The sequence below is a fragment of the Petaurus breviceps genome, unplaced genomic scaffold, assembly GCF_028583685.1.
Source record: "Petaurus breviceps papuanus isolate PSGF00001 unplaced genomic scaffold, PetGlider_PUasm1.0 177, whole genome shotgun sequence".
In the NCBI taxonomy this organism is placed as follows: Eukaryota; Metazoa; Chordata; class Mammalia; order Diprotodontia; family Petauridae; genus Petaurus; species Petaurus breviceps.
This window is the reverse complement of record NW_027185776.1, coordinates 1,585,841-1,654,638: the sequence shown is the minus strand read 5'-3', so window position 1 is coordinate 1,654,638 and position 68,798 is coordinate 1,585,841. Positions and strand designations below refer to the sequence as shown.

Here is a 68,798-nt window from a genome sequence, read left to right as displayed (position 1 = left end):
GAAGGAAGGAAGGAAGGAAGGAAGGAAGGAAGGAAGGAAGGAAGGAAAAAGAGATGCGTGGTATAATTGGAAGAGGTTGTCTGAGACTTGGAGTCAGAAAATCTGAATTTGAATCCCAGCTTTGATGACTCATTAGTTGGGTAAAGAGAAACAGGTCACCTAACCTCTCAAAGCTTCTCATTTTCTTCCTGATCTATATAATGATAATATTTGTATCCCTGTTTCACAGGGTCATTGTGAAGAAAATTACTTGCAAACATCAAAGCCTTATAGAAATGCAAGGCTTTATTAATACTACTACTACTAATAATAATACCTAGCATTTACATAGCACTTTAAGATTTGCAAAGCACTTTACAAATATTATCTCACCAGGTCCTGGAAGGCAGGTGCTACTATCATCTCCTTTTTATAGGAAGGAAAAAAACAAGCATTATTTTTGTTGTGGTTTTTTTTGTTTGTTTTGCTTTTTGGAGGAGGGAAAGCAGGGCAATTAGGATTAAGTGACTTGCCCAAGGTCACACCACACGACTAGTAAGTATTAAGTGTCTGAGGTCAAATTTGAACTCAGGTCCTCCTGATTCCACACCAGTATTCTATTCACTGCACCACCTAACTGCCCCCCCAAAACAAGCATTATTTTTTTTTGCCTGGCAATTGGGGTTAAGTAACTTGCCCAAGGTTACATGGCTAATTTTTTGTGTGTGTGTATGTGGGTGTGTGTTAAGTGTCTGAGGCCGGAACCGAACTCAGGTCCTCCTGACTCCAGGGCTGGCGCTTTACTAACTGCGCCACCTAGCCGCCCCAAAACAAGCATTATTAAGTACCTACTATGTACTAGGAACTATGTTAAGTGTTTTACAAACATTATTTTATTGATCCTCATAGCAACCCTGAGAGATGAATGCTACTATTATTCTCATTTTACAGATGAGGAAATTGAGGCAAGGAGAAGTTAAATGACTTGCCCGGGGTCACATAGCTGGTAAATGTCTGAAGCTGTATTTGAACCAGGTCTTCCTGACTCTGGGTCCAGTGCTCTAGAGATCCATTGTGTTCACAACAGCAACAAAAAAAAAAAGAGGAAGAAAGGATGGTCCCTTACTGTTTAGGACAGATGGTATATAAGTAGATGACAGAGACAAAGTAGAACTATTCACCTTATTCTCTTTCTCTCTTCTCAATCCAGTATGGGTCTTCAAAACAGAAAAAGTAGAACAAACTTAAGAAAGAAATAGAATTTGAGATATAACATCTGCCAGAGAAACCATACCCTAGGGTAGCTGCTGTTATCCCTGAATGGTAATGTTCCTACCCCCACTACATACACACACACATATACACACACACATACACACACAATACTTAGAAGGTATCCTTTCTGTTAAGAAGAAAAGCAAAATAATTTGAGTAAAAATGGAAAATCATTGCCTTTTTAATGCACACTAGGGGATAAAACCATTAATAGGTTGCATACAACATGATATTCATAAATAATCTTACTGTAGGATGTGTGATTTGGGACAAGTTTTTCCTCATATCTTTATTAACATGAAACCAAGACTTTAGAATATTTCATTTGAATTATTTAGGTCACCACTTAATTGTGTATAAATGTACATGAACAGGTCCACTCTAACAACCATGACCTAAAAACCCATCCTTGCAGGGAAGACAGTAACTTTTTTCTTCTTGTTTCTCCAGAGTTTTACTAAAGGCAAGACATTAAACGCAGATAGAATCCCCACCCTCCCCCTTTTAAATCCATTTCAAATGGAAGGTTTGCAAGGATGATGGTATTCTTTTCTGATTCCTTGGCTTGAGGCTCCAAGATGAGATGGAATTGCTAGAAAACAGAAATTTTCATTTCCTCCTAAGGTATACTGATTCATTGATTCCTGGTGCCACCTTGCTCAACTCTGAGCCTCTGCTCAAAGAAGAAATGTACATTTTCCCTTTCCCCCCCCCTCTAAAAGAAAAAAAGAGCTTCGGAAACCTGATGACGTGGGATCATTTGATCTCACCCAGCTCCCACGAGAGATTTCTATTTCTGTTAGATTCCTGGGACAAAGATGGAAAGTAAGCTGACCAGCCTTTTAATCACCAGCTTCTGTCCTCTGTTCCAATACTGTATCACTTTTAATAGCAAGATGAACATTTCCCCCCTTCTGCTTCCCCCCCACACACACACCCCTGCCCCCAGTATAACTGCAGATTTAAAAATAATTTCATCAGCTCAGAGCACAGTCTCCTAAAATCTAGTTTCAACCATCTGTAAAACAAGAGGGGTTAAATGATGAACTCTCAGGTCCTCTCTAGCAGAGGTGACCAACTTGTGGCCCTCAGGCAGCATGAGACACAGACCCTTTTGAGTGCACCCTTGACTCACTTGTCATTGCCTCATTCAAAGTGAGAACTTGAAAAGACCTTAGCTTAAAAAGGCCAAGGTCTCCTACGGCATCCTGGGCCATCTCCAGTTGTCCTGATCAATATCTGGCCACTGGACCCAGATGGCTCTGGAGGAAAAAGTGAGGCTGATGACCTTAAACAGCCCTGCCTCCCTTAAATCCAATTCAACTGCAAGTCATGTCATCATCTCCCTGATGTCATGGTCCTCTTTAGGAAGGAAGGACAAACCACTACAATGCAGAACAAAATGTAATTGGGAAATATTTAACAAAACAAATAAAAATACAATGTTGGTATTAAGTTGGGTTTTCTTGGCAAAGATACTCGAGTGGTTCACTATTTCCTTCCCCAGTGGATTAAGGCAAACAGAGGTTAAGTGACTTGCCTAGTCACACAGCTAGTGCATGTCTAAGCTGGATTTGGACTCAGGCTTTTGGACTCCAGGCCTAGCACTCTATTCACCGAGCCATCTAGTTTCTCCCAAAACAAAATAGAAGATAAATAATGTTTAATATATGGTTTTCTAACTCAATATGCAGCCCACAGAGATCCTTACATAGGGGATTGGTGGCCCTCCCATTTGAGTTTTGAGCTCTGCTCTATTGCATTGCTGAGTTCTCTGGGGCTACAACATTTTGAATTTTAAAATCAAAATCAAGCTTGGCAAAGACTTGAATTGTTAGAGCTGATTCAGGGATCAAAGAAGCTGAAGAATATTTCCCCCAAAGACACAAAAAAGTCAGTGAGCAAGCTAGAATTGGAACCAGAGTTCAGAGTTCCTTCCACCACACCTGGCAGCTCCTCCCTTTCTTTGTATCACAGTTTTAGACTCCTGGAACCAGGCGGGAGGCAGCATGGGAGATCATAAACAAAATTCAGAGGCAGAAGACCTGATCTGAATCTTAGCTTTGCCATTTGTTATCTGGGTGATTATGGACAAAAGTCATTTCTCCTGTTTCCTTTGGGCAGCTAGATGGTACAGTGGACAGGACATTGGATCTGATGGCAGGAATACCAGAGTTCAAATCCTGCCTCAAATCCTTACTAGCTGTGTGACCCTGGGCAAATCACTTAACTCTCTGTCTCAGCTTTCCCATCTGTAAAATGAGGATAATGGCACCTGCCTTATAAGGTAGTTGCTAATAACACGTAAAGCACTTTGCAGACTATATAAATGCTATCCATTGTTATTATTGTCTGTAAAATTAGGCATTTGATTTTGTTGCTCAGTCATTTTAGTTGTGTCCTACTCTTCCCGACCCCATTTGGGGTTTTCTTGGCAAAGATACTGGAGCGGTTTGCCATTTCCTTCTCCAGCTCATTTTACAGATGAAAAAATTAAGGGTGAAATGACTTGCCCAGGGTCACGCAGCTAGGAAGTGTCTAAGGCCAGACTTGAACTCAGGAAGTAGAGTCCTCTTGATTCCAGGCCTGGCCCTCTGTCCACTGGGCCACCTATATGATCTTTAAGGTATCTTCCAAATCTGATTCCTATAATTTTGATACTAAGACTAGAAGACACCTCAGATACATCACTGAGGCCAAACCCAACCTCAACTCACATCCTCTCTGCAGCATTCTGAGTCGTCCTCTGCTGGAAGATCTCCGGAGATGTCAACTGCCTTCCCTGCACTCAGTCTCCAAGACAGAACAGGCGAACAAGAGTTACACAACCATGCTGATGCTGGAAGGGAAAACAGAGCACCTGATTCCTGCCTCTTCTTTCTGCTCCTGATAGGGGACTGGAAGGAAATCATGGCTGTTAAGCCACAGGGCAGCAGAAAGCCTGAAATGAGGGAAGTGACCTCTCCTTGCTGCGGGCACAATGCCATGGGTAGCAGCAATATCACTGAATTCAAGGCCCACAAACTGGATTTGACATCCAGTCCTACCCTTTGCTACCTTGTGATCTCGGGTAAGACATTTACCTTCTGTTCTTCTTCTCATAAAATGAGGAGTTTGGACTATTTAATCACCATGATCCTTTATAGCTCTAAATCCTGTGATTTAAAAAAGGGTTCTAAGAGGATATCCCAAAATGCCCATTCTTAGCATTCTTTATAATACTCACATGTCAGCAGTAGAACTTACTAAACAACCATATGATCATGCCATTTTTATATCTTTAATTTGAACTTAAAAGATTCATAACATCTTAGTTCTGAAAGAGACCCTTATTTTGTAGGAGCATCTAGGTGGCACAGTAAATAGAGCACTGGGCCCACAGTCAGGAATAGAGCTCAAATCCAGCCTCAGACACTAGTTGAGTGACCCTGGGCAAGTCACTTAACCTTATTTGTCTCCGTTTCCCCATCTGTAAAATGAGCTGGGGAAGGAAATGGCAAACCATGCCAGTATATTTGAAAACCCTATATGAGGTCACAAAAAGTCAGACACGACTGATCAACACCTCATTTTGTAGATGAGACCCAGACTGGCAAAGTAATTTGCCTCATGCAAATGCCTACTGGTAATAAGTAGGAATACAGGAGACTGCAAAGGAGCCGACCTCGTTTAGTTCAATTCTTCATTTTGCAGTAAAAGGAAAACTGAGGTGACTTCAGGGGAGGGTAGGTGGTGTTGTGAATAGAGCCTTAGAGTCAGGACCTGAGTTCAAATCTGGGCTCAGACACTTAACACTTACTAGTTGTGTGACCTTGGGCAAGTCACTTAACCCCAATTGCCCTGCCTTCCCCCTGCAAAAAAGAGGAAGGAAGGAAGGAAGGAAGGAAGGAAGGAAGGAAGGAAGGAAGGAAGGAAACTACCCCAAAGTAGAGCTGGAATTCATATCTAGGTCTTCTGAATCCAAACCCAGTGCCTACAACTGGGGGATTCATATCTAAATCTTCTGACTCCAAATGTGCCAACACAATCCAGTGTCTACCTAAAGGTAAAACTGCTGAAAATGAATGAACTGGATGGAGGTAAGTAGTTCAAATGCCAGATAGCCAGATAACTATCTGGATACTTCTTTTAAATCCATCCAGTCCAAGTCATGGAGGATCACCTAAATCCAGCCTCTCTCCTGAAGTGAAGTCATTTGTCCAACATCATTTGACATGTTAGTGACAGGTTTCCATTTTTTTTTTTTTGCAGAGACAGATGATCAGTATGCTTTGAGTTACTCCCATTTTGATCTTATAAGTCAACTAAGAAATATTTGTTGATTACAGGTCAGATCTGGGCTAACAATGTAAGCATGGAAGAATGGGTTGAAACATATGGTCTGTGTCCACAAGAGCTTTTTTTTTCCTTCTTCATGAAGGTAGCTAACCCATACGGAGTAACCTTGACCCCAGTTGTTCCCTATGCGATGATACCTCAGCTGGTTATCGGGCTCAGACCAAAGAATGTTTCTAGTATGAGGCCATCACTAACTGGCAAATAGGAAAACGAGTTCTGCTTCAGCTGCATTACACCTTAAGCCCAGTTCTACAAAGAACAAGTTACTATAAACAGTTAGCATATAATATAAAAGCCACAGTGGATGCAGGAAAGGTTTCTTCACTCCCCCTTTTTGGCCAGAGGCCTCTGGCATTACCTTACACAGAGTATGGGTCTAACTTGTATCTTGTGGAGAGAGTGAAAGCTTTAATTTAAAAAAATCTAAAAACCTATAGACTTCACGGTTAGAGATGAAAGGCTGCAGAAATGTTTATTGAATACAGTGTCAGATTTATAAATAAACTTATTTACAATATTTCCATAAGTTGGTCCCCCATCAAAGAGGTGGTTAAACCTCCACACATTTTGACCTGTTACATTAACTTTCAATCACATCTTTTCCAAAAAGCCATCATGAAGGGCAACTTTGGTAACAAAGGAACTACTATGAGCTTTGCTACAGAAGTGTTTAATGGATATATTGAATTTGGGGAGGGAAAAACACCACTCCATACATTTCACTACCTTCCACTGCAGAGATACATGTGGGAGAGCGCATGTACTCTCCTAAAGTCAATTTCAAGGGGATAAAAATTGCTAAAGGGATGGATTAAGACAAATTAGTGGAACCTCATTGTCAAAGGATAAGCAAGCAGTTTGGGGGTTGCACAGTAAAGTCAAAATTTTAAAATAATAACCGAGTAAAGGAAAGATAGCCTTGACCAGATTTACATTCTTTGATTAGGAATAAATTCCCAGCATATTGAGGGGATCATTTGCTACTGCATTAACACAAAATACATCAACTCCAGGCCTACTGGACAGCCATTACAATAGTTACAAATACAATCAAACATGCATTTTATAAAGGTAAAGAGAATATAAAAATATGTACAGTAGCTAATTTTCAACGTTTTAGGTTGCCGAAAGACACCAATTAAAATGTGTGCAAAAAATTCATTTGTCAAAAAAATCAGAAAAAGCCTTCCTTGGCAATAGTGCATCAAAAACCCATCTGAAATATCAAGATACGTTTGCCTCTCTCTCAACACCTACCCCCAAACAGATGGAGAACAAAACCATGAGAAAGTATTTGCCAAGTACTGAGTGGTTTCATGGCGTTTCTTAGGCTAAAGCAGGATGCCAGTTAGACTAGTGACTTTATATGTATATACATATATGCATATATTTATAAAGCAGGAAGGGTTAGGGGCAAGAGTTGTTGGGAAGCGCTAACAAACCCAAGAGCAGTATCACTAACTTACAACTCACTCAAAAACATTCACCATATCCAATTTCTGTTTATACCAAACACTTGATCCTGACCACCCCCCACAAAAAAGGTTCCTTTGTCTATACCCAAACACCAGGAGTGGAAAAGGCTACCTTATATTGCCTACTTCTCACCAGCTTTTTTTCTTCACTTCTGCACATTTATGGTTGGTAGACATTCTTTGGGGAAGGTGCCTGGGTTTGGAACAGGATACTAACTTCTCAAAAGGAGCCAAAAGCTAAAAAAATGAAGTTTCTTAGATATTTGGTTCAGATGGACCATTAGTACTTGAATCAAAAAGCCCCTTTAGCCATAGGAAAAGAGCTAGGTGGAAAAGTATGAGGCTTGTGATTTGCTTGTTTTTAAGTCACCTCTTAAAACATCAAGAAGTCATTGTCCGGGGCATTTTTAAGTCATCTTGTCACAAGTTTAAAACCAGAGACTAGACCAAGAATCAGGCAATTCCATGCCTCCCTCTTCCCCCATACATACACATACACATGCAGACAAAAAACATCACGGGCTATCGAGTTATTAAAAGTCCTAGCTAGAGCCATTCCAGTAGCAATTCAAGTGTGGGGAAACCCCCAGCACTACAAGGGGATATGATGTCTAAGTCATTGTTCACAATCACCTGCCCAAATACAGATTTTTCTCCATGTTATGGAGATACAAGCAGTGATAATGCTTATGGGTTCAGTAACATAATAGGAATAACTGAAACTTATAGTATCTCCAAACCTCGGGTTGGTCACTTTTAGCCCCCTCCCTCCCCCCCCCACACACACAATCCAAAGCAAAGAACCTATTTGAGTTTCCCCTCACCTTACTGCTCCTAACCATCCTCTGGCAGAAACATTAGCAAAAGCTGCAAAATGCTTCAGGGATCAGCCCCTTCATACATTAGTTAGCTGCAAAGTAGCAGACTCATTCTCAGATTTCCCTAGCAGTATCCCACCATGCCTCAGACAAATAAACACACAGAACTCAAAACCTACAAACTTTCTAATTGGATAGAATTTAACACATAGAAAAATCTAGCCTCTTACAAAGTGTGGCCCACTTTAATACAACGTGGGTTTAAAGTCATTTTTTTTTTTAGTATGAGCTGATGCCATCACAAAGGTTGGTGTCAGCACTTTCAAATAGTTTTGGTTACAGGGTTTATAATTAGACACAAAATTCACTCCAGGCTGGAGTTCTACTTACAAGCTGTGAACTAGCATACACACAGAAGGGACAGTTCTATTTGGAAATAAAGTAGGAAGGTAGAACACATGGGGGAGGGAAAAAGGGGGGGGGAATAAAAAGAAGAAATGCAAACAAGATGCTATGTGTACAGCATGTATAAATTAGTTTTGAGTTGCATGGTGAAAAGTAGTCTTTTAGGTGTGAAGAAATCAATTTAGAAAAGTGGCCTTCTTCTTCTATCACACACAGCAAGGATTGAGTTACAATGCCATACTAAATTGTGAATCATGCCTTTCCCATAGATGGTGTCAGTAAGTTACATAAAGCAGGTTATCAACAGCATGTTTGAAAGGAATCCTAGGTACATGCTTTAGAGAACAGATGTTTCTTCAGGCTGTTCTGCCTGAACTGATCACTATTAGCAGTAAAAAGGCCCCCGAGACTTACTTTTTTATTGTATCAAAAAAAAAAAATAGCCGATCAGTATGTTTGTCTCTAGTAAGTATCTTAGGACTCAGAGATTAATTCTTACTACTGGGAGGGGGGGAAAGGGGAAAACCCAGAGGTCTGGGTATTTGAATATATACTGGTCTGCCAGCACAAATACTTCCCCTCCTCCCCCAATTCCCCCAGCCCTCAGCTGCCCTGTCCCCATTTAAATTTCAGCTTTACAAAGCATTTAAACACCACTTTAAGTTAATGGTCTTTTATTGGAAAAAAAAAAAAAAGACTAGCATTTACAACTTGGAATGGACATAAATTGTAATATCTTGAACAGCGATGTTGATAGTTGTGCTGAAGTCCACAGCCTACTCTGCCGGCTCCAAGTCATGGTACAGAAGGTTTTAAAAATAGAGAGTCCAAAGATGCTCCCTTGGTGAAGGTTTCTTTTTCAAAAATTTTGTGTGAACGGTAACAGCCTGACATCCGTTTCACTATAGTGCAATGCAGACAATGCTAAACCAATAGAAACACAGACATGCCATCCAGAGTTTGAGATCACCATTAGGGATTGGAGCACTCTTAAGTACAGAAGAACCACCATTAGGGCTACATCTTGAAATTCTGCATCCTTCCACCATTTTGCTGCATACCATCCTGAGGTAAACCAATTTTACTTTATTGTATTTACTTTTTTTTTTTAAAGTAAACCAGCTATGACAATTTATACTAACAAATTGAACTAGATAACCCACATGGGTACATTTTTTAATTTTGTTTTTTTGTTTTTCTTTTTTTTCTTTTTTTTAATACAAATGTCTGACTGTGCTCAATTGTCAAGCTGCATGCATGAAAAACTGGCCAGCCCAAACAGTGTAATAATCATTAGCAAATGGAACTTTAAGGAGAGTCCACTAAGTGCTTCCTTATCATTTAAGGTAGTAGTAGTACAAGTACTTATATTGTAAAACTGATGTGTAACTTGATCTTTTGGGGACAGGACCACCAACCAATACATGCAGATTTTTTTTTTTTTGTGGACAGAAGGTACTTTTGACATTCAGTTTTGCTATACAGAAACAGAATGAATAAATGAACTTTTTTTTTTTTGCAAGAGGTAAGTAAAAGATTCAATTTGATTCATCTAGAGGGGGGAAAAAAGGTGAGAGGAGGTCTTCATTTTGCAGTCATCATCTGTACGAATTCTGAAAAGACAAATAACCACAGCTTTTGGTTATCTTCAAAGCAACTTTAAGTTAGTAAAGCATCTCAATTGTACACTGTGTAAAAGAAAACCCAATATCTAAGAATTTGAGTACTTTGTCTATTTTGCTAAACAAACAGAAAAAAAAAGCCACACTGAGAGGTCTAGTTGTGGGTATTTTACCTTCATAGTTGACTTGTCCATCTCCATCAATATCTGCTTCTCTGATCATTTCATCTACTTCTTCATCTGTTAGTTTTTCTCCTAAGTTTGTCATTACATGACGTAGTTCTGCTGCACTGATGTAACCATTGCCATCCTGTGAACAGTCAATGATCATTAAGTCCTTCACACAACTGTTTTACCCCTCAATCCATGCTCACATAAACAAGTCTCCATTTTCTAGGTCTACACTCTGAATTTGGATCAGCTGTAGCAAAGATATTCTAATCTGTTAAAACCAATAAAGAGCTCAAGACTAGTTAAAAAGTCCCATCTTTTAACCATGAGAAATTTCTACCCCAGAACAAATATAGACATTATTCCACAAAGATGGGATACTGGAAGGACCATCTGAAAAACTTGGTAAATGGAGATAAATGTTTATTATAGCTTGTAGGTGATTTAATAATCTTCTGATAGCCCTGTTTAAAGCTGTTATTTATAATACGGATTCAGCAATACCTTGTCAAAGACTCGGAATGCCTCACGAATTTCTTCTTCACTGTCTGTATCTTTCATTTTTCTAGCCATCATGGTCAAAAACTCAGGAAAGTCAATAGTGCCATTACCTCAAATTAAAAAAAAAAAAACCCAGAAAGTAGGTTATTCATTTGATTAAAAATTCGTTCCGTTTTTTGGTAAGAGATATTCAGTAACACCATTTCAGAACCAATAGATACTTTTAAGCATTTGCTGGCAGACAGACCACTTAATTTCAGGACAGCATCTCAACACACAGAAATTCAGTTAAAAGTACAAAAAAAAAAGACAAAAATTCCACTGTAGTGCTCATGAAACAAAACAAGAAAGAACAAATGAACAAGAGACATCACAGTATCAGAGGAGCTGAGTCTTCATGTTCCCCAGAGTCTGGCTCCTGAGCTCATTTCTCACAGGGAACAGATGTTTCTTCTTCCATGTTTGCATCCATTCAACTCAGTAGGAATTTACAGAGAGCTAAGTGATGCTACTGATCAGCTAAGGCTTCCAGGCTAGAATGGGCCTCAAAAACAAGCCTTTTGATGCCACCTCCTTCACCAAAACAATTAATGAGAGGCAGCGCATTGCCTTTGGAAGAAAAGGACAAGGACAGAGATAAGTAATTCTGTTCTTTCCTCTGTGGCCCAGAAAGTCCTATTATTACATTCCTCCCACCTGCCTTTTATAAATAACAGTAAGGTAATGATAATGGAACCATGGACTCGGAGCTGGAAGAAGCTTTATAATACAGAATAATGACAGTCAGCATTTATAGTATGCTTGAAAAGCATTCTGTGTATGTATTATCTCATATGATCCTCACAACACCCTGGGAGGCAGGAGCTATTATCATCCCCATTTTACAGATGAGGAAACTGACTCTGGGAGAGGTTATGTGTCTGCCACAAGATCAGAATGCACATCTGACTAATAATGCCCATGACACCCAGACCCACACACTATCCACTTAACTCCACCTCCATGACTTTAGAGGTCCTGTAATCCAATCCTCCATTTTATAATTGAGGAAATTAAGTTCCAGAGTGGTTGATTTGCCTAAGGTCACACAGGTAGTTAGGGAGCAGATCTCACTTCAAATCCAAGTAGTCTGATTTCTGGTCCAGGACACTTTCTACTGTACCCCACTGCCCATCAATGGCCATCACATTACCATTTTACTTATCTTTCATTCTGAAGATGTCTGGTAATTTCACATATCTTGGACCATGATTTAAAACAACAAACCTCTTCTTCTATCAAAAGAATCTTTACTGCCACAATCATCTTTCAGTTTTATCATGAATACTTCAACTAGGAAAAAAGCAACTTTTGTTCCAAATGATAAGCTAAGCTATTAATGTTAAGTGAAAGGAACAAAATCACAAGACACTAATAGTACCATACTGTTAGCATATGGTTATCCTTTCTGGTGAAGTTGAAACTAGAATGCACACTCTCTATAGCTCTATCACCTTTTGAGTTCAAAGGATAAAATTCCTAATGTTATTTTATATATGCATTTTTTTAAATCAAAAATAAGATATTTATTAAATTATTTTGGAGTGGCCAAAACTTATAGCTAATGCCCTTAAATTCCTCATCATGCATGATCACTCCTCATCACATCAGCTGCAATTGGTACAATTTTTGTCACATCAAGAGATGAGCTTCCCAGTCTTTTTTTTTTTAAACAGTTTTAGGGTGGGAAGTAGAGAATCACATAATTAGTCTAAATATCTAAGCATCTCAGTAGTCAACTAATACAATTTAAAACTATTAAAAACAATTGGAATAGAAACCTGAGTTATAAGTAGACAGAATACCAAACTAGTAATAAGATAAACTGTGATTTAGCCCTAGCACTTACTCTCCATGAACCTTGGAGAAATCATTTCACTTCTGAGTTTCAATTACTTTGTCAAACACATTGCCACCTTCCCCCTTACAGTTATACTGCTATGAGTAGCAAACGATAGTGTACACAAAGAACATGACAGGAAACAAAGTACTGCACAAATGTAAGGTATATGAAGTGAACCCTTTTACAAAGAACACCCCCTTAAATTCCACCTGTTAAGCACTGCAAATGTGGTTGCTGCTAATTTATCCAAGCAACGAATTTTAAAATACGATTCATTTAGTCATTCTGAAAAAACTTATGCTAAAAAGCCTGCTGGCCTTGGACTACTGTTAGCCTGTACATACTCTGCCGATGCCAACCTCTCAGCTCATTTCTTCTCTTGTAAGCAGCTTCCCAAGACTGACTCTCCTTGTCCTGCCCCGCCCCCATTTCCAACTGTTACCTGACATCTCTTCAATGCTTGCTTTATATCGTAGCTGAGGGAGATATTGACACGTGACCCAATAAAAGGGCTGCTTAAAGGGACAAGTTGAGAATCCAGTGCCCTTACAACTGAACAATAAACTCTTTTAAATGCAGAAACCATTTCTACTTCTTTTGTATTCACCTAAAGACCCAGGAAAAATGTTCTGCATGTGAAAGGTTCTCAAAGGGTGACAGATAAAACTTTCTGTGTGATATATATAAAAATATGTAAAAACAAACCACGGTGATCCAGGAACTACGAGAGTTCAATCTAGGTAACAAGACGAATGTAACTTTCAGATATGTAAGCAATAACTGATAAATAACTAAACTTCAACTTTGGTTCTGACTTGTTTTCACCTGTGTAGGGAACTTCCAGTATGCAAAGTCTCTCTATGCCTACAGACTGACAACTCAATTTATTTAGCGGGGCCACTTAGAGAAGTTAAGGGACTTGCCCAGGACAACAAAGCTGGCAGTGTCAGACGCAGGCCTTTAACCCAGATGTTCTTCACTGTCCAGTCTAGCCCTCTATCCATTACTCCTTGAAAACTGCTTCAACAGGCAAGGACAATAAGGAACTATACTTCACTTTCATTTCTCGGTGCAGAATCCATATGATTACCCCCATGAAAGGTTATTAAGATATAAGCGACTATATAAAAGCCCTTTTATGTATTTGCTCACGGGCCTGAAAGGCAGACTTAGAACATGTTCTAACTGGACAAAGTTACACAACCCCAGAGCTCATTCAGATTTCCAAAGCCCTTACCATCAGCATCCACCTCATTGATCATATCCTGTAATTCTGCTTCTGTTGGATTTTGACCCAATGACCTCATAACAGTTCCAAGTTCTTTTGTCGTGATGGTGCCATCGCCATCTTTGTCAAATAGGGAGAAGGCTTCCTTGAATTCTGAAAACAAAAGCCACCACACCACCTCAGTCTATGATAATAATCAAGGACACTTAAATGTCTAATGCTTACCTAATCAGGGCTTTCTAGATTATTTGAAAAAAATGTTCTTATCAAAATACTGTTAATTTTTTCTAAATCAGATTAACCTTTTTTCATAGGAGCCTAAAATCCATACGTATGTATTTTTGGTAATATTTCCTCTCTAGTAGCAGAATTAGGAGTTATGAATAAATGTATGTATATATAGTTATACACACGTGACTTAATAGTTATTTCTAGGTATGCTTACAAGCAGACTCATTGGAGAATAGAATTAGATAAATCTCTCAATTCCCAAACCAGTTATAAATTAAAAAAAAAACACCAAAGCCTTTCTTTATTACAATTTCTTGGGTAAAAATCATATATGAATAAACAGGGAATTATTCACACAGGCCTGCAAAAACATTTAGAAATGAGACTACTTTAAATAAGGATTCTGCAGATATAATCAACAAAATGTAACTAAAGTTAAAAACCAAACCAAGTTTTACCAATAACACCAAAGACTGCTTTCTAGCTTTATTTCTCAATAATTATAGCTCTAGGGAGATCAAACACGTTCATTTCCTTTAGGTTATTTCATGACAAAGAGCACAGACTTTCCAAATTACTAAAAATTGAGAAATCTCAACCAAAACTTCAAAATTACAGTATGTACACTTGTCATTTTGAACAGATTAGCCCTACCTTACTTGGTTCGTTAGTTAATAAAGGATGAACCAAAAGGAGCAAATGCACTAATTAATTGGCTCTTAAGCAGCTCCTGGGAGGCTTGATAAAATAGGAAATTCAAAGTTAAATGTCATCCAACAATCTTCATGAATTATTTTCCTTTCACCTAACAGGTCTTTATTATGTTACATTTAATGTTATTCCTTTCTTTCATCATGGATCCACTCCCAGAAAGACTGGCTGAGCATTTCCATTCAATAATCACAACCTCTAGCCTACCAGGAACTTCCCATCATCAATGACACTCACCAGCGATCTGTTCCTCGGTCAGCTGATCGGCCTATATGAAGAAAAGAAAAATGTTCAAATCCAGTGCAGAAACAGTTTGGGATTGTGTGATAGGCATGCCAGTTAAATTAAAAGTATTGAAAGCTTGCAATTAGCACAGTGCCTTGAACATAGTAGGCTCTTAATAAGGGTTTGCTGATTGAGTTTTCTTCCCTGCATGGTCTGTGACCAAAAAAGCCCTTAAAATAAAAAAGAATCTTTTGCAAAATCCTAAAAATCAGCTACCAGACCAGAAATACAAACAACAGGGAATATACTGTATTCAATTTTAAAATGTACAACAGAAAGAAAGTGACAACTGTTATTTGGTTAAAGTTCTTTCTGAATAGGTGGCTTATCTTAAATGCTTTGAGAACTTTAAATAAACAGAAGAGGTCAGTGCTTGACTTGATATTATATGAAAAATGGCACCTCTGGTGGCAGAATGCTTTTTAGCATCAAGTTAAAGGCATCCACCGAGAACTGAGACAGAAGAGTGCCATCTACCGAATCATTAATATAGCTTCCTGCAGTAACCACTTTTTTCTCATCCAAGAAGTGACCCAGCCCAACTCTTTTCGGCTGGAGAGCTAACAGGATCATATCCAGGTCTAGGCTTTTATAGTACCTTGAGTATTGCTGCTGGCACTCTAAATGCAGGTTATGTAATTATACTGTATTGGATATAAAAGCATGTTAATCCATTTATAGGAGATGCATTTAAATGGGGAAAAAAACCAAATGTATACCAATGGCTTTGTCCTCCACCCTCAAAGCTTTCTTTTAATGTAATAAATGCTTTCTGGTTATTTTAATTAGTTAGTTATTTGTTAAAAGCCTACCACTTTATAATGCTCCCAGCCAATTACCCAGTAACAAAGAGAATGTTTTTAACTTAGTTGCTATAGAACACAATAACATTAAGGTTATAGAAACCTACACAATAATTATTCATCTGCCTATGTCGGTGGGGGAAAAAAAAAAACTATTATGTTTGCTGTAAGAACATGGACCTCACCCATATTAAGAGTATCACAAGATTCTCTCATAATAAAAATCAAAGCTGTAAATGGCAAGAAATGTAATTTACACTTTTACTGTTTGGTCTATGGAACCAGCAAACAGAATTGAAGAGTAAGGTTTATTCTTGTGTTGTCTTGCTTTTAATTAAAGAAGCCTTAAGGACACACTTGCAAAATAATTCCTAATAGTTTTTTCCTTGATAAGTCATGCATGAAGGAAACATTTCTCTCTAAGGGCCTTTCACAATAGTAATCAAATTTGAACCTAATTTTTCTGATTAGTAAACAACTTTGAAGTGTACATTCTTTCAACCCCAGTAGCAATCAATTGGCTTTCTTTGGTCAACTGAAGTAGTGATGATTTATGTAAGGCTACCAGAGAAAGGTCTTTATTGTACAACAGAAAAGGCCACACCTTGTCCTACAGCCAGGAAGAAATAAACTGCCAGCTCCACTTCACCCAAAAAACAATTATTTAACATATTGGAGCTATTGAAGAGTACATGGCCGTTATAAAGCATCCAGCATTTTGCTTTCCCTAAGCAACTGCCTCCGGACACCACACCATTGCCCTGACTACCAGGGCAAAGGTAGTAACACGGGAGCAATTGACCCCACCCAGCCAAGCCATAAAATCCTGTCCCAGTGATGTCAGTTATCCCCAGAGGAGGGGGGTGGTGATGGAGGAAGGGGGTTGTGGAAAACACACACCCAACCAGGCCCGTAATCACATTTGGCAATCTACAGGCCGGCAGGAACTGCAAAGAGAGAGCGGAAACCATGGAGGGCATCTCCCCCCACAGACCGGGAAGTAACATTGAGCAGGGTAGGGAAATACAGCTGAAAAGGAGCGCAACCAAGACCAAGTGAAGCGTAACTGCATATTAGGAAAAGTTGAGACGAGGAGAAATTGTGGGAGACTTCGAAGATTCTAGAAATGCGGAGAAAGCTAATAAATACGTGCCTTGACACTCGGGTTATAGCAGCCAGAACTTGGGAGCTTCCCTTTTTCCAACCACTGCAGTGACTGTTCACCACTGCCCAATAAGCCCCACTCCTCTCTTCTTCCTCCACCTCCCACCCCATTCTGGTCTCACAAGCCGGCAAACCGGCGGCAGCCTCCTCCTCCCAAAGCAGAAACTTTGCAGTCTCTAATGGAAACGAAGCTGCTCGCCAGCTCCCCTCAACCTCCTCCCCCCACCTCCCGCCTTCCCCGCCCCAATTAGCGCGCAAGCGAGAACGCTTCTCTAGGGAAGGAGGAGACCTCATGATGTAACGAAGCCCACAAATGGTTTTACAGCTGCGTTTTTGGGGTAGGAGGAAAAGGACACATTGCAATAACTGCAGAGCCCCCACCCCCCCAGGCGCAGTGCAGCTCCGCTGCTTCCGTTCTATCCAAGTCTCCCCCCAGATCTCCTACATCGCTGCCCCCCCAATTCCTCGCTTTCCTGCCCCCACTCCACCCTTTCCAGTCTCCTAGCTTCCCTCCCCCCAACTCGCGTCCTGTGCGCACGAGAATGGTAGAGAAGTGGGCGCCTCTGGTCCACTCTCATAGGGGTGCAGTGGATGGCAATCCGGGAGTAACAAGCAATGAATGTGTACTGCGTCTCGCTTAGGGTGGCGACAGCCCAGGAGGCACAAAAACCCTGAAGCCCTAGGTTCGGCCCAGGCGTTATGCGCCAAAGGCTCATTCATTCTCTCTGGATAGCCTGGGAGGAGAAGGCGTACATCTTTTCCAACCTCCAACCTCATTGCTATTTCCCCAAAGCTAAGCAGCAACCCGCCCCAACGCCTCCCCTCACCCTCAAGCAAGCAGACAGAAGGCAATCATCTCCCCCTCCCCCAGCTGCTGCCCTCCGACAGCCTCCCCCGAGGTGAGAGGCGCGCTGCAGGCAAAGCACTGCAGGCAGCTGGGGGAAGCGTGCGTTGGTTGCTGTGAGGGGCTAGGCGGAGAGGGAGGAAGGAAGAGGAGGGGGTGGTTGGGCTACAAGAGAGCGCAGATGCTGCAGCAGGTCCAGCGCCCATGCAGCTCCACAGCCCACGGCGAAGTTCAGCTGGGGGGGGGGGGGGGGGGGAAGGTAAGGAGAGGGAATAAAAATCAGAAACTCCATGGCAAGAGAAACACACACACACAAAGCAATTCCAAAATGCATCCCTATCACTAGCACCTTGTAGCGAGAACCAGAAGAAAAAAATTAAAGGCAAACCCTTCCCCCTCCAAAAAATAAAAAGCCAACAGCAAAAATGGGAAATAAACTAAGAACTTAAAAAAAGGGGAAAAATAAGCGCAAGCAGCTGCTACGACAGCAGAAGCCACCCGTACCTACCATTGTGCGCGACAGAGGAGAGAGGAAGGAAGGAACGAATGAGGCTGCTGATGCCGCTTCGATGGGGAGCCTACTGCACTAGCGCCGTAACCACCGTCCCCGCTGCAGCTCCGGCCTCCGAGGGTGCTAACAAGGTTGTTGTAGCCGCTCTCGCTACCGCTACTGTTGCTGCTACTACAGCCGCCACCGCCGCCCGAGTAACGGAGCCAGCTCCTGCAAAAGACTTCCCACTGCAAGCGCTGGAGGTGTGATACGGCGCCTCAATCTTCTCTATATATAATGCGATGTATCCCTCCGCCGGAGCCTGGGGATCGCAGGCAGCTTGAGAGAGAGTGGCTGCGGCGCGGTGCGTAGCCTCGCCCCTAATACGTTCCCCCTATCCGCCCCCCTCCCTTTTCTTCTCCACCCTCCTGAGGCCGGGCCCTCCCCCTCCTCCTCCTCTTCTTCCTCCTCCCCCGCTCCCCTGCTCTGTCAACTCGGTTGGGCAGTCTGAGGTAGGGGAGAGCGAGGCATTCCCTTCCTTGTACCCACAGGCTAAAGCTGAAGGGGCCGCACCTTGGCATGAAGTGTAGCAGAGAGCTCTAGAATTTGGGTGGGAATCCACAGCACTGTGGCAAGGAATGATAGGAAACAGTCGGTTTGCAGAACGTCTGTCAGTGAGGTTTGGGTGACATAGGTGCCCTGCGATAGCCAGAAAAGGTAAACTCCTCGCACTCTCACCCCGAGATCTCCCTGCGGCAATACTTTGCTTCCTGACTGGGAAAGATGCCCTAACTGCGGTGGTCTCTATACAACTCGAAGTCTAGGAGTCTTAACTTTGCTTGCATTGTCATTGCAGACTGCTTCATGGGACCTGCTCTATTAAAAAAAAAATTAAAACTGTTGCCCAAGTGCTACAAAAACTGGAGGAGAGGGGATTGGGACTGCTTGGGGAAGGGGAGGGAGGGAGATGGAGCTAAGCCATAAATGAATTGCATCAAAAGTAAAGCAACATCAGAGGTATGCTGGGGAAAGAAAACACAAGCTGCAATTTTATGTTGGAAGAAGTTGGTTGGAGGTTTTCTCTCCATATTTTTTTTTTTCTAGTTTTGAAGGAATAGCTAGAGGTGGGAGGGATTTGCTTTGCCTGTCAATTAAACTTTAAAATATTGAATAGCCTAATTCTTCGTGTCTTTCCACTAAATAGTCCCCTCAGTAAACCTGAATTACATTTATCCTTCCCCTGCTGCTTTTTCGTCTTTTATCTGTGCAAAAACACCGTCCATTTCAGTTCTAAGGGCACTAAAATCTAATGTATTAATGACTTGCAAAGTCATGTTTTAAAAATACATATTTTACTTATCATGGATGGCAGCAGCAGCTTTACAGCACATATATATAAGGAAGGGACGAATATTAAAAATCCAGAATTCCACCCCCTCCAAACTATGGCTTGATCACATTCATAAGTAAGACTGAGCCTTCTAAAATTACATTTTATCTTTAAATTTACTTTACCTAAGGCATATTTTAAATTGTACTGCGAGGTAGTAAAATGGCATTTTCAGTCATTCTATTTAAATACGTCTTTTTTTTTTTTTTAATCTTGCCAAAAATGCTATAGTTTCACTTCTTGCAAAGGCAGACCACAGAATTTGATCTTTTGTTTACAAGGCCGGGGCAACAGTTGCAAGTTATCCTTCGCTTAGTCTTTCAGAGAACATTGCAAAGTGTTTGATTGACGTGGTGGACCAGAGAGTGTTTTGCTTGGTTATGTTTGCTTCTGATTGAAGAAAAATATTTGAAAAAGAATATGAATGTTCCTGTACCTTGCAGAGACCACAGGATTTAATAGGATAACCCTATACAAGCCACCTATGCAATTAACTGGAGTAGGATTATAAATTTCTTAATGGAGCTGCTTCTGGAATGCCATAGAAAGGCTGAACCTTCAGCTCAATTTAGAGTGATTTCTGGAACAAACTAAGGATCACCATAACCTTCCTTTTTCGTTTAGGAATACATTATTCCCTTTATAAAATCTACAAATAAATCTTAATTCTATGTTCACTGGGAGATGTAGATGTGGGAGGGGGAGGGAGAAATTTTAAGGGGAATAAAGTGCAGGTATTAATGGGAAAATTGTAAATAAGGAAACAAAGAAGGGGGGCCTATAAAAATCAGTTCAAGGAATAGTAATAACACAGTGCTTTACGGTCTGAGAAAATGTCTAAGAATGATTCCATTGCTTAACAATTTACTTAGCTCATCGGATATTTTGTACTCATCTTTTTTTCTAGTTTTCTGGGAGTTAAATGCAACTTTTTCATGTCATGCCTAGTATACGTAATAGGATATAATTAGTAGTATTGGAATAATAAACATTAAAATGTAAAGCAAATTATGATTCTATTATGTTTTTGCAAAGTTGGGTTATTTTAGCATTGAAAATTATTCACTTTCTAAAATAACATTTTATTCTTCTATTCAACAATTCACTTAGCTTTGTCTTCAAAATACAATTCAATACAACTCTGTGTGTGTGTGTGTGTGTGTGTGTGTGTGTGTGTGTAAAACATACTCTTCTTGCTCAAAACTCAATCTCCAAAAGGGAAATAATTTTTTACTTAATACAGTAACAATCTGATTATGATTCTTCATGTTATAAATCAGCTAATAGTTTCTTTTGGTCATTCTTTAATATATGAAAGCTTATCTTAGCTGTTACATCTGTTGGGTTTTTTTTTAATGAGGTCATGCTTTACTAAGTTTTATGGCTAATTTGACACACTGAAATATAAGAAGGTCCAAGTGACTTGCCCAAGATCTTCCAGTGAGTCAGTGCTGGAGCATAAAGTCATTAAACTTGGGCCCTATTTTGCTTCTGCCTTGGGGGTTCCAACATTAGATTTTATATGAATGAATCAGAATGATACCACTAATACAGATCTTTTAAAAGAGTAGTTTTAAAAATTGTTCTAATTCAGAAGGTAGATTCTTTTGCTGATGGACTTCTCTTTGCCATGGACTCAGTTCTTTCTAAAGTCAGACAGAATCCTGAAACTGAAGATGAACAAGAAAACTGGCATGGGAGCCAAGAGACCAGAGTTCCAGTCCCAGCTTAGTCCCTTGCTAACTATGTGAGTTTGAAGTCATTTCACCTCTATGTGCCTATTAAGTGAAGTTATACAAGATAATCTCTAAAGTCCATTCCAGCTTTAAAGATTCTTCAGCTTCCTATGAATTTAGATTATAATTCAGTGAGGACTAAAAAAGTCCATGTAACTAAGACATTTAAGTGAAACTGGTCTTATAGAAATATTTCAATGCAATAACGTTAAATGTGTAAAAACAGAATTCAAAGTAGTATGAATACCATAATTGAGCAATGTGAAAACACAATTCAATGACACCCACAAAGTTCAAGAGGGGTATGAAATAATGTGTCAGCATGCCCTTAGTGGGCAAGATATGTTATAATCAAATCCTCCCTTAAAGTCACAAAACCATTCACTTGATCAGCTACTTACAAGAATATTCCCATAGAACTGTTCCATGTAACAAAAGCAAAGCAATCTCAATCTTCAAGGAGCTAACATTCTACTGGGGGAACAATATGTATACAGATAGTAAATATAAAATATATTCAGAATAAATTCAAAGTAATTTGGGGAGGAAGTACCAATAATTGGGGGGATGTGTTTGAGGCACTGCGGTATAGATAGGCCACTGACCTGAGAGTCGGGAAGATATGAGTTTGAATTCTACCTACAATTATTAGCTAGGAGATCCAGAACAAATCATTTAACCCTTCCAGGCCTTAGTTCCCCATCTGCAAAATGAGGGGGCTAAACTTGATGACCTCTAAGGCTCCTTCTAGCTCTAAATGTATGATCCTGTTGCAAGGGGCTCTATAAGTAGTACTGCATTATTGCATTGCATATTTACTTCACAGAACCATAAAATGTTCATGCTCAAAGGAACCACAGAGGTCATCAGCCCAACCTCCTCATTGCACAAAGAAGGATGCTCAGAGTTACATGACTTGCTTGCCCAGGGTCACACAACTAGTTTAATGGAAAAACCACAGGAACATCCAACTAATAATTCCCGGTCCGTTGTTATTTTCACCTTAGCCCATTGCATCCCATTTTGTCATTAACTCTCTTGAAAATATCACGGAACTGTCTATGGATATAAGTACTTAATCAAGAGAACAATGAAAACAAAAAAAAAGTACAGTGATGATTAGAACTACAACAAAATCAACCCGGAGTTGGGAGGACCCAAGTTCGGTTCTGGCCTCAGACACTTAACACCCACACAAAAAAACTAGCCGTTGTAACCTTGGGCAAGTTACTTAACCCCAATTGCCCTCCCCCCAAAAAAAAAGAACTATACCAAAATCAAACTGGCACTTGCAAGGTTCAGTGTCTAATGGCATCTGTCTCATATTTAAGGGAAGCCATTGTCCCATGTACTGAGATAAGACCTTTGAGTTCATGTGCTACACAGAAATGGGTCTCCATATATGATAAGAGGTCTTCTTACAAACACTAGAGACCACTTGCTGGGGAGTTCATGTGTGGACATTTTTGTTCAGATATGGATTGAAATAAATGATCTCTAATTCTTTGTGTGTACTTTATATATGGATATATACATACATACATGTATTTTATATATGTGTATATATGGGTATGTACATATACCCATATATAAAAATACACACCTATATAAAATATACATACACACTTATATAAATATATTAAAAGGCATCTTCAAAATGACATTCATTGAGAGGGTCTTACACTGTGTTTTATTTATAAAGTAGTCTAATCAAATTTATTTTGTCATTTAATTATTTTAATTTATTATTGTAACAAAAATTCTTACAGTAAATTACCAATTATTCATGGATGGGTTATCTAGAAGCTGGTTTCCCTAGCCAACCAGAATTCTTCTGAGTTATCTCAGGGAAAACACATTGACTTAACACTTATAATTAGTAAATTCAATCTGTCCTCCCCCCAAAAAAAATTCCAAAGTGAAATATAAAATTTTTATCACCCATTGTTTTTAATTATTTATACCACTGTTCTCCTTTCTGATACTTTGAATGATCTGTGATTTCATCTACATGGCTCCAGTTCCTAATCTCTTACAGATAGCCATGGCCAAAAGAAACCCGAAAATCACCACCTTGTAGCAAAACCTTTGGTGAGTCCTTCTTAGCTTAGCTAGTCTTGGGACACTAGTCTTGGGACAAAAGAGATATGATCCATCACCAACTCATGTTCGATCTAATAGAACCTGACAAGATTTGTGTTCCACTAATACTGCTTTCAAGAATCCAGCATTCTTTCTGTGCCTCTGTATAGGCAGACATCTAAATTAAACAGAGGGACTTTCAGAGATCATCTAGTACAAGTCCCTCATTTTACATCTGAGTAAACTGAGTAAACAAAGGGATGAAGTGTCATAAATTAGCTAGTGGTAGAGTGAGTACTTAAATCCAAGTCATTTATATTGAATTCTATGTTTTATGTGAGTTTAGCTTAGATTTATGCATGTACAGGATTATGCACTTTAACCTTTATTCTCCTCATCAAGAAGATTTATTTTTGTACTTTGAAATTTACTGTTATCAGTTATGCACCAATCTAATTACTACTTAGGTAATATCTAAATTTTAGACTGCTTATGTGCCATTAGAAAAAGAGTAGCAATCTAACAAATACAGTACCTCTGTTTCTGTGTAATGTGTCCTTCCATTTAACAAGTATTTATTAGGCTCCTACTAATTGCAGGGCACTTTGCTAGACTGAAGATACAAAGACAACTTATGACACAGGTTGCCACACGTTAGAGCTACAGTTCTAATTAATATACATATATAATGAATTGGAGGAGTCGTATTTCCAATGTGTACCAATGTGTTCTGTGTTGTACAGTTACTTTAATTTCAGTCTCTCTCCATTTTGGAGGTATCTAGTCAAATGTAATTTATTTAAAAAAAAATTTTAAGTGCCACCCTTTATATGCAAAGATGACCCAAATGACCCAACATCAATAGAGCATAAGCTTTGAGTTGTTTTCCTAATAATGGTGAAGGCTATTCATTCTTTTTCTGGGTCCTCCCTTGTGACCAAAGTCATGAATATGTAAGACAGCTAGCAGGGGTCAGGGGTGACCTCCATGTCCATGGAATAAAACAAAGTTAACTGGCCATTAAAGGGGTTGAACCCATGACTTTGGCTTTATTAGCACTGTACTTTAACCAGCTGAGCTAAGAAGACCCAGATAGCCAAAGGTTCTGCAGAATTTAAGAAACCAGAATGAGAATTCAGTGTCTAAAATATAAAAAATGACCTTATCAAACTGGATATTATTTTTTGTACATTGTTTATTAACTAACACTAATGTAAAAAAACATCATCTCCAAAACCTATTGTCTATACCGCTCTAGAAATGATACAACTGCCATTGAATTAAACAGTGTATTCTGCAGATTGTATTTATGAAAAGTTTGATTCACACTGGCTTTGATGTATTTCTTTTTTTCAGTGACCAAAGGCTAGTTTTGGTTACAGAGAAACTCTAATTCTTATCCAGTTAGTAACCAGACATCTTTTGCCAGTAGGTTGATTAGAAACTAGAGCTTCTGTGCCAATTCTGTCACCAGTTGAGCTGGTAAAATGTGATCTCTTTGAGGGGAGAGACCGTCTCACTTTTGTATCTGTAGACTCAGTAACTAATATGTAGTAGGCAATTAATTTTAAACATTGAAAGAGTACTGGACTTAGAGTCATGGGATCTGGGTTTAAATTTGATTCTGCTTCTATACTACCTATGATTTTGAGCAAGACTGAGTCTCCATTCTGTCATCTGTAAAATGATGCTAGTGGTCTTGATGATTTCTTAGATATCCATTTATCCTTACACGGTCCTTAGTAGGCAGGAAAGGAGATATAAATCAGAAGTGCTAGTTAATGTTGATTGTAATCCTGTAGACTGATGCAACTAACTAGTTCAAATTGAAACTTGATGTTCTGATTTAGTTTAGTGGTCAGAATGGCAAATAGAATAAGTACCTATTTTCCTTAGGGCACCAAAAATTAGAGGCCATGTTTAGTCTTTTAGCACCATGGTAACAACTGAGCTTAGCATCTAGTTAGAATAATTAGTTTAAAAAAAGACTACTAGATACCATGATTCTTCCCCTACACCCCCACTCCTCCCTACCCCTGCCATAACTGGACCCTAGGTTTGCTCCGTTCTAGCTCTACTCTGCTCTCTCCCTCCTTGGTAGTGGCTTCTCAAGAGAGGCCATGTGGTGACTTGGGGTCTTGGTATAATCACATCACAGGGTAAAGACCCTGGTCTTTAACACTCAACTGAATTTATCAAAAACAGTTGGGTTGAGGACATGTTCTGTGTGCTTGTCCCAGGCACAAAAATTGCTACTTACAGAACTATTGGTTAGAGAGTATTAACCAAGCTTCAGGCATTCCAGATTTCTCACTGTTATTTGGCTTACAGCATAAGATATCTTAAAGACGCACCTTAAAAGAGTGTCTCTATAAAAGACTCATAGAATCTGAGTTGGAAAGGACCTCGGAGGTTATACAGACCAAACTGAAAGCATGAATCCCCTCTACAAAACTAACAAGTCATCATGTAAGTTTTTGCTTGAATACCTCCAGTGCAACCCCAAAGGCAATGTCTTCCATATTTGTCAGTCAATAAACAGTTATTAAACACCTATTATATGCCAGGTGCTGTGCTAAGAGATGAGGATACAAAGAAAGTTTTTTAAAAAAGCCCCTACTCTCAAGGAGCTCACAGTCTAACTTGGGAACAACATACAGATAACTATGAACAAACAAGCTATATACAAAATAAATTGGAAATAATGAAGAGGGAAGGTACTAGAATTAAAATGGATTGGGAAAGGCCTCTAATCCTTAGGAAGTTTTTCCTTAAGTTCAATCAAATTCTGTCTTCCTATAACTTCTACTCCTGGATCCTAATTATATTCTGTTTAGACCAAGCAAAAAAATAGCCTTCTTCAAGAAAGTCTTTCAAATAAACCAAATAACAATCAACCTTTTCCCCCCACCAAAAAACATTTTTTTTTCTTCTCTAGAATAAACATCCTGATTCTCACATAGTTTTGTATCCCCTCACTATCTCAGTTGCCCTACTCTGGATATTCTAGCATATCAAAGTCCCTTTAAAAATATCATGCCTAGGGATGGCCAGGTGGCTCAGCGAGTAAGAGCACCAGCTCCAGTGTCAGGATGACCTGGGGATCAAATGCGGGCTCAGATACTTAGCACCACACCCAGAAATAACTGGCCCGATTGCTTAAAAGTTACTTAACCCCGATTGCTTTAAAAAATATATATATCATGCCTAGAACTGAACACAATGCCAGAGATGTATTTTAACAAGAACAGACTATATTAGGATATCACTTCTTTCAGAATTAATAGTATATACAGCTATTAAATGGGTTCTGAGGTTACATTGAGCTTGCTGTTTACCAGAACCCTGGTTTGTTTGTTTTTTTTTACCACATGAACTGCTTTCTAACCATGTCAAGTCAAGCTCTACCCCTCTTGTCTAGTTCCTACCATGCACCCTAGAGCTCAGTGTAGCTAACACCATGGGGAGCCATTCCATTTAACCTTCCTGCCAATATCCTCTTCTCCTTTCCCTCTTCTGGCTATGTTAATCTTCTATCTCCACCCCTCCCCATCCCCGGAGTGAACCCAGAGCCCCAGATGTACTTGGGCCTACTACCCCCTTGCCAGAAGTGGTGAGGTGAGACGATCAAACCTCCTTTCTTCCCCACCCCCCACACTGGTTATGTTTGGACATGGTCACAAATCACTTGGATGAGCAAGGAATCATCAACTACAATCTTTCTAGTAAAAGTGAAAGCCACCAGGCCTTATCACCCACCCTAATACTGAATCTTCTAATATGTCAAGGCAACAAGGATTTATTAAATGCCTCTTGTCAAGATATTAGGAGACACCCTGTTTTCCAGAGCTAAGGCCCAGCAAGTAAGCTGTGCCCTGAGCTTGGCATAACAACAATCCTTTGCATTAACCCTCTGCATGATCTCACCCTCTGGCAAAATCACATAATTTTTGTATTGCTTTGTCCAGCACCTGATTTTCTCTGACCTCATATGAGCACTGGACCCACGTTCTGGTCATGAAACCAATGAATGAAATGAATAAAACTTGTCTCATTGTTGCTGTCAGAGCTACAGCTCTCTGTTTAGCCACAGGCATATGTATAGAGATCTCCCCACACTGTCTCAGGCCCTGTACTAAGGGTGGAGTTTCTGCACTTGAGTCCTTGCTTGCTAGTTGTTTCCCTCACTTTGAAACTAAACTTCTGTTTGATTCCAGACTCTCCTGTCTCTAGCCTGTTTTGTTTGAATCTGACCACCCACAGGTTAGAGGCCAGTTCAGTCAGGTTGACACTACTAATATCTCCCACAATTTATTAGTACAGTGCTTGGCACACACAGTAAGTACTTAATACTTTTTCATTCATTTATATCTCTCCTTTCATCCTATACTTGTACATTTTTTTAAAAATCCAAATGTAATATTTTACATTTACGAATGAATGAAAAGTCATTTATTAAGAATTTACAGGGGCAGCTAGGTGGCTCAGTGAATAGAGCACTGGCCCTCGAGTCAGGAGGAACTGAGTTCAAATCCGGCCTCAGACACTTGATACACTTACAAGCCATGTGACTTTGGGCAAGCCACTTAACTCCAATTGCTCTCCAAAAAGCAAAAAAAAAAAAAATTACTATATGTCAAATACTGTATTAAGCTCTGGGGGTACAAGTACAAGAGTGAAGCCAGTCCCTTCCCTCAAGGAGCTTACATTCTACTGAAGTGAGTTAATATTTACAGAAGAATGGTGCCAGGGAGGGATTTTGATTTGGAAAGTTACAGGGATGGTGCGTGGATCCATAGGAGTATGATCAACACACCCTTTCCAGTAGTAAATAAAAAATATTAACTTGTATGCAAGAAGTTATGCAAAATGTATGTGACTAAGTCATGTACCAAGAAAAATATGGACAATCCAATGCTTAACATAGTGCCTACCACATAGTTGACATGTTTATTGACTGACTGACAACCCACACGGCATACTGGCACCTCCTACGATATGAACATAATCAGAGGAAAGTTTCCAGTCTTTTGAGGGTTGAATTTGTGTGTGTGTGTGTGTATTTGTGTTCTATGTGGAATAATGGACACAGATCACACAGGATAAGAAGACATGGAGAGGCATTGTAGAGAGTGCTCATGCTAATGAAATGATGGAGTCACCAAAGTTTCAAAGTATATAGTGAATGCCTGCTTCATTCAAGGCATTCTGTTAGAAGTTAAGGGGAATATGCTCAAAAAGGTTACAGTCCAGGAGAGAGAAGGGATAGATACTAAGAAAAAGGTTATTATATATATACATATATATATATATATATATATAATGAGTGGCATAGACAATAAATGCTTTAGAAATTAAGAGAGATAAATTACCCTGGTTGGTTAAGAAAGGCTTCACTAAGCGGCAGAATGGTATAATAATAATAAGGCTGAGGTTTTTGTTGTTATTCAGTCATTTCAATCTTGTCCAATTCTTCCTGACCCTAGTTGGGGGTTTTCTTGGCACAGATACTGGAGCAGTTTGCCATTTCCTTGTGCAGCTCATTTTCCGTATGAGGAACTGAGGCAAACAGGGTTAAGTGACTTGCTCTGAGTCACACAGCCAGTATCTGAGGCCAAATCTGAACTCAGGAAGATGAGTCGTACCTAATTCAGACCTGTCATTCTATCCGCTGTGCCACCTAGCTGCCAGGCTTTGAGGTTTACAAAATGCTTCGGTGAAAACAATCCTATGATCCCAAAATAATGATGTCATTTTGGTCTTCTTCAAGAATAAAGGGCAACGAGGGGGCAGCTAGGTGGCATGGTGAATAGAGCACTGGCCCTGAAGTCAGGAGGACCTAAATTCAAATCCGGCCTCAGACACTTAACACAAAACTAGCTGTGTGACCTTGGGCAAGTCACTTAACCCCAACTGTCCTGTCTTCCCCTCTCCAAAAAGAAAAAAAAAAAAAGAATAAAGGAAATCAGACAACCACCTCTATGAATTTTGACAAGTCACAACCTTTCTGAGCTTTCATTGTTGTTTTTGTTTTTGCTCTTTTCATTTATAAAAAGAAGGGATTTGATGAGATTTCAAGCTGAATATGCTGGTGGTAGCTCAAATAGAACATGATTGAGATCAAAACTGAATTCATTCTCTTTTCCCCAAAACCAACCTCTCTTCTTCCAGACTTGTTGAGGGCACCACTATTCTTCACATCTTCTGTGTTCTCCTCACTTTCCCTTACCCCACGTAGCCATTCAGTTGACAAATCTTGTTATTCTACCTCCACATCTCTCAAGTCCTTTCCCTTCTCTCCAATCCACAGTCATTTCTAGTCCAGGCCTTCAGCATGTCTTGATTGGACTCTTATAATGGCCTCCTAATTGGTCTCCTTGCCTTATCTCTTCCCACTCCATAGTATCCTTCACACAACTACCAAAGTAATTTTCCTACAACACTGGTATGACTGTGTCACTCCCCTACTCAAGAAATTCTAAGGACTCCCTATTGCTTCTAGGATAAAATATAAATTACTGTTCGACTTTTAAAGCCCTTTACAACCTTACCCAGCCTAACTTTCTATGTATTATTCCCCTTCATATACACTGATGTCCACACACACACTGGTTTTCTTACTTTTCATATACCTCATATATCTCCTGTTCTCCTGTCTTAGTATTAGCAGTCCCCTACTTCACACTTCTTAGAATTCCTGGTTTCCTTCATGGCCCAGCTCAAGCATTACCTTCTATATGATGACTTTTCCTGATCCACCTCCACATTCCCAGCAGCTAGGACCATCCCACTAAATTATCTTGTGTACACCATCTGAATACTTCCCCCAGTTAGACTGTAAAAGGCTGCAGGACAGGAGTTGTTTTATTTTTGTCTTTACTTAATTTTGTGTCCTCAATATTTATGGTTTTGATTCTCAAACTTTTTTTGTCTGCAGGACCTTTTTATATGCTTAACAATTGAGGACCCCCTAAAGAGGTTTTATTTACATGTTTATAGATACTGTATTAGAAATTAAGATATCTTAATTTCTTAATAATACTAAGATATCTTAGTATTATTATGAAAATAGTTCTGACCTCAAGGATTCCCCAAAGGGAGTCTCCAGATCATTCATGGAGAACTGGCCTAGAGCTCAATAAGCACCTAACAAATGCTTGCTAATTGATTGCTGCTAGGCCACTCAGTTTTCCATTTCTCTTTAGAAATAGGAAGGTGAGATTATTAATGAATTGATCCTTCCTACTCTGGCCATTACTCATACAGAGGCTTTGACCAAGTTTAAATTAAGAGTGGGTACTACTGCTCAACCATCCTATCCCTAAGTATTCCCTCTCTGCTATGAAATTCTCCACATTTTGGCATAGATTCTCTCCCTGACTCCTGCAGTGGAAAAAATTGGAATGAATAGAGTTTGACACGATTGGGAAAGTGGAACTGATTTCCTTTAAGTAAAGGTTCTTGAGTTTCTTCCATTTATTCTAATTAGAGACCCTGGGTTATTTTTTAATAAAACTTGTACCCAGAGATTACTGCTGTGGTGATAACGGCAGTGGCTTACTCTGGGAATCATGATTGCGTTTAAAATGATTTCTGTACTATAAAATGATTTGCATTCCCTAAGAACTTACAGGGCTGAATTTTGGTGTTCCAAAATTCCTACTTCTCTATCACTCTCCTTAAGTTACCTGATTATAGTAACTTAAAAAAAAACCCTAAAAATTGTCCAAAACTTTTTTGAAAGAAAGCATAACAACTATTCAAAGTTATGTAATTTTAGCTTACAATTTTAATATCTAAAGACCCAGGTCTCAGGAATAAAAGCATCCTCTCCTGATAAAGGCCTCTGTTTATGAAGACCTATAGAATAAGTACAATCCTAAGAGAACCTGATATCTAAAGAGAGGGGAATCAGGCTTTTTTAGTATTCTCTGCTCATTATGCCCCCATCCCAGAGTAGAACTTCAGGTGAAATTGTTGAAACAAATTAGGAATGAGTCTCCCCAAAAGGGATTCACAGAGTCCCTTCTAAAAGATACTCAATATACAAAGGAGATCAAGTATAGGAAAGCTATAAATTTCTCTACCACAAAAGATACAAACAGCTACATTAACAAATACATAAAATATGAAATACTTCATGAAACTGCTGAATAGACATTTCACTTTCACCTCTTATCTACTTGTCCAAGGAACTCATTCATGGTCCTTATCCTCTGGAATGTATGGGCCTTTTTGAAAAGAGTCCTTTCATCTGTAGCATCCTTTTAGTGATCAACTTCTCCACCAATGAGAGATTATTATAAAAAGATCACCTCCTTCAAACTAACACAGAAGTTGCCAACTTCTCAAACATAAAAGGTTTCTACCAATGCTAACAGCATCTATCTGAGGATCACTGTTTGGTCACCTGTGTAATGAAACACAAATCAGAAAAAGGCACATATGCACTCTCTTGCCATGTGCATTCAACTATCATAACTGCCCCTGCAGAGAGGAAGAAGGAAGGAAATTCCTTTTTTCTCCTCTCCTGATAAAAATCTAAGGAAGAACTATCAGTGTCCTAAACACATATTCAGGAGAAGAGACATAGGCACAGAAAAAAAAATTTAAGTCTACTGGGTAGGAAGTTTCCTTTGGCTAAGTGGTCGATCCTCTTTGGTAAAACTGTCCTTCTCTACACCACAGGGACCAAGGGACCAACCAAAAGTCTCTGGTCTTGCATGTCCCTTCAACAAAAAAAAGGAGCAGGCTCAATACTCCCTGAGAAGTGCCTCAGCCAAAAGACATATTTAAGCACTGGGAAGGGATGAAGTAGAGGTTCCACACCAAAGATCCTACATAGGTTCCTTACAGCCCCATTCTCACTCATACTCCTTGGGGTGACCCCTGATTCAACCCTCTGCTGCACTGGTTTAAATGTCCACTGTGGATGATCTAGACAGAACATCCATCCTGAGTCAGGAAGATTTGGGCTTAAGTCCTGTCTCTGACATATACTGGCAACAGGATCCAGGGCAAGTCATGTAACCTCTATAATTCTAAGACTATAAATTACAGAGGATCTGCAATTTCCTTTCAATGAGCTCTGTATACCGATTAAATCAAATTCTGGACTACATATGTGTGTTTACACATATAGATGCATACATATACATGTATATGTACAAAAATATAAATGTCATTTTTAAAAATTGCCTCCTCAATACAGAGAAAGAATTATTTTCAATACAGAAATTCAGGGTCAAATTCAGGCATGAGGATAATGTTTGAATTGTCTCTGAGACTTTCTGAAGAACTAGAGAAAGACTTTTAATCTTTCAGTTTTATGTAGTGCTGCCCATAGATCAGTGCCCCAGGCCTCCTTTGGCCTCCCACTATGCCCACATCCACTGCCATAGAATGTTGCTATTAATGACTCATAAAACTGATTTGCTTTACAATTTCATGTTTAAATTCTGTCTCAACTCTACAAAAGTTTAACATTTGCAACCGTTTTGGGAAAGTTGGAAATATGGAAAAAGAAACATTTAAAATAATTCATTGTTTCAGAATCTTTGTGACCGCATTTAGGGTTTTCTTGGCAGAGATACTGGAGTGGTTTGCCATTTCCTTCTCCAGCTCATTTTACTGATGAGGAAACCAAGGAGAAATGGGTTAAGTGACTTATCCAGGGTCACACGGCTAGTAAGTATCTAAGGCTGGATTTATACTCAGGTCTTCCTGACTCCAGGCCCAGCAGTGCTCTGTCCACTCACTGTATCACCTAGTTGCCCCCAAATAAATAACAGCTAAATATTTTTGCCAATTGATTTTCTACCTCATTTTAGAATTGACAAATACAAATGTCCAAGATAAAATCCCCATATCGATCCACTCCTTATTTTTGTCCAGAACAATTCATGAACAGATTGATCCAGATACATTGCCAAAACATTTCTGCTTCTCAAATCTTAAATAAAAACAGAAAACAAAAAGTTAGCAGCACTGAGTACTTTGTACCTTATCTAGTTGGGAGCATGTCTGGTGAGTTGGCCTTTACCATAGTGACATGAGTTCCCATTCAGCCATTTTCACTTTATCACCTACTCCCCCTTGTCAGCAACTTTTGTTAGAGGTGGAGGGTGAGCGTGGAAATCATTTGTTTGTTTAGGAGTGCATGAAAATGATTCAGAATTTTTCTTCCACTGAAACTAAAAGGCGTCATAGAGACTGAAGCAACAGCATTATAAGCTAGCCAACTGAGTTAATGAACCCAGTCATAACTGTTTTAATTAATTAAGGTTATAAGAATTCAGATTTTTTAGAAGCCAACTTCAGTCTTACCTTGAAAAATAGGGGGATTACTTAGGTTATCATTTTGCTGTGACAATAATTCAGAATTTTATTTAAAATATGACATTAAATTGCCATGTTACTTTTTTATTTTTATTTTTCCAAAAGCTCCCAGAGAAAGCAAAATGTACAACTACATAAAGATTTTATTTCCCTAACTGGTCTCAGTTAATGAATTTCTGGGAACCACAAAGGGAAAACACTGCCCAAAGAAGAGTGAAGCAAAGAAACATAAGATAATGCTTAACAACAGGAAAGTGTCAGCAATTTAAATGAAGGTCAAAGATTTTAAACAAGCAGTATAGATAAGGCCTAAGCACTGTGAACAATTCAGGATAGCCTATCCCTATATGAAAACAAAGTCCAAAAGCAAAGTAATCTTGCTGTTTTTCCATAGCCATTTTGAGGCCTGGAGAATTGTGACATTCCTTTATAGGGGTTCTTAACTAAGGGTCGGTGAACTTCTAAAAAAATCCATATTTAACAATAATTGGTTTCTTTTTTATGTATTTCATTTTATTCGTTTAAAAACATTCTGAGAAAGGGTAGATAGGCTCTACCACAATGCCAAAGTGGTCCATGAAACAAAAAAAGATTAAGAACCTTTGCTCTCCAAGGGCTTTCTAATCAATAATCCTCCTACAATTAAAATCTTTGATTAAAGTTTTTAAAAGACTAAATGCAAAAAAGAATAAGATACAAATCTTAACCTGATTTGATTGAGAACTTCAAAGGTGATATGGCTAGAATGTCCTAATACCAAGGGAGCCTCCAATATTCTTTAATGTGTCTTGGCCCTTTGTATTAATATATTATGTTTAATTATGCAGATTAAAAACTGAGTTATTCACAAGAATTCCACCTCCAGAGAATGATGCTATATACTGCTATATGTTAAAATGCTTAAAATACTGCAGCCTAACCCTGTTTAAATTGAGAGAACCCAACATTTTTAATTCTAAAGGAAGGTTCTCTGAAAGCTCAGTACAGGACATAATGGGTAGGTAAGGAAATGACCAAAATAATGATAATAATAAAAGAATAGAAAGGAGAAAATAAGCACTTTGTTTGAGTAAGTCGGGTGTTTCTAATAATTTTTCCAAATATTTGTGTCTCCACAAAAAAAAAAAAAAGAAATGACATATAAAGAATTGCTTTGTGGTGGGTTCTGATATATAAGGAAAGATACCAATGAACCACCGTACCATGATATTTTCATAATTATAAAGTGAGGACCTCATAATTCAAATGGTACTGAAAGATAAAATATGATCCTGATCTGATGTACCTAGGAGATACTCAATAAATATTGATTGATTCTTTCGGCAGTTGAATTAACACTTCATATCAATAAGATACTTTTAACAGCCTAATCCTTGTCTTAAGGAATTTAACTGCCAACCAGAAATAAGCACCTTACTCCATATTATCAGAAACCAGTCCAAAATTTGGTTAAGTTGAAGCAAAAATTAAAAATTTTTAAAGTTACCAGACAAAATCATGGAGGTAAATTGCTCACATTTGGAGAGCAAATGTCTATTATACCCATAGTAAACTCATCCTCTCTGGGCCTATTTTCTAAGATAAGTATAATATAGTCATACCTACCTTACCCAACTCCCAGGGTAATTATGAGAATCAAATAATAATGAGCTCTCATTTCTATACGGTTTTATGGCTTATAAATATCTATGTGTATATACACATATGTACATACATACATGTATGTGATATCTATATTTGTAGTTAGTGATACTAAAACAATAGTATGATTAAAATTGATATTTATTATGCTTTATAACTTTCAAATCACTTTCACACCCATGATCTCATTTAATCTACCTTCACAGAAGGACTATTGTGAGCAAAGCTAAGTTTTACATAGAGGAACAGAATTTTAGAGTTGAAATCAGCTTTAGAGACCATTACACTCTCTGAGGAACCATTTTAGTTTTCTGTCTTCCTATGTATCCTCAGCATCTAACTTTGCACAGAGCAGGTGTTTAATAATGGTTGTTGAATAGAATGAAATCTAAACCAACTCCCTCACTTTACAGATGAGGAAACCAAAGCCAAGAAGTGATTGGCACAGTTCAAATTCACTCTTACCTCAGATACTGTACAATCTGGCATGGATCAAGTATTCCTTATGGTGTACACGTGAGAAAAGGGGAAAAAATGGCATTATTTATTTGTAGAAATTTTTTTTGATGAATAACAACAGTAGTTGACATCTATATAGTCTCTACAAAACATTTTATATATGTTACCTCATTTACTCCTTACAACAAATGCTACTGGAAAAATTGTTAAGATATTCATTTGTCAAATACCTTTTTAGGTCTAATACTAGCCACCTATGAAACAGAAAATCCCAGCTTTTTAACTTGAACGAAGGTTTTGAGTAAAAACCCAAGACAGAGATAAACAACAACAGGCACTGCAACTAACAGATATAACCATATATTAAGAATAAAATCTCTATACAAGTAAAATGCAGAAATGGACTCATGGATGAATGCCTATAACTGTGATCTTCAAAAGAGGATAATAATGAGCAAGTTACCCTGTATACGGTGCTACCATCTTTCATATTTTGAAAGTGATGCAATAGAAATAATGCTTCTAAATGTGTCTTTCCACTTATTTAGAATCTCAGCTTCTAGAGGGGGCTAGGTGGCACAGTGAATAGAGAACCAGCCCTGGAGTCAGAAGGACGTGAGTTCAAATCCGACCTCAGACACTTGACACACTTATTAGCCATGTGACTTTGGGCAAGTCATTTAACCCCAATTGCCCTCCAAAAAAGCAAAAAGCAAAAAAAAAAAAAAAAGAATCTGGCTTCTCTTAGCTTAAAACTATAAGTTTTCACGCTAAAAATTAATCTTTTAAAACAGAATAGTATTTGGAACTTTTGGACTTAAAACAATAGTGGAGTAAGTCACCTTAAAGTGCACCAGAGAGACATCTGGTAGGTGTGTGTAGGACACAACATATTGCCAAGAAAGTATTACGGAGGAGTAGGGTAAAACACATTATCAAAGAAATATATAACCAGAAAAAGAGGTGGGCTAGATCTGTATCAAGAGCAAGAAATAATCAGCAAACAATTGTCCTTCATTGGTTAGGAAATCTCCAACATGTTGGGTTGAGCTTCTGTAAGGATTTGGATGTGGTCAGAAGCTGAACAGTATTAAAAGATGGACATACAGGTTGTGAACTGCCCTATTAACAGAGCCCACAAAAGTCTGGAAGTACTGATGGAGCTTCAGCTTGGAAGAGTTACACACACACACACACACACACACATATGCATATGCATGTATATTATATACATATGCCTATTATGTATGTGTATACACACACATACATACATATATACATACACACTTCCAGTATGGAAGAGGACACCCCTTCCAAGGGCAGAGTAGCCAATAATGATTCTACCCTGGAACATTTATGTTCTGCTTTGAGGACATTTCCACAATCCAATGACTCCCTGTTACCTGTAGGCTCAGATACAAACTGCTTTGTTTGGCATTTAAAGTTCTTCATAACTGACCCCTTCCTCTCCGGTATTCTTACACATCACTACCCTCCACACCCTCTATATCTAGCCATACTTGCTGCTCTGTTTCCTCTCTCTGTCTATACACTGGCTTTCCACCTGCCTAGAATTATGTCCCTTTTCATCTCTGCCTCTTTGAATCCCCGGCTTTCTTCAAGACGTAACTAAAGCAGCATCTTTTGTAGAAAACTTGGTCATCCCTCTCCCTCATATGCACTAGTGGCTTCTCCTTTAAAGTTACCTTATATATAGCTTGTATGTATCTTGTACATACCAAGTTATGTACATGTGGTCTCTCATTAGAACATAAGCTTCTTGAGGGCAGGGTCATTTTAAAATTATTCTTTGTATCACCATGGCTTAACAGTGTCTGGCACATAGTTAGCACTTAATAAATATTTATTTATTGATTGATGGAAGATAAAGTTCCCCAAATGTTATCAACAGTTAATATTACAGAATCAGAAATGTCAGGGTTAGAAAAGACCTTAGAGGCCATTAGTCTAACCCATACTTGAACAAGAATTATAAATAAGATCATAAATTTAGAGGTCATCTACTCTAAATCCCTCATTTAGCAGAGTGTCTGATTCAGCCTTCAGATGAAATATAAACCCATCTGTTTAACTTTTAAAGACCTTTACAACTAGCTCTAATGAACCTTTTCTCCAGTCATATATATTGCTCTTTCCTTCCAGCATTCTAGACCCATAAGACAGCAGTCAAGTTAAACTGGTCTTCGGCCAACACAACACTCTAGCCACCTTGCCTTTGCTTTCCTCCTGTATTTTAGGGACAAATTCCCTGCTCACCTCTGCTTGGATAGAATCCCTTACTTCCTTCAAAACTCAAATGTTTGTGTAAATGAAGCTTCCCCCACCCCCACCCCCTACTCCCCGTTGCCCTCCCTCCTCAAACTACCAGGAATTTATTCTGTAGAAACATATGTATATATACACACGTGTGTGTGTGTACCTGTATGTGTGTATGTACACATTGTGTCCCCCCAATAGAATGTAATCTGCTTGAGGCTAAAGACGACTTATCTGTGTATCCCAGTACCTAGCACACCACCTGATACAATAGGCACTTAAAAAATGCTTGTCGATGGAAGACGACTGTCAAGTCCTGTGTTTTGTCTTTTCCAGGCAACACATTCACAGTCCCTTCAACAGATCGTCACGAGGCAAGAACTGCAGGTTTTACGTTGAACTGGTTGTCCTCTCTGATAATCTTCAGATTCGTCCATGTCTTTTCTATAATGTCATGCCCAGAAATGAATATAATGCTTAATGAACGTTATTACCGGGACAGAGTATGGATGGGACTATAGCCTTTCTTGTTCGGAACACTGCGTCTCTAACGCAGCCTACGACGGAGTTCTTTTTCATGGGCGCGATATCCAACACCCTCAGATCTTTCATGATTATGTTTCCTCGTCTCTTTGCATATGGGGACCTATTGCTGGCATGAAAGGGCCTTCCAGAAGAATTACTGGAGCAAATCAGCACTGCCCTTTTAATGTTATATTTAAGGGAAGGTCACCTGGCTTAAGGCAGGCTGTGTAATACGGTGAAAAGAACCTAGAACTGGGAAGCTAGCAGTTCAACGTTTAGGTCGTCTTGGACAAGCCCCTTAACTTCCTTTTCTTTATCTTTTGAAATAATGGGTTGCTTTAAAATTATGATACTAAAGCCTTTTCCTTTCAATGAACACTGCTAAAAATTCCTTACTGGGGAAGATATACAAGGAAATAAGGGATTTAGGAGTGAAATTACAGTAAGGTCTTTTCTATCTGTCCAGGGGCCATAAGCAGGTGCTGGTTTGTTGTCTATACCATATTTCCTGCTCCCTGATCTAGTAAAAGAGTTGGCCTGCTCTATTCTGCAGTTTGGTAAAAATCCCAAGCAGCAGTCCCACGAAGAATGTCCGAGAGCCCCGGCAGATATGCCGCAGAGCTGGGGCATTCACTTGGCTGGGCTCCTCGGCTCGGTTTCCCCAGAACCACGGGTGCTACTGATATGCACTGCACATTAACAAACATTGCTTCTGCCCGCTAGACTCATTTGAAAGCGCTCAGTAGCCCAGAGCTAAAAGCTGCAGCATCGAGAGATAAGGAAACCACCTGAAAGAAATGAAAGCTAGCCTTCTAAGTGAAGAGGTGGGGAAGTGAGCTCAGCTTCAGGAAGGGTCCTGACTGGTGGTGAATCGGTTTCAAAATCGGGAGGGATTTCTTATTCTTTCGCCCGGCTTGCTGTAAGGAGGTGGTGCGCTTTCTCACAAAGCGCAGCTGCCAGGGAGATCGACCGGCCAGATTAATGGAAAACAGCTAACCCTAATCAAATAAGGGAGGGTGGGAGGCAGGGCTGGGAATCGCCCATGGGTTTCTAGTTACAATTAAGGCTATTTTTGAAAAAGAAGAAAAAGAAAGTAAAAGTGGGGGGAAGTGGGGGAAAGGCTGCGTAGGAGCGCAAGCACTTAAGCCGCCCGTGAATTAAATGGGGGAGGGGAAGGGGTGCGGCGGGAAGGAGGGCGCGCGGTGGAGGGAGGCACTATATCCTCCGGCGGAGGGGTATCGTTACTGACATACAATCTGTAACACACGCCCCGCACTGGAAAGCCGGTTGCTTAGTTGGCGCGCGGTCGAGGCGCCTCTCTGCGTTCCCTTTTGTCAAGGGCGGCCTGATAGGCCAAGGCGATCCTGCAGTGGTTTGCTGGAAAGAGCCGACGCTCCCGATTGGTCGCGTCGTACCTGCAATGCGTCAAGTCGTGATGGCAGCCGGCGGCGCGTGGAGCCTCACGGCTGTGAATGGCTGAAGCGGTGCGCCCCACCCGCCCCAACCCCGTCTCGCCCTTCCCGGGAACCTATTCGTGGGAAAGGGCTACCGCCTAGCGGCCGCCATCTTTACTAATGGCAGTGGGCTTGGCCGAGGATGCTGAGTGGCTTTCTACACAGGAAATGGCTCTGCGTCTAAAGATTTTACTTTACTATTTTTTTTTTTTGATGTTTCGCTTACCCCTTCCCCCAGTATCTCCTCTCCGCCTAGCGTGGGTGGGCGGACTGCAAGAGCCGAGCATAGTCGAGCGCAGAGGGGCGTGGGAGGCGGCCCTGAGGGGCGGTGGAGCCCAGGCCTTTCTGAGGACCTTGTCCAGCCGGGAGCTGGGGAACCTCAGGCAGGAAGTGGCGGGAGGGGTGAACGACAAGTCCCCCACCCTTTTCCCGCGTCCCGGGAGGGCCTTGTCTTCCCAGGCTGTCGTTCTAATTCAGAACGAGTGAAAAGTGGCTCCACAGGCCGCTGTGGGAGGCGAGCAGGATGATTCGAGCCCGGCCTGAAGGGCGTTTGGGCTTTGTCTTTGTGTGTGCGCGGAGTAGAAAAAACCATCCTGGAGAATGTTTATGGACCTGCCGGGGCCCGAAACGAAGAGACGGAAAAACATCATTTTGGTATCTCCCCCCACCCCCGCCCCCATGGTCATTAGTGAGCTCTGGTCAAGTAAGAAAAAAAAGATGAAACGTGTTATACGGATATTTGGGAAGCGCTTTGCAGATCTGAAAGCGCTCTATAAATCCTAGCTGTTATGTGCCAAGTACTGTGCTAAGTGCCAAGGATGGGGGGGGGGGGGAGAAGAAGGTAAACAACACAAAGGCGACTGACAAATCTCTTCTTTCAGGGGCTAACAACCGTAACGAGAGACAGCCGGCAAACTAATGTGTATTCGGAATAGCAGCAGATAGCCTCAGAAGGAATGCCTTAAGATCGAGAAGCAGCCTTTTCCCCGTGTGCCATTTTTCATGCTCCCCTTTTATGGCCTTCCCACCCAAACTCTCCCATAAATAGGTCTGATTCAGCCCGGAATCTGGGTTAATAAGAGTTACGGCTCTAGCCCGGCCGGCGCGGTGGGTGAAAGTGAGCGAACTTTGGAGGCTGGGAAGGAATTAAAGCCACCGTGTCAGGTGTCACGGTTCGTGCAGAGGAATCGGTCTGCTGGTTTTCGTTAGGGCGCTGGATTGTGTTAGGTCCAAAGCGGGGTTCGAGCTGCCTTGGTGTGCCTGTTGCCATGACTACAGGAAAGAGGTAGTTGGTGGATAATATAAACCAATAAGCCGGGAAAGGCAGGTTCCTTAGGATGTGTGAAGCTTTTAAAGTGATTAGCACCCCCCAATGTATTTTTCAAAAATTGCTCGCTGGTCTTTATCCACTAGCCTTTACCCACCCAAGATTTATGTCCACAGTGCTGATTTTCTAATTACCGGCTTTCAGGAATAGAGCTCTTTGATTGCAGTTCCGCCCCGCCCCCCAAAATTAACATTTGCAAGTGGCTGTGATGCCCTTTTGAATGTAAGAAAAGGAAGTTAGTCTTTACCTAATCTTACTGTGGTCATTTTTGATGCATTTGAATATTTTCTCTTAGAATGTCTTTTGAAGTAGGTAAACACCTTCCCTCGAGGAATTCTGCTTAAAAAAAATTTAACATAGCTTTTTTTTTTTTTAACAGTATATGAGTATGAATCAGAGGCCTGAATTAGTTAATATTTATTGTGAAAGAAAACTGAAGATTTGCATAATCTCCATATAAAATTTACTCGTATCTTTTAAGGACACAGTAATTTAGTGTGCTTTGTTGATATGTTTTACATGTTAAAAAGCATGGCTTGTGTAGACATTACAGTATGTTTGCTTTGTCCTTTTGCATCAAAACGGATATGCTAGTAGGCCCTGGAATTAGAACACCTTTTCCCCCAAATGAATTCCTCCTTCGAGCTTTTCTATTTCTGTCAATGGTACCTTTTTTCACCGAATTTCCAAGGTTTGAAAGCTTAGTATTATATTTGACTCTTCCTTATCCCCTCATCTCATGTCCAATCAAGTACTAATCCTCATTACTCCCACTACTGTCTTTCTAAAATCAGTTTTCTTCTACCAGGTTTTCCTGCTTCTTTCTCAGCCTCTAAATCATCCTTCATGTTGATGCCAGACATTTATTTTACTTACGCATATATCTGGTTGTATCGCTCTTCTGGGCAGAACATTTCAATGGCTTCTTATTGCCTAAGGCAGTAGTCTTTAAACTTTGATTGCACATCACAATTTTTTAAAAAATTGAGCATGTGCTCCTGATATATGCATATTTATTTATAAAATTCATGTTTATTCCCATTATACTAGTAATTATATACATTATAAGTACACAAAATTAAGTTAAAAGGAAAGATGAAATAATATGACAACAGTACAAAAGGTATTTGCTCATGAAAATAAATGATTAAATATGTCTCATTATTTTTTAAAATCTTTAACACTGATACAGGTCTGGTTCTAAGTTTGGGATATTGTGAGACTCGGTTTTAATGATTGTCATCACTGAAAAAGATACCTTGCAAATATATAGAAATCTAATTGGAAGTGCTTACTAAATTATGCTAATTTTTCAGTTCCATCCCTCTCCTTTACTGTTGTTCAGTTCTTGTGAACTAAATGTATGTTTTCTATTTTATTTTCTCTTTTAAATAAATGGATTCAAAACCCATTGAAACTCTTTGAAAGATTATTAAACAGAAAATTTTGTTTTTAAAGTGTACATATATGAAAGTTTTTATAGGTAACACATCATTTTCATTAATCCAGAGATACTGAGAATTTCAGAGGAGAGGGTAGTGAGCAATATCAGATGCCACTAAGAAGTCAAGAAAGATGAAGATTAAGAAAATTTCAATAGACTTGATGACTGATAAGTCAACTGGAAACTTCGGAGAGAGCAATTTTAATTAAATAAGGAGGTTGAGAACCTGGAACACTTGAATGATGGTGGTACCCTTCATGGGAACACGTAAGTTCAGAAGTGGGGGAAGGGTGTTGGGGGAAAAGTACTCCCACTAAAAAAAATGAAAACTGTGTGGGTGGGAAAGGGGACAAATTTGTTCTATGAAGTTTGGATTCAGTCAAAGGGCCGCCCTTGAGAACCTCGAGGGCTACATGTGGCCTTGAGGCTGCAGGTTCCCCACCCCTGCAAGACTAATATTTCAACTCTTTGTTGTGCATTACTTGATTATACCATCAGCATTTTAAGCTTTATGTGTATAAAACTGAAACGATCAACTCTCATCTTAAACGTTGTCCGCTTTCTGGCTTCTATATCAGTGGCACCATTATTATTATTATTATTTTAATACCTGTGATTTTAACCTCAGAAGTCATCTTTTCTATCTCCCTTGTCCTACTATTTTCAGTCAGCTACCATGTCCCATTTAAAAAAAACACCATTTTTCTTTATACATTTTGTTTTAACTTCTATTGACATCTATGTAACACATATAGACTTTTTTTTTTGGAGGTGGGTGAAAGGAAAGGTCCTTATTTCAACTCCTATTCCCACTGGCAAGTGTGGTTACACTTCTACCTTAGGGTTCTAGGAATACTTAAGGTTTGCTTTCTCCTTGAATCCCATTCCTGTTCGTTCTATCAGCAGCAGCTAGTTACAATTAGCTCCCTTATATCATTGATTGTTCCAGTGTTTAGCACTCCATTACCAATTTTATAGTTGTTTTAATAAGAGTAATTTACAAAAAAATACTTGCTGAGGAGATAGAGCAAGAAAAGAAGTACAACATGTCTGCCTCCTTCTCCCCCCACCCCCTACCCCAATCTCCATTCTGAACCAAGGGCCCCCTCCCTACTCTTCCACCTTGATCTCTGGGAAGAATGAGCTAAAACTTAAAGTGGTTGCCACAAAGTATTTGATCCCCCAAGTTCAACTCTGAATGTGACAGCCTCTGGACTAAATTGATCCTTGCCAGACCCTGTAGATCCACTGCTGGGCTGTATAAAGCAGGTTACTCCCCAGCTCTGCACTTGACACTAGGGTTAGTTGCTGGCAAACTCTGCTATAGACTCCAGTTCCTGGCTCTTTGGAGCTTCACTTTTCTAAACTTTCAAAGCTCACAAGATCACAGATATCTCCAATATTCCTTCACCTTTAAGCAGGAAAGAATATGCACAAGAGAGACAGGAAAGCATAGACAAGATGTGTTCCTGGCTTAGTGTCAAACTGATAAGAGAGGGCCTCATGTCCCTTCCCCACCCACAAGGCCACAGCAGTTCATAGTCCTCTCTGAAACACAACTAGGGAGAGGGATCCACGGGCCAGTTAGTGTCTTTTGTGTGCACATTCACTTCCAGCTGAGCAGTCAATCAAAAGACTTTTTTCTTTACCATTTAGTAAGCAGAAAAGAAAGTTAATGTGAATAGCCTTACTTTTCCATCCTGTGTCATCAGGTATTTCCAAAAGCTTCCATGAACCCAGGACTAGACTCAAAATAATTATAATATAATATAATAACAAAATAATAATAAAAAAGTCCCACATCACATGTATTAAAACATATAAACAAGAACCAAAGGCAATACAATAAATTCATAAGCAAAACCAAAATGCCAATAAACTACTAAAGGAAAACAAAAAATTGGCTAAGTAAAATGACACATAAATGGTTGGAAATGATTGTACATATGACTATATCCTATTATTTGCCAGTTAATAAATTAAAACTATTTATTAGTTTTAACTTTTTAACTTTTCTTTTTGGAGAGGGGAGGGCAGGGCACTTGGGGTTAAGTGACTTGCCCAAGGTCACATGGCTAGAAAGTGTTAAGTGTCTGAGGCTGAATTTGAAATCAGGTACTCCTGACTCCAGGGCTGGTGCTCTATTCACTGCACCACCTAGCCACTCCTTGTTTATTAATTTTAACAAAGTAGTTCCAACATTGTCCCTTGTGAGTTTTTCTGCTGGTTGATGTTATCTTGTTTGTTTATTTTGACATATTCTTTCAGTTTTATCTCCATAATATCTCTTCTCTGTTTCTGTCCCCTTTTTGCCATTCCCAAGGTCAGTACCCTAGTTGGGATTGCTATTAATTCCTACCTGGACAATTGCAATAACTTTCTAACAGTTTCATTTGCTTCTGATCTTGTTTCCCTCCATTTTATCCCATGGGATTCTTGCAGACTAACTTTCTCATAGAAATGATACTGGATTTGGGTTCAAATCCTATCTCTGCCAGTTACTATATGTATGACCTTGGGGCTCAGTTTCCTCATCTCTATTTGAATTAAAGAACCTCTAAGTTCCCTTCCAACTCTAAATCTATGATACTCCCTATCACTCCACTGCTCTAAATCCTTTATAGGCTGTCATTTGTCTTGAGAATAGAGTACAAACCTTAAATGGCATTTAAGACCTCACACAACCTGCTTCTAGTTTATTTTTCCAAGCATATCTCATAGTACTACTCATCGCATAATTCATGAAAAATGTGAACCATACACAAAATTTTCATTTTGTACAGCAAAAAATAAATATGAAAAGCAATTTTATAAAATTCTACTCATCATATCTTGAACTGCTTACCTACTTTTTTGTACTTTTACTCATGTTGTCCCTTATGCCTGACTGTCTTCCTTCCTCATCTCTACCTGGTAGGATCCTAATCATCTTTTAAAGGTAGGCTCCTCTATGAAGGTTTCCTCCCCTTTTTTTCTCCCCTCTTCCCGTAGCAGGAAGAGCTCTTTCCTTTATTTGATGTCATAGCACTTTGTACCCCTCACATTGACCCTGTTTTGATTTTATCTGTAAATAAGTAAAATTTATTTTTTTAATTTTTTAAAAAAATTTTTAATTTTAGTCCTAAAGACTAAAAGTTACAATTTGCTGACCTGCATTGATAGATGGACATTTCACACCAGGGAATTCTATATACCAGTGAAATCACAGGTCTGGACCTCCACCCCTCCAAAAAAAGAAATCACATTTCTGCATAATATTTTAGTGACTGTATGACAGGGACAGTCAGTCATCTAGATGCCAATGTCAATTCTCCTTAGAGAATCTCATCTGTTAGCCTTAGTTTCCTCATGTATAATATGGGGATAATAATAGCACCCGCATCACAAACTTGCTGTAAATAACAAATGAAATATCTGTAAGAGCTTTATAAAACATTAAAGTACTGTTGTTACTATCATCATTGTTACATCTGCTTACTATAAATTTCATTCATTGTGTTTATGTAAATATTTATTGGGTCCTAACTGTCACATTGAGATGAATGAAAAATTCATGGGAAAGATAAATTTCTGGGTAATTAATAATTTGATAATTATGCTAGCTAATCAATAAATTGACGGTCAGTGCTTTCAATAAAAAGACAAAACCATGGAGATACTGAATGCTTTAAATACCTTTGTAAAAGGGGGTGCCCCTGATCCACAAGGACTATAAGAGTATCAGGAAGAAATGAAGTAAGAGATAAATATGAATGTGAAATGAGGGTTCCTAAGGATTAAAATTGAACCATTATTCAAGGAATGGACTCCTAGAAAAATGGAATGGAGCAAATAGAACTCAAGGATTCCATGAGACAGCAAAATATATTAGAACAAAGTCAAAAGATTTTAAACCTTAAAGAAAATGTAAGATGTCTTATATAAAAAAATAACTGAACTAGAAAGCAGAGTAAGGAGAGAAAATTTAAGAATCATCAACTCCTTGAAATCCATGATCAAACAAAAACACCTGAATACCACATTTTAAGAAACCATAAAAAGAAAACTGCCCAGATCTAATAGGACTAGAAGAAAAATTGAGCATAGAAAAAATTTACTAATCATACCTGAAAGAAAGCCCAAACTGAAAACATTTAGAAATGTCATAGACAAAATCTGAACCTTTTAAGTAAAGGAAATAGAATGCAAGAAGTCAGAAAGAAAGAGTCTGAGTACCAAGGAACCATAGTCAGCATCACATAAAACTTGCCAGAAATTATTTATAAAGGAAGGAGAATTTTGTAATATGATCTTTTAAAGGCAAAAGACAAAGGTTTAAAACCAAGAATAACAACCTTGCAAAGCTGAGTAATAATGTTGGGGAAAAATAAACCTTTAATATATAATAGAGATCTTTAAAGACATTCCTGATGAAAATATTTTAACAAAAATAAAACTTGAATTGCAAACAGGGGAGTCAAGAAGAATCTAAAAACTTATATCATTTTAGCAATGGTAAAGGGCTAAATGAAGTTGAAGTGCTTACATTTTAATGGGTAAGAAGAGACAAGTATCCCTTCAGAATACTGTTGTCTTCAAGGGTCAGAGGGAGTAAAAAAAAAAAAAAAAAGCATAGGGTGTGGTTTAGTTTGGTTTTGTTGGTTTTCAGAAGAGGAAAGAAAAAGGGATGGCTAGTTGATGCAGTGAATAGAGCACCTGCCCTGGAGTCAGGAGGACCTGAGTTCAAATTTAGCCTCAGACACTTGACACACTTACTAGCTGTGTGACTTTGGGCAAGTCACTTAACCCTAATTGCCCTCCAAAAAAGCAAAAAAAGACAAAAACAAAAAAAAATCAAGGAAGTAAGGAAGAAGGGTGAGGAACATTTATTTTGTAAAAATGGGTTGTACAAGAATAATAGTAGCTAATATTTATATAACACTTTAAAGTTTGCCAAGTACATTACAAACATTATTTCATTCTGCTTTAAAACAGTCTTAGGTGGTAGGCAGAAAGAGGTTGAATGAGTTTTCCAAGGTCACACTGCTAGTAACTATCTCCAAGTCTAGTGTTCCTTCCACTGTGCCAGAAGTATACAAATATGGAGGAAGAAGAAGACAAAGCTTAAATCTCATGACCTCACTCTTACATGAACTGGATAAATGAGTATTGAATGAACAAAGACTTTGGTGTAGAAATATATTAAACTCAACAATGATGTGGACAGGGATAGGGAAAGGGGAGGGGAAATATACCTATAGCTCACTGTGAATGGAGTCTTTACAAAAAAAATGACTATATGCTAGAGCATAAAAACCTTTTAAACAAATACAGAAAAGCAGAAATATTAAACACATGCTTTACTGACTACAATATGATTAAATTATCGTCAATAAGAGGCCTTTGACCAAGAATTCAAATGTAAATGGAAACTAATTTCATCCTAAAGAATTGATTAGTGAGGTGCAGCTAGGTGGCACAGTGAATAGAACACCGGTCCTGGCATCAGGGGGACCTGAGTTCAAATTCGGACTCAGACACTTAACACTTACTAGCCATGTGACCTTGGGCAAGTCACTTAACCCCAATTGCCCTGCCCTCCCAAAAAACAAAACAAACAAAAAAAAAGAATTGATTAGTGAAAGAATAAATTATAGAAATAGTAGATAATTTTATTAAAATCATAACAATGAGACAGTATACCAAATTTTCAAATGCACTCAAAATCAAAGAATTTAGGAGTTGGAAGGGATCTCAGCAGCATCTAGTTCGACTCATACACAAAATAATCTCCATTATAACACATAATTAATAAAGAATCATCCAGTACTTATTTGAAGACTTCCAAGGAGGAGGAAATCTCTCAAGACAAGTTATTCCATTTCTGGATAGTTCTAATTATTAGGGAGTTTTACCTGACATCAAACCTAAATTTACCTCTGCACCTTTTCCCATTACTTCTAGTTTAAATTTTCACTGGGGGAAAATTTATATCTCAATGGCCAAGAAACATAGCATTCAGTGAATTGAAGGATGCAAGCTATTAATAAAAGAATAAACTATTTGATAAAAAAAAAACTTCTGAAAAATCTAGAAAGTACTCTGAAAAATCTAGAAAATACTTGAAAGTACTTAAATTAGGCTTAGACCAACATCTCGTACTATATTCTACAATAAGCTCCAAATGGATATGTTGGAAGTAAAAAGTCATACCATAAAAGAGAAGGGAAGGATGTATCTTTTACCACTATGGATAGAGCCAGAATTCTTGACCAAATATGGGTTAGAGAGCATCACACAAGTTTTAACTTGGACATTTTTTATCACATAAAAGTGAAAATCTACTGCACAAACATAATGCAGTTAGAATTAGATTAGGAAAAACTTTGCAAAAAAAAATTTCTCTGATAAAAGTCTGCTATCCAAGATATGAAAGAAATTGAGATAAATCAAAAAAAAATCATTCCTCAAGAAATTGTCTAAGAAGAAAGACCAACAATCACATAAAACAGAGCTTCAACTCACTTATAATAGAAATTCACATTAAAAAACCCTGAGATTCCATTTTATGCCTATAAGATTGTCAAAGATGACCAAAAAAAAGGAAAATGACAATTGTTGGAGTGCTGTGAATATACTAGTACACTAATTCATTTTTGGTGCTGCAAAGAGATCCAATTATTCTGGAGCAAATGGAGTTATACTCCAAAAGCCACTTATCTTTAGATACCCTGAAACCCAGTAATAGCAGTGGTAGGCTTGATCCCCAAAGAGATCAAAGAGGCAAAAGTCAAATGTACAAAAATATTTATGGTAACACTTTTTATTGAAGCAAGGAATTGTAAACTAAAGAAGTTCCATCAATTGGGGGTTGCCAAACAAATTATGGTATATTAATATCATGGACTATTATCACTGAGTGAGAAATAATAAAAGGGATAGATATAGAAAAACCTGGGAGGACTTGAGCTAGTATGAGCTAGTGCAGAGAGAAAGGAATAGAACCAGAACAATTTATATGATGACTAGAACATTGTGAAGGAAAACAACAGGAAAAAAAAAAAAACCTTAATAACTATGATCAGTGTGGTGACCAGTCAGACCTCCCCAAGACTAATGATGAATCATGCTTCCTAGCTCTTGGCTGAGAAGCAATGGACTAGATATGCAGAATGAGACACATTTTCAGATACAGCCAGTGTGTGAATTTATTTTATATGACTATGTTTATACAAGAAAGGGCTTTTCTTTATCTTTTTGTTGTTGATGTGGGTGGGGTTGCGGAAAGGCTAGTGATAGTGATACAAGAAGAAAAAAAAAAGAAAAACATTAGAATTGAGAGATAGAGAAAAGCTTCCTGTAGAAGGTATGATTTTAGTTGGAACTTGAAGTTGTATGCACCCCAAAACTGTGTGCAACAGAGATCCTTACCCAAATAATACACAGAGGTTTCTCACAGTAGAAAGCAGAAAGGAACAGCTTATTACGATCTCCCAAGAAAGGGCAACCCCCCTCTGACAAAGAGTCAGGGAGGAGAAGCAGTTTTCAAAGGGAAATGGCAAAGTTATATAGCCCTAACACAGAATTCCACCCTCCACTCCTTTGCTGACCCTTTTCTTCCATTGGCTGGAAGTCAGGTGGCAACCTACCCCAAGTACTAGAACAAGGAAACAGTATATCGGCCAATTGTACATTTGAGAAAGCACTTCTGTCCCTATTTGGCACATCTTATGCTGAGATGGCACTGATGGGAGGGAGGTGACTTCCTGTTGCTCTGAGTTCCAAGTCCTTGTAAATCATGTGATTTCCAGTAAAGGGAACTCAGGCTTGTTCCTCACGTGAAGCCTTACTTAGATTTTTAGAGTATAGTCTGAGAAGTTTTCATCTCTCTCACTCAGAAGGAAGCCAGGAAAGTCAGGAGGTAGAGATGGGGAGGGAGAATATTCTCATCTAGAAGGACAGTTAGTAAAAATGCCCAGAGCCAAAAGATGAAATGTCTTGTTTGGGGAAAAGCAAGGAGATTACTAGACTAAAGAGTACATGACTGGGGGGGAGGGGTGGGGGTGGCACAGTATAAGGTGTAAGAACTGGAAAGTTAGTGGTGTATGTTTTAAATAATTTTGAATAGAAGAGGATTTTATGTTTGATACTAGAAGTGATAGGAAAACACTGGAGTTTATTGAGTAGCGGGGTAACGTGGTCAGACCTATATTTTAGTAAAATCACTTCAACAGCTGAATAGAGGGTGAACTGGAAAGGGGAGTAACTTATAGGCCGGTAGGACAACCAGCAGACTACTGCAGTTGTCCAGGTATAAGGAAATGAAGACCTGTATCAGGGTGGTGGCAGTATCAGAAGAGAGAAGAGGGTGTATTCAAGAAATGTTATATAGATGAAATTAATAATTTGGATTGGATATGGAAGAGTGAGAAATAGTGAACAATAGAGGATAACACCTGGGTCATGGGCCTTGAGAACTAGGAAGAAGATGGTGTCTTTGACCATAATAGGGAAGTTTGAAAATGGGGAGATTTGGGGGGGAAAGATAATGAGTTCAGTTTGGGATATGTTAAGTTTAAGATATCTACTAGGCACCCAGTTTGAGATATCTAATGGGCAATTGGATATACAAGACAGGAGATCAGCAAAAAAGTTAGAGCTGGATTAGCAAATCATCAACATAGAGATGATAATTGAATCCATGGTGATGAGATCACTAACTGAAATAATAGAGAGGGAGAAGAGAAGAAAGCCTAGAAACAAAGCCTCTGGACACACATGGTTAATGAGAAGGACTTGGAGAAAGATCCAGCAAAGGAAAATGAGAAGGAATGGTCAGATAAGTAGGAAAATAACTAGGAGAGATTAGTGTCCCAAAAACCTAGAGAAGAGAATATTGATGAGAAGAGGGTGATCAACAATGTCAAAGGAGCCGAGAGATCAAGAAAGGTGAGGACTGAAAAAAGGCCATTGGATGGCAATAGCATTGGATGGGTGGTAGTGAGGGTCTATGCTAGGGCAGTATTAGTGGGAATAGAAGGGAAGAATATTAGATGTTTCCAGAGTGTAATCAACAAGATTGATAACAGATTCTATAGAGAGGTAAAGGGGAAGAAAGAGTAAAAAACTATACCAAAGTTATAAACATGGGAGACTACCATAAACTACTCTACAAAGTAGGACCAAAAGAACTCAGGTCTCTTTCATGTAATCTGCTTCCAATAATGAGATAATTACTACAGTGTTTGAATTTCTAAAAATTATGATTATAATTTTGGCATTTTGTTACTGGCATTTAAAATGACAAAGCCATATTCAAATATCCATTTCTCTTTGATATATTCATGGGGCAAGGGTTGCAACTCATTGACTCATAGAACTTATAGAACTATTAGACTTGTAAGGGTTCTTAGAAATTCACTATACCAATGCTTTTATTTTACAGATGAGGAAACAAGACCAGAGAGGTGAAGTCATTTACCTAAGGCCACACAGTGTCACAGCTAGGATTCAAAGGATTGAAGATCTTTTGACTTCAAATCCAGTGTTCTTTTTTTACCTTACATGGTATTTACTTTCCTAAGAACCATCTTTCAGAATTTGGTGTATTAACCTAACAATTTGGCAAAGCCATTCTTTTTTTTCCTAATGAACTTTTATTCTTTTCCATTTTATTCTTCCCAGAAAATGCAAACAAATCCTAGGATTATAGATTTGGAGATGGAAGAGACTATAGGGGTCATTGTAATCTCACTCTCATTTTGAGGAAACTTAGGCCCAGAGAAAAGAAATGACTTAGCGAAAGCCTTACTAGTAGTAAGTCCTAATACTGGGACTCAAATCCAAATCCTTCGACTCTACATTTAGCACTCAATCTAATTCATCTGAAATCTGTGATTATAGTTAATCAGAAATATTTTCCTTTTTTCCCTCTTATTTCATAACTTGGCTTTGGCCTTTCTTGTCATATAACCTCTCTAAGTCTCAGTTTCCTTATCAATAAAATAAAAATGTCAAACTAGCTGATGTCTAAGTGCCCTTCCATTTCTGATCCTGTGATCTCTATAATTATTTTTTTATTTGATTATATAATATTGAAAAGTTTCTGTGCAAAAAAATCAGTGCAGTTAGAATTAGAAGTGAAAGGGTTAAGTTGGAATGAATCTGTGTAGCAAAGTTTTCTGATAAAGATCTGAAATATAAGATATAAAGAGCTGATTCAAATATGTAAGAACAAGAGTCAATAGCTAAATGGTTAATGGCTGTAAACCGGTAGTTCTTACACACACACACACACACACACACACACACACACATTCCCAGTTAACTATATGAAAGTGTACTCCAAATCAAGTAACAGAAATGTAAATTAAGACAACTGAATTTCCACTACAAATCCATTATATTGGCAAAGATGACAAAAAAGGAAATTGGTGTCCTAAACAATAGGGATACAAAAAAAGGCTAAATAAAAAACCAAAAAAGACCCCTTCCTGTTCTCTAGGATCTCACAATGTACTGAGGGAGACAAGCAATCAGTTATGTACAGGATAAATAGGAGATAATCCACAAAGGGAAAACACTGGAATTAAGGAGGACCAGGCAAGCCTTCTTGTAAAAGGTGATTTTAGCCTGAACTTGAAGGAAGCTAGGGAAGTCCAGAGGTGGAGATAAGGAGAGAGAGAATTCCAGGCACAGTTAGTGGATGAATATCTAGCAAAAGAGACTAAGAAGTGGTTAGACAGGTAGGAAGAGAACAAAGAAAGAGCAGTGTCAGGAGAACCTAGAGAAGAGAGAATATATCCAAAAGAAGATTATGGTCAACAGTGTCAGAGGCTACAGAGAAGTCAAAAGGGAGGAAGACTCAAAAAAGGGCATTAGATTTGGCAATTAAAAGATCATTGGTGATTTTGGAGAGAGTAGTTTCAGTTGAATGATGAGGCTGGAAGCCAGACTGCAGAGGGCTTATAAAAGAGAGTGCCTAAGAGGAGAGGAACTGGAGATGGGGAGTATAGGTGTCTTTCTCAAGGAGTTTGCAACAAAAGGGAGGAGAGATATAGAATGATAACTAGCACGTGGGGTAGGATCAGGCAACGGTTTTTTAAGGATGGGGGAGATATGAACATATTTACAGGTAGGAGTGACAAAGCCAGAAGATTGGGGAGAGATTTAAGATGGTAGGTGGGGAGAGAAGATGATAATCAAGGAGGTAATCTGCTAGAGAAGATGAGATGGAATTTAGGAGTTCAGAAAGAGAGGGGCTACTTCTTCATATGAGACAAGAATGAAGGAGGAGATAGTAAGGGATGAGTCTGAATGATGTGTGATGATGCAGAGGAGAGAAGGGGCTCTCAGGTAATGGATTCGCTTTTTTCCAGTGAAGCATAAAGTAAAATCCTGAGTTGGAAGGGTAGGGGCTTGAGGAGAGAGGAAACTATTTGGAATAGTTTTTGTGGTGAGTGGGATAGTGAATTGATTTAGGGATGTGCAAAAATATTGCCTTGTTGTATTAGGGTTATATAAGTTTATAGTGAAACCAGTGTGCATGTTTTAAAATGTTTTTATCTAGTTTTGAGTAGGAACATGTTAAAAGCATCAAAAGAGTCAGGTAGTAAGGAGTAATCCAGGGTTGGAGTTTGGCAAGGCATGATGGGCAATAGGACAAAGGGGCAAAGGATCCAAGTCTAGGGGATAGTGTAGAACTGAAATGCTGAGGCACTGAGATAGGAAAAGGAAGACACTGTAAAAAGTGCTAGAGTCAATGACCTGAAAAAGAACAAGGGGTGGAAAGACTGGAGGTCACAGTGAAGATGAAAGACAGAGTTAGGGGTTGTAAGGCAGAGAGGGAAAGATAAGAGTGGTAAAAGATTATTAATCAGATGCTAGTATGCATGCAGAAGTCCTCTAATATAAGGGCAGGTGTGGTGATGGATAGAAAGATTATGATACAGGCACTGAATTCACTGAAAAAGGAAGGAGAATGTTCCAAGATTTGAGGGGAACCAGAATCTGAATTGGTTGATAAATTTGAATATTATGGAACTCAGTAGAAGAGAGGTTGTTGAGTGACGATGGTAGAGGAAGAGTCTAGGAGTGGCAATGGGAAACAATTATTATTTTTACTCTTCACCGTGAACAGTGAGTAAAGGAATTTGATTTAAAGTGCAAACAGTATCAAAAGGGTGGCCAGGGATGCAGTGTCCTCAAAAGGGAGCCAGGTCAGGTATCATTGAGTACCAGAAGATGAAAGTGAGGAAAGTTTTAAGATGAAAGCAAGTTTGATAATTATGGAACAGGTCTTCCAGAAAACACAGTGGAGTGGGTGGATAGATTTGGAAATTGGATGGTAGAGGTAGAGATAGGTTAGAGTTGAGGGGAAAGTAAGAGTTGGCAAAAGGTTCAGAATCACTGATATGGTGAGAGGGAACAGAGGCCATAGGTAGAATAAGATGGAGCTCCTGGGTCTCTCTGGGAAGGCTCTGGAGGGAAGTCAAGAGTCCAGAGGTGGAGAGTAGGATCTTGGGCTGACAGAACTCGTAGGGTTACCCTACTTGTTCCATTTGTTTTAAAATCATTAGTCAGTGCCAACTTTGTTTTTCTTCTTCTTGCTGGACAGTTCCTTTTTCATCTCCTTCCTAGGTTCGTCCTCATCCTCCTTCCCTATTAAATATTGTTGTCCCCAAGGCTCTCTCCTTGGTCTTCTCTCTTAGTGAAGAAGTCCTTGGCAATCTCCTCAAGGGTTCAGTTACTGCTTCTCTGCAGATTATTTTTTAATCTACATATCCAGCCACAATCTCTCCAATAAATTCCTAACTCACCTCTGCAACTGTTTGGTAATCTCTGCACTTGGATAATAATCATAATAATTATAATAGCATTTATATAGCACTTTAAAGTTTGCAAAGTTCTTTATACACATTATCTCACTTGATAATCCATCAGCACCTCAAATTTAACATGTCCAAAATGAAATTCATCAGTGTTAATTTTTAACATTCCTTTTCTTCTAAATCAGTTGCTAACTCCATTTTATTGTACCTCTAAGTTATCTCTTGCATCTAGCCATTACTCTCCATTCATAGTCATCACCCTGGTTCAGGCTTTTATCACTTCTTGCCTGGACTAGGTAATAATTTCTTAACTGTTCTTCTTGCTTCCAGTATCTTCCCTCTCCAATGAATCCTGTAGATCTTTGCCTACTTAATCTTTCTAGAGTACTGGTTTAAATGTCATTGCCTGTCTGGTAGTTGAGGCTTTTTACAATCTGGCTCCAATTTACCTTCCTAGAGTTTTGGGTCCCCCCCACAATATTACTTCTTTCATGAACTCTATATTCTAGCCAAACTGCATTAGTAGCTTTTCCTTAATCTCCTGCCCTCACCTGTCTCTGGGCATTCATATAGGTTTCTCCCACACCTGGAAGGCCCTCCTTCCTTTTCCACACCTCTGCCTTCAAAGCCAAGTTCAGGTGTTACCATGTCCTTCATAAAACCTACCTTAGTCATCTCCTCCAGCTGAAAGTAATTTCTCCCACCTCAAAGTTTCCTAAAATAATGTGGCTTGCTCTTTTGCCTTTGTCACATTCTGCTTGGTATCGTACTTATTTTGTATTCACTTTCTATTCCTCTCAGTCCAGGAAGTTAGAAGCAACTTGAGCAGGGTAACTATGTGTTTATCTTTTATCGACAATGACAAGGTTATAGTCTTGCAAAATAATAAGTGAATGATAAATATTTTACAATTTTATTTAAACTACTTTCTAAGGCATTTGTGGCTCTCCATGGCCCTCTAGCTTCCAACCTTAATTCATAGTGCTTTCCTTCATTCCATCAACCAGGATGATTATTCTATTCTCATTCTCACTTTCCACCTCTCCTTACCTTGTGATTGCATCATGTTTCTCTGATGATATAGGTATGTACTGCAAGGAGTGCTGAGTCTGCAAACAGGGACGTAGAAAGAGCGTGGCCATTTGGTATGACGTAGCCAACGGTAGGTGTCCTTCTCTTCCTCCCACATCTTGACAGCTGCAGTGGGTTAGGGCGATGTGTTACAAAAGAAAAACATATTCCTCACTTGTTATCTTCCTTCTATTCAACATATCATTGTCTCTCCCTGAATTTGGAAGTGTACTATTGATCTGATCTAGGGTTGCTGGGAACCCCAAAACGTCAGGGTGCAGGGGGAAAGAAGTCAAGCACTCAAGCCTTTCAGTTAGAGTAGCAAGGTTTATTCTAACACCAATAGTATTGGGGTAGATTCTAGTAAATCTGCAACTTGATTGGGGTTAGATTGATACTTACCTACAAAAAAAGAATAGTGAAAAGATCTGGATGGGATTAAGGAGTGGTAAATAAACTGGGGTGGGCCAGGTGCAACAGTGAAAAAGGAGTTAAGTGGGCTGGGATGGGCCAGATGCCTTGGGTAAGCCACAGTATGGGGAACATTCAGGGACTAGGCTGCTTTCAAAGACATGGTCTTTTCCTGTTAGGGGTTCAGGTGACATCACTCCATCAATAGGGGTGCTCTTACGTTTTTCTTTTCACTTTCATTTTTCTTTGGGGCAGAGATGATGTGCTTGTATGTTATCTCGGGGCCCATAAGCTCATAGACCTACAAGTAGACAGGAAAAGAGATGGGATTTAGTGATAACATTGCTCCTGAGAAGTCATTGAAAAGTCATGTCCTCATACATTCTCATGGAGAGCATTTTTTAAATATTTGAATTGAGGTATGGAAAAAATATTTATGCATTTCAAAGGGCATAACAGCAGGGTCCCACAGAAGTTTACCCTGACCAGGTATATTAGGGACTGGTGTTTGGTTCTCTTTTTTGGTGCTTTGAAAGATACTCTGTCCAAAAAATGTGAACTTGTGAATTTTGAGAACTGAATCATAAAAACAAGTAACAATTCTAAATTTCTTTTTTATTCCTACAGGTCCTGAACTTTTTTCTTAAAGTATAACAGTGAGAATTATTGATATCTAGAATCTGAATTCTCCTAAGAAGGAGATACTTTTTGTTATTCTGCCTACAATGATACCTTGCACTCTGAAACCATATAGTTACTAATTAATTAATATTAACTTTTCAAGTTTTCATCTGTAGACAATGGAAGAACCTTGTAATCACACTGCTTCTGGTACTTTTTTACTCTCCTTATTGTGTGATTGCTTTATCCCTCCCTTACTTCAGGTACTCAGTGACCTCATACTGATTTCTCTCAAAATTTGCTTTTGAGATTTGAGATCCTCCATGAGATTGTGAGCTCCTTGGGAGCAGAGAGCATTTAGCATGGTGTCCAGCATATAATAGGTCTTAATAAATACTGGTTGACTGGACCCCATTTTCAGGAAAGACTCTGATATCAGTCACTAATTTCTTAGTGTGAATTTAAATCATTGTGGTTTTTGCCCCTGGGCTATTTGAATTTTAATTCTCATCTGCTGTTAAGGAATGAAAGCTTTGGTCTTCTGTTTAATCAACAAGTTCAAAAGGTTGTCTGAATAGTACTGTCATTTAGATTAATTAATAGTAATTCACTTTTATATGGTCTTAAAGTTTACAGAGTATTTTCTTCACAATAAACCCTACAAAGTATGTAGTGTGAATAGCATTATACTCATTTTATTGATGGGAAAATTGAAATTTGGAGAGTTCAAGTGACTGTTGTTACAGCTGGTAAGTGATAGATCATGGTGGGATTTTTGAACTCAAGCCTCTGAATTTTAAGGTCAATAATATTTACTCTATGCCATATTGTCTATTATTAAATAAACATTTTACTCACATTGTTCTGTCATTCATTATGTACAGTAAAACAGGATAATAACTTTCTCTCTGGTTGGCTTTTAGTTAAAGTCCAACTTAGAGCAAAGTCCCCTCTGTTGACATGATTTATTTACTATACACACCCTTTCTTATTACACATATTAGTTTATATGGTCTCTAACTATACTTACTCTGGAGAACTCTTTAAGATTTTCATACCTTTAAACAGATATAATTTCTGTATTTCACATAAAATTAATGATTTTGGTAGGGTGAATTTGAATTAGCTGACTTGGTTTGTTAGCACATATAAAGATATGGGAGATGGCTGGAAGCTTACTGAAAGACTGTCCACTCTAATGTTGCAATAAACCAGAATACGTACCATGAGAGCTAGATAGGCAGTGAGGCCAGTGGCAAGTTTTCCATCACTTCTGTGGGCTCTCCAGCCATGGCTGCTCTTCTGTTTTATCTCCTTAGTTTTTGGTTAAAACAGAAACTTAGAGGTAGACCCAGGGATAGCTCTTTTAAGAAGGAGAAGCATGAATAGAGCACTGGCCCTGGAGTCAGGAGGACCTGAGTTCAAATCCAGCCTCAGACACTCAATACGTATTAGCCATGTGACCTTGGGCAAGTCACTTAACTCCAATTGCCCTGCCAAAAAGCAAAAAAAAAAAAAAAAAAAGAAGAAGCAGCTGCTACCATACCTATTATTGTGTAATTTGAACAATTCAGGGAACCTGGAAAAGCTACAAACATAACAGACACCAAGGCAGAGCTGGCAGCAGCTACTCTTCTTGTTCTCAACATGATCAAAACAACTAATTTTCCTCCCAAACCTTCCCCTCTGTCAAACTTCCCTATGGCCTTTGAAAATACCACTATATTTTCAGTTACCTAGGCTCTCAATCTCAATGTCATCTTCAACTTCTCACAGTCACTCATCCTGCATATGTAGTCTCTTATCAAATCTTATTGTTTCCTCTTTCACAAGATCTCAACAATAAATTCTCTTCTCTGCACTCACTCAGTCATACTCTTAGTCCAGGACCTTAGTCATTACCTTTTGCCTGGACTATTGCCTTTTAAATGGTCTCATAACCTCAAGCTTCTCCAGACTCTAATCCACCCTTCATCTACTCTAATAGCAACAAAGGTGATTTTTCTAAAGTACAGGTTTGACCATCTCATCACCATGATTGGTCAGTTTAATTTTGCTTCCCTAGTCTCTCTAGGATCAAATATAAATTTCTCTGGTTGGCATTTAAAGTTCTTCACTAATCTACCCCCTTCCTATTCCTCCAATCTTCTTACACTTTTTTCCCTTCCACATACTTTATGATGTAGCTATATTGGCTTACTTGAAGTTCCTCCTACACAACCATCTCCCATCTCTATTCCTTTGTAAAGGCTGTCTCCTATGGTCTGGAATGCTTTGCCCCTTGACCACTGTCTCTTAGTTTCTCTCCCTTTCTTCAAGACTGAGCTCATCTCACCTTCTCCCTCCATCCCCACTAGTTACTAATGCCTTCCTCTCTCAGATTGCTTTCCATTGCTTTTCCATACACTCTGTATAAATTCTGTATTATCTAGTTTTTTACATGTTATTTCCCCCATTAGAATGTAAGCCCTTGACGACAGTGACTGTTTTTGCTTGTCTTTGAATTCCTAGTGCTGGCACATAGTATACCTATAGCTTATTGACGGCCTACTTTTCCTGAACCTTTAAGACAAGAAATCAACTTTACTCAGGAATTTCCAAGATAGGAAACTGACTCTACTTAACTCCACTGTCTTTGCCAAAAAAATCCAAAAATGGGGTCATGAGGAATTGGACATGGCTTAAAAGATTCAACAACAACAAACTCAAGAAAAAATTGAGAGAACAGGGGCAGAGTCAAGATGGTGGTGTAGAAGCAAGAAAACTCCATGAGCTCCCCCCAAACCACCTCAAATACCTATAAAATATGACTCTAAACAAATTTTAGAGCTACAGAACCCACAAAGTGACAGAGAGAAAAAAATCTGCTTAAGGCAGCCCAGCAAGTTGACAGAAAGGGTCCATCACAGCATGCTGGGAGCCGAGCCGAGACCATCCCCGCCTGAGCCCACGGTTTTAGCCCCAGGGTGGCCCAGACCAGCAGCAGCTAGAAGGGACTTTGAGAGAGTGGATCACCAGCAGCTGTGGCGGTTTCCATAATTATCAACCCATAAATGCCAATAACAAAGTGAGAGGTCAATGTGGGACTCTGTTGGAACTGGAGGGGACAGAGGCACGGATCTGTTGCTACCCCTGGGGCAAGAAGTAGCGGAGGTGCTGTGGCCATGAAGCCACCTCCACGTGGCTGCTTCAGAGCTCCTGTCCTGCAGATTGTAGGGGGACCAAGCAACCATTCAGAGGGTAATTGCTCTTGCGATAGGTCTTTTTTTTTGCCTTTAATTTTTTCCCCCATGACTATATTTTTATTTATTTTTTCCATTTAGTCATATTTTATTTTTTACCAATTATATGGAAAGATAATTTTCAATATTTTGAGTTCCAAAATTTTTTCCCTCCCTTCCCCTTCCCCTACTTTGAGATGGCAAGCAATCTGATATAAGCTATACATGTACAATCGTATTAAACAGATTTCCACATTAGTTGTGTTGTGAAAGAGGAATCAGAACAAAAGGGAAAAACCATGAGAAAAAAAAAGAAAATTATATGCTTTGATCTGCATTCAGACTCCATAGTTCTTTCTCTGGATGTGAATTTTCCACCATGAGTCTTTTGGAATTGTCTTAGATCGTTGTATTGTTAAGAAGAGCTAAGTCTATCAAAGTTGATCATTGTATAATGCTGCTGTTACTATGTACAGTGTTCTCCTGATTCTGTTCACTTCACTCAGTATCAGTTCATGTAAGTCTTTCCAGGTTTTTCTGAAATCTACCAAGGCAGGTCTTTCTTTCACAGAGAAGTTTGAGCTCAAAAAAAAAAAACCCTTTATAATTTCTCAAAGGCAATTGCTCTCCTGTTTAATCTGCTCTTCTTCTGTTCAAAGCTGGCCTTTTAAACAAAAAAATATATATATACTATAATGCAAACATAAAAGACATCAATAAGACACAAACAAATGTCAGGTTAGAGTTGTTTTAATTGTATGTAATATATTTTTTAAAATTCTTTTTTAAAGTTTTGTATTAACTCTGCTATTTACTCTAACAAGTCAATGGTCTAATGATAGACACTGATGTAGGAATAACTCATATCAAGAATAAGCCATTACTTATTTGATGCAATATTATTATGTTCTACACACACTGATGGATCTATGTGTGGTCCCACCAACTTTATAGTATAGTCTGTACAGTAAGGCATTGTTCATCCACTTGGCTTTTCCAGTATAGATAGTTAGACCAAACTCATTATTTATTGATCATGGATCTCCTCCAGGAAGCTCTGTAGTATTCTAGCCTTGGTTTAGTCAGCACAATGTCATCTGCAAACAAGACCATCTGGAAGATCTCACCATTTTTAGGAATTCTCAAGTATATTTCCCTGTTTTTATGCTTTATCTTATATTTAACAGTATTGTTGAACAAGATCATCTCCTGTTATATCTTTCAAGGAATATTGTATAATTCTGACATACATGAAAGAAACTGGTTGGAGAGGGTAGCATTTTGCTCTGCTGGATCAAATAATTATTTATGGGCAACAAACAATAAACATAATGAAATTTTATATTCTGTTCACTTTTCAATTGTGATAATGGTAAAGATATGGTTTACTGCAAGAGATTACTTATAAAAGTCTGCCTAGTCAATCAATAAACATTTATCAAGTGCATGGTTAGCCAGCACTGTGCTAAGTACTGGGTCTCTAATTTTACCAGCAACTAAATTAATATTTATAAATGTTCTAAAACTTGTGCAATATTAGCAGTCATTGCCCCCCTTTTCTGGCACACTGACACCTTCTGCAGGAGCAGAAGGAGACTGCAAAGGATTGAATTCATTTATGTATACATATCTAAAATGTTTTACCTTTTGTAGGACATGTTGCTTTTGAGTCATTTCTTGAAATCATTAGTGAGTAGAAGTGACAAGCCTGCTTGAGAAGTGTGAAATAACAGATTAAACATAAATAAAATAGACTAAACCTCTTCACAATTTTGTAATGAATTATTAGGATTTAGCGTGTGAGACAGAAAATATGCAATAAATAGCTCTTTTTACTAACACTTTCTTAGAAGCACATTATGAGTAAATCTGTGACTTCAGTGGGGATGGGAAATTTACCATGGTAGAGATGCTAGATGGCAATATATATTAACACTACCCTCAATTTCCTCACTTATTCCCCAATTCATAGATTATATTTTAAATTCAGAAAAATGAAGTCAGTTTTAGTTGACAGTAATTCTTGAATTAGTTCATTCAGGCAATTTATTTTTAATTCACTTCATTTTATACAAAGCTTTTTCTTTCTCCAACTGAAATAGTATTCAGCTTGCATAGACAACTTGAAAATACGATTTATTCAATGTCATATCTTTAATTGATAAAGTTGTATACATTTGCAGTTTTAGAATATTATGCTTTCAATGAAGACAGATTTGATAATCAAACTTTCCAGTAATAAATGTCATATAAAATTGTCAGATGACCAAGGATTTCAATCCACAGACTCTTCTTTTAATTGACTAAATCACTATATTTGTTTTAGCCAGTCAGTCAAAAAATATTAATTAAGCACCTATTACATGCCTGGCATTGTGCTCAGTCCTGAGGATTTAAAAAGAAGCAGAAGACTCCAATGTCCTCAAGGAGCTCCTTATCTAATAGAGGAGACATCAGGCATATACAGGATACAAAGGAAATCACTAAGAGAGGAAAGGCACTAGAATTAAGAGGGGTGGGGAAAGACTTCTTGCAGAAGGTGGAATTTTAGTTGTCTTAAAGAAAGCCAGGGAAGGCAGTAGATGAAGATGGGGAGTGGAAGCATTCCACGCATGAAGGACAGCCAGAGAAAATTACCAGAGCGGGGATATACAGTGTCTTGTACATGGAACAGACAGTAGGCCAGAGTCATTGAATCAAAGTGTATGTGTCTGGTAGGCAATAGGTGTGAGAGGACTGGAAAAAAGGAGGCCAGCTTAAGAAGGGCTTTGAATACCACAGAGAGAATTTTGTATTTGATCCTGGAGAATACAGGAACCTGGTGAAGTTTGAGTAGGGAAGTGACATGTGGGACCTGAGCTTTAGGAAAATCACTTTGATGGCTCAATGGAGGATGGGTTGGAATGGATACTTTCACTACTTCTCCTAACTAAGAATACTAATTTTATCCCATACTAAACTGTAAACAAGCTCCATGAGGGCAGGACAATGCCTTATTTAAACTGTTTATCTCTTCCACCACCCAACATATTATTCTATGGAGGGTGCTTAATGTTTATTGAAGGGATAAAGTCTATTTTAGGATTGCATAACAGCAAAGAATTATTTTATTTTTTTAAAAATGTATTTCCAAATTACATACCAATTTTTTTGTCATCCTATAAGTCAATCAAGAAGCATTTATTAACTACCTACTCTGTGCCTATCACTGTACTGGGTGCACTAAATGCAAATATAGAAGTGAAATAATCCTTGCTTTCACGGACTTAGATGCAATAAGAGAAAGACTATATGGGGTGTTTCAAACTTTGTGCAGTTTTTTTTTTTTTGCTTTTTGGAGGGCAGTTGGGTTTAAGTAACTTGCCCAAGGTCACACGGCTAGGTTTTTTGTTTGTATGTGTTAAGTGTCTGAAGCCAGATCTGAACTCAGGTCCTCCCAACTCCAGGGCCAGCACTCTACTCACTACGCCACCTAGCCGCCCCACTTTGTGCAGTTTTAAGCTTTACTAGATTAAAACTGCACAGATCTTTGGTATATTATGTACATTTACAGGCAAATACAGCTGTATAATGTAGCAGCCTCCTCTAAGATACTCTCCCCACTCATACTTGCAGGTTCACAGTCTGAGTTCCCATAGAGCAGCTGCTGTCCTTGGGCTTTAGTGTACTCTATGAGTCTAGGATCCTAAAACTACAGTTCATGAGCTCCCACCAGTGTTCTTTTCCTTAACTCTCAGACATTAATAGGTCTTAGCAATTAGGAAGATTGGATAGTAAGAACAATAGCTATGACACATTCTCCTCATAAACCTGGTGTGAAGTCTTCCACAGATACACACAGCATCTATGGGAAGAGAGGAGGCAAACAAAGGTAGAAAACACATGTGACCAAGACTACTAAGTTCTTCAGGTCTGAACTAGGGGGTCTAAGAGGCAGAGGTGAGGAGGGAGTACTTTCCAGGCATTGAGAATAGCCTGTATAAAGGTATGAAGGTGGAAGATGTAATATCATGTATGGAGAATAGTAATCAGGTCAGTTTGGCTGTAATTTTTAGAGTATGTGTGTGTGGGAGAGGGACTGAGGGAGTTTTATATGCATACAAAATATAGATACATATATGTAATACACACATATAATGTAATCAGTCTAAAAAGAAAGATGGACAGATAATAAAAATAGTGGTACCTAAATTATTTTACAAAGTTAATGCCATATCAAATTACCAAAAGTTGACTTTATAGAACTAGATAAAATAATAATAAAATTCATCAAGAAAAACAAAAAGTCAAGAATTTAAGGGAAATGATACATTTTTTTTTAAATGGGAAGGAAGAGGGCCTAGAAGAATCAGATATCAAACTATACTACAAAACAGTAACCATTGAAATTATTTGGTCCTGGTTAAATATTTAAAAATTTATCAGTCTAACCAATAATAGTAACACCTCACATTTATATAGTATGCACTATGTATCAGGCACTGTGCTTATGCTTTAACAACTATCTCATTTGATTCTTGCAGCCCTTGGAGGTAGGTGCTATTATTATCCCCATTTTACAGATGAGGAAATGGAGATTAAGTGACTTGTCCAGGGTCACACAGCTAGTAAGTGCCTGAGGCTGGACTTGAACTCAGGCCTTCCTGATTTCAGGCCCTTTGCTCTATTTACTATGCCATCTAGCTACCTCTGTAAAGAAGACTCATAAGCAACTGACAAGAGTAGCATAGTGTTTGATAAACCCAAGGAGTCTAACTACTGGGAGAAGGACTTGTTATTTGATTTTTTAAAAACTTTTGGAAGAGTTGGAATTAACTATCGTCTGATAGAAAATAGGTTTAGATCATCATCTTGCACCATATACCATAATAAGCTCCAAACTGATAAATGACCTAGATTGAAAAGATCATATCATAAATAGAGTAGAGGAACAGGGAAAAAAGATACCTTTCACAAATAGAGAGAGGAAAAGAGTTCTTGGCCAAACAAGGGACAGAGTGGACTATAGAAAATAAAATGTCCAGTTTCTATCTCGTAAAAATGAAAAGTTTGTACATAACTAAATCAATGCATTTCAGTTATGCAATAAGCATTTGTTTAGCTCCTATATGCTAGGCACTGTGGTAAGCCCTAGGGATGCAAAGAAGGACAGCACCTGCCCTTGAGGGAACTCACAGTCTAATGGAGAAGACAATATGTAAACAATTATATATAAACAAGCTACATAAACGAGAAATTGAAAATAATCAACAGAGGGAAGGTACTAAAATTAAGAGAGTTTGGGAAAGATGTTCTGTGAAGTGAGAGGTGACATTTTAGTTGGAACTTGAAGAAAGCCAAGGAAACCAGAAGGCAGAGGTGAGGAAGGAAAGCATTCTAGGCATAGGGGAACCAGAAGGCAGAGGTAAGGAGGGAAAGCATTCTAGGCATAGGGGAACCAGAAGGCAGAGGTGAGGAGGGAAAGCATTCTAGGCATAGGGGAACCAGAAGGCAGAGGTAGGAGGGAAAGGATTCTAGGCATAGGGGACAACCAGTGAAAATACCTGGAGCTGAGAGATAGAGTGTCTTATTGGTGGAACAGACAAGAGGTCCATGTAACTTGATCAAAGAGTATATAGAGGGTTTAAGAAGACTGGAAAGGGGCATGTGTGGGGAGGAGCTAGGTTTTAAAGGAATTTCAATGTCAAGCTGTCAGATCTGCACTTTAGCAAATCACTTTAGTAGCTGAATGGAGAATTAACTGGAGAAAGGAGAGGCTTGTGAAGAGTAGACCAAACAGACTATTGCAATAGTCCAGGTATGAGGAGATAAGGACCTGTACCAGGGTGGTGGCAGTATCAGGAGAAAAGGTGACATATTAGAGACATGTGGCAAAGGTCAAATTGACAAGCCTTGGCAACATATTGACTTGGGAGAGAGGAGAGTGAGATGATAATACAGATTGTGAGTCTAGAGACTGAGAGGATAGTGGTGCCTCAAAAGTAATAGGGAAGTTTAGAAAGGCAGATTTGGGGGGAGAATATGAGTTCAATTTTGGATATTGGTGTCTAAGAGGTCTACATGATATCCAATTTGAGATATATAATAGGATATTGATAATGCATGATTGGAGGTCAATGAAAAAATTAAGGCTAGCTAAGCAAATTCTCAAATCCCTAGCATAGAGATGATAATCGTATGCATGGGAACTAATGAGATCACCAAGAGAAGAAGGGCCAAGATAGAGTCCTGCTCTGCAGGACACTTGCGGTTAGCAGGAGTGACCTGCATGTGACCCAACAAAGGAGACTGAGAAGGAGAAGTCAGATAGGTAGGAGAACCAGGAGAGAGCAATGTCCTGAAAACTTAGAGATAAGAGAATATGAAGAGGTGATCTGTCATGTAAAAGCCTGCAGATAGGTCAAGAAGGATGAAGACTGAGAAAAGACCATTAGATTTGGTTATTAAGAGGTCACTGAAACTACCAAAGATTACTTTATAGGGAAAAAATAATAACAAAATTCCCTGGGGCACATGATTTAGCCATAAAGAGTGATACAATAGGCAAATTAGTGGAATATGAAAGAAATTACCTGTCAGGCCTATGGGGAAAAGTTCATGACCAAACAAGAGAAAGGCTCACAGGAGCCAAAATGGGCAATTTTGATTATATAAAATTTTTTTTGCATAAAAAAACAACAAAATTGAGATTAGAAGAAAAGCAAGAGGCTGGGGAAAATCTTTGCAGGTCTTGCTTCTAAAATATATAAGGAACTGAGTCAAATTTGCAAGAATAAGAGCCACTCCCCAATTGATAAATGATAAAAGGATATAAATAGAAGTTCCAGATGAAGAAATCAAAGCTATCAACAGCCCTATGAAAATATGTTCTAAATGAGTAATAATTAGAGAAATGCCCTTTGTCCCATTTTCTGCCACATCAATGCACAAGTAGTAGGGTGCCAAAGGGGACTTAGGGACTATATCTTTAAGGCAGTGGAGGGGAAATCAAATTCCACTCTAATATCTCATTGTGCATAGAGGTGACCCTGGGTTTTCAAAGGCTATACCAGTGGAGTACTAGCTTTGACAGATCCTACCAAGCCAGAAAAGCTTTGAGTTTCATCCTAGCAAAAGACTGTCTTCAGTCCAAGGATCAGTCTAGAGCTCAGTTTTGAAAGGCTCGTTACCAATAAGTCGGCTACTAAGAAACAATTTCTTTGGCCATGGCAATCCATGATAAAATATAAGACAAAATACAAAATAGCATCTAGGAGAGATTTGAATTTTAAATGAAACATGGTTCCTGTCTTTATGGAACATACAGTTTTAAAGAAGAATATCACATATTCAAAATTAGGAAAAATTACTCTGTCTACCTTGTGTAGGATGGAGACAGCAGCACTTCAAGAGGTACCATTTATCAATTGGGGAATCGCTCTTAAACTTGGAAATTGGCTCAATTTCCTCTATATTTTAGAAATGAGACCTTTGTCAGAGAAATTTGCCACAAAGATATTTTTCCCAGTCTCTTGCCTCACTTCTAATTTTAGCTGCATTGGTTTTGTTTGTGCAAAAAACTTTCTAATTTTATGGAATCAAAATGATCTATTTTAGCTCCTACAAGTCTGTCTCTTGCATGGTTATGAACTTCCCCCCTATCCATATTGCTGCCCTTGTAGGTAGCTTAGTGGCACAATAGATAGAGCACTGGGCCTGGAGTCAAAAAGATCTAACTTCAAATTCTGCCTGTACAATAGGAATAATAATAGCACCTATCTCCCAGGGCTGT

At 38.8% G+C, this 68,798-nt stretch overlaps 1 protein-coding gene and 1 long non-coding RNA gene across 2 annotated transcripts; one reads left to right on the top strand and one right to left on the bottom strand.

Annotated features, from left to right (window-relative positions):
* Positions 1-8,947: 8,947 nt before the first annotated feature.
* On the bottom strand, positions 8,948-18,526 carry CALM1 (calmodulin 1). Its single transcript, XM_069085989.1, has 6 exons — positions 18,240-18,526; positions 14,873-14,903; positions 13,703-13,846; positions 10,587-10,693; positions 10,086-10,221; positions 8,948-9,903 (listed from the first exon to the last, which is right to left on the bottom strand). Exons 1-6 carry the CDS (start codon positions 18,240-18,242, stop codon positions 9,875-9,877), a joined length of 450 nt encoding a protein of 149 aa, XP_068942090.1. The 5' UTR covers positions 18,243-18,526; the 3' UTR covers positions 8,948-9,874.
* A 21,614-nt stretch (positions 18,527-40,140) lies between these two features.
* Positions 40,141-42,861, top strand: LOC138159679 (uncharacterized). Its single transcript, XR_011167949.1, has 2 exons — positions 40,141-40,777; positions 41,005-42,861. It is a non-coding gene; the product is annotated as an uncharacterized lncRNA (long non-coding RNA).
* Positions 42,862-68,798: the final 25,937 nt, after the last annotated feature.

Coding starts and splice junctions, on each gene's coding strand:
- CALM1 (XM_069085989.1), bottom strand. Junction 13,847..14,872: donor GACCGAGGAACAGATCGCTG/GTGAGTGTCATT, acceptor TTTTGTTTTCAG/AATTCAAGGAAGCCTTCTCC. Junction 9,904..10,085: donor TGGACAAGTCAACTATGAAG/GTAAAATACCCA, acceptor TTGTCTTTTCAG/AATTCGTACAGATGATGACT.